The sequence below is a fragment of the Dipteris shenzhenensis genome, chromosome 11, assembly GCF_047967505.1.
Source record: "Dipteris shenzhenensis isolate YYH24624 ecotype China chromosome 11, Dip_SZ_1.0, whole genome shotgun sequence".
Lineage (NCBI taxonomy): Eukaryota > Viridiplantae > Streptophyta > Polypodiopsida > Gleicheniales > Dipteridaceae > Dipteris > Dipteris shenzhenensis.
Window position 1 is genome coordinate 41,771,183 of NC_141606.1, and position 72,089 is coordinate 41,843,271.

Below are 72,089 nucleotides of genomic sequence, written 5' to 3' on the forward strand. Positions count from 1 at the left end.
CCAAATGTGCTAGTTCTTTTGCTTGGGCTCTTTGCAGCTTGCTTGCTTGCATAGCCAATGTTTGAGAATGGTTCAATCAATTGCAATAATCGAGAAATCTAGCATGTCCATTGCCAAAAACCCAACCAAATCATGCATTGTATGAAAAGGAGAACTCTTTTGGCTGGCAGGATCTAAAGGATACAAGGTTCCATCCACCCAAATCTCAATAGGCTTGTTCCCTTGCAATCAGAGACTGTGGAGCACACTTTGAGGGGATCCACTAAATCCCAAATGGTATGTGCTTTCATATTCAACTTCCAGTTGTAAGTTCACATGGTACTTGTTGGATATGTCCTCAAATGGTGCCATGAGTACTCAAGGAGACGTATTAGTACTATAGGTTAAAATATAGGGGAGAGCTGGCAAGAGGGAGCAGTGAGAGGGAGAGAGTAGCAAGGAAGAGGGAGGGGGAGATGCAAGTCAAGGCAAGAGGAAGAGGAGGAGGAGAGTAGGGTGACTGCGTATCAAGGGGTTCACTAGTAAGAAATTGTATGTATCATGTGCACTCGAGGGGTATTTAAAAACCCCCTCAACTAAAATTTCCCCCCAAATAAAAAGACCCCTCTTTACTTATGAACTAAATGATTTTTTTTTTAAAATCTATAATCAAAAACCCCTCTTGTTATTGTAATCCTGTTAAATTTTTTCAAAAAGTTGAATTTAAATACCCCTCCTTTTGAATTTAAATACCCCTCCTTTTGAATGCACGTGGTACACTGAACCTTTTTAGGTGAACCCCCAAGGGCAACTGGTGTAGAAGGGAGGGAAGGAGATGCCACAAAAGGAAGGAGGAGTGGAGAGCTACTACAAGAGGGAGGAAGAGGGGAGAGCTACTACAGAAGGGAGGAGTAGAGGAGAGTGAGTAGGGCACCTAGAGAAGGAGGGGAGAGGAAGGAGGGAGGAGGAGGAGCCAGAAGGAGTAGGAGGGGAGAGGGATTAGGGAGGAGGAGGAGCAATACAGAGGAGGGGAGAGGAGGAGGGAGGGAGAGGGAGAGGGAGAGGGAGAAGGACTCGAGTGAAGTGGAGAGAGAGGAGGGAGGGGGAGGGAGAGAGAGGGAGGGAGGGATATTCGAAATTTAAAAATTCAAATTTCAAAAAGTGGCCCCCTCCCCTCATTGATGGGGGGAGAGGTGGGCTCAATTGTGGGCTTAACCCACCTAGGTTTGAAAATAGTTTCGTGATTGGATACACCGACGAAAACATACGTATGCCACCACTTGCCCGTCAAACTTGAGCAGATGCCTTGGTTGGTGCCACAAGTGTTCCTCGAACTTGAATTGCTTCTTCGCCTGCCACAAGGAACTTTTGACCAATCTCTATATAGTGAACTCTTAACAAACTAGGAAATTAATGCATTTTTACTAGATAGAATTACTCATTTTATCCTCTTTATATAGAGAATTTTATTTCCCATATAGCTATCTAGGAAATGCGAGTTCTTATATAGAGAATGAAGCCGATTTTTACTTTCTTATAGAGGGAATTTGATAACCTATATAGTCTCATCTAGGGAATCTATGTTCCTATATGGAGAATGAAGTGGATTTCAAGTTTTCTATCTAGGGCATTGTGTTTCCTATATAGCCCTCGTATATTGCTATCTAGGAAATGTGAGTTCCTATATGGAGAATGAAGTGGATTTCAAGTTTGTTGTGTAGGGAATTGCATTTCCTATATAGCCCATGTATATTGCTATCTCAAAAATGTGAGTTCCTATAAGGAGAATGAAGTACTTTCTACAATTCCTATATAGGAAATGAGTTCTTTATCTTGAAAATTAGAAAGAATTTATATTTTCCTATCTATTAATTTTTGATTATCTACATATTAAATGAGTTGTTTATCTAGAAAATAAGAAAAAACTTTGTATTCTTCATGTAAGAAATTGTTTATGTTTTTTAATAAAAAATGGGCATTAAAAAAAAGAAATATGTTTAGCATCTCTATTTGTATATTCTTAAAATAAAAGGTGCCACATGGAGAGCAACGAGTAGACTTCTCCTTGCGCTCTTAGTCCCTCCACGGGGCATGCAAGTTTCCATCATCCACCAAGCCATGTATGTGTTGTGCATCCAAATTAACATCGTAAACTGAGTTTATTGCCGAGAGCCAAGGCAACATTGTCCTCAGTTGTTAGAGTGATATTCTTCATGTTTCTTGGCATAAAAAATTATAGGCTCTCAAGCTCCTGACAAACAAGCTCCTGACAGATGCATTCACTTCATCCACCATTCTCTATGTTTGTAAACATCCATTCCTAGACTTCCCCCAACTCACATCTAAATCAAATAGTGTCTTCGACTTGGAATCCCATTACCCTTTTCACCATTTTTGCTATCGGTCATTAGCTCATTTTCTAAATGTACTAAAGGCTAGAATGCAGATTCAAGATAAACGTTGAAGATGCATGAATCCTATTTACAGTATGTAGAAGCTAAATTGCAAGGGAGTGTACATTGTCGCTGAACCATGCACCCTGAGCTAAATAGAAAGTATTAGGGACATCAAGTTTGTATTGGATGGTGGAGAAGCCACAAGTAATGAAACGATGATCGTGCACTTCTTCCACGAAAAATGGCACAACCACACCCATGTCTTAGGAAAAGAGATATTGACAATTCTTGGTGTCTATTTTCCTTGCACTACCAATTTACCTTCATATGCAACAGCTCCTGAAGGTGGTGTTGTATTGAAATCTGCAAGGTAATTTGAAGGTCTTGAATTGCAATGGTGTTGTTTTATGCTTGCAAGGTACTTCCAGATTTTTGCATTAGAAGAGATTTGAAGAATGTATATGTGGTTTCCTAGAGAAAATTAGGTGTTGTACTCAAATCTACAAGGTACTTTAAAGGATTTCGAATTGCAGCGGTGTTGTTTTGAAGCTTGCAAGGTACTTCCAAATTTTTGCATCACAAGAGATATGAATAATATATCGCTGGATTCTAGGAGAGAATTAAGAAGCATAGTAGAAGCTCTAGTATCGCCAATATGCCTTGTCCCTTTTCCTTCACCATGCCCACTACCTCCATTTCCTCTACATCGTCCTCTGCCTCCTCCCTTGATCTCCATTGCCTCAAGTGTAACCTCAAAGAAAATGATGTTGCTTCCACCTTGACTCAAGCCCTCTCCATGAGGGGGTAGTAAATAAAATGATGCACCAATTTTGCATGTACTTGCAAAGTTCCAATGTCCAAACACCAAATTTACATGTGCATCCTATTATGTGAACAAAAAATATGTCGTAACCATCAACAATGATACCTCCAATCATCCCCCAATCATCTTATTGGTAATAAACTTTGCATAGGTCTTGAGTAGTTTCCATATCCCTCCAAAATTTTGATTTTGTTGATGGCGCTTTTCGCATTCGAGAGTACATCCTTGGCGATGGTGTATATGCACTTACAATATGGTTCATTAAGTCTATATGATACCCCTAGCACAGACCTGAAATGCAAGTTCAACTTCTATCTATCCTCCACCTGAATTGTTGTGGAGCATGCATTCGGCCGATTGAAAGGCCAATGGCAGTACCTCAATAAGAAGTTCCTAAACTTGTAGCCCAAGTTGGAGCAAGGAGTATAGTGGCATGTTGCATTTTGCACAATATGCTACTAGTAGCAGTTGGGGATGTGCCATAAGATGAAGATCGCTTTGACCGAACACATGATGAGGATGTATGCTAGCGATTAGTTGAACCTATTGCACGTTCTTTCAAGGCTGCATTAGCTTGGGCAAGTGCACAACCAGATGCTCTTGCTTGGTATGTTGTGGCACTACATCGAAACTTGTAATGCCACTTCGAGATACTTTGTCATGTTTTGGGAATGCAAAGGTTGCATCTGCTTGGGCAAGCGCACAACCAGATGCTCTTGCTTGGTATGTTGTGGCACTACATCGAAACTTGTAATTCCACTTCGAGATACTTTGTCATGTTTTGGGAACGCAAAGGGGACCATTATTATATATGCACTTGTGCAATTGAGGGGAGATTTTACATGTATGCATTGTGTAGTGGTTTTTCAAATGCGATTCGTACTCCATGAAGGAGAACTTTACTTTAGTTTATGGTGGCCTATGAAGCATATGAGCACACATATTAATCCGATCAACCCTTATGAACATGATAATAAGCCAACAAATAAATGCAAGTGGCACATTATGCCATAAGCCAAGGTTACTCCATATGCTTCCATGAGGCAAGGAGCTTATTTGATCTTATCAATGAAACATATTAAATAGAACTCATCGAATGAACTTTTCAAATAATCCCACTTTGGCAAAGTCAATGATCTTATCAAGTCATTCCAAATGACCTTATCAAATGATCCCCCATTTTGATGGGTGTATGCATGCAAGGAAGGAATGCATACAACTCATCAAATGATTTCACTAGGGTGGATGCATGGAATGATTCCACTATAGTGGATTCCACTTGCATGCAAGGACCAAATACATGCAAGTTAGCAAATGATTCCACATTTGGTGGGTCTATGCAAGGGAAATCTAGGTGTATGGATCACTGACATGAAGGTAAGTCCTGCATGAATTTATCAAAAGATCCCACTACAATGGATGCATGCAAGGAAGATGGGACACATGAACTTATCAAATGATCCCACATTTTGGTGGGTCTATGCAAGGGAAATTTGGGTGTATGGATCGGTAGCATGAAGCTAAGTCCTGCATGGACTTATCAAATGATCTCACTATGGTGGATGCATACAAGGAAGCTAGGATACATGAACTTATCAAATGATCCCACTATGGTGGATGCATACAAGGAAGCTAGGATACATGAACTTATCAAATGATCCCACATTTTGGTGGGTCTACGCATGGCAAGGCTGGGTGTATGGATCGGTGACATGAACGTAAGTATAGCAAGTGGATAATTTTTAAGAATGAGAATATAGAGGCAATAAATTTCTCCATACAATACCCAAGAATATGTATGTTGTTTATGTGACGTTGCATTCTAAAACACTCTTGTAGTTTCTGTAAGGATGATGAATGATTGTCCTACTTGGCATAGATGGTGATAGAGGCTCGAGGACACATGTGGTACTATTGATCCAAGATCGAACCTCAACTTATCATAGGCCCAAACAACTCACAGTTGACCTCCTAGATAGACCAAGTTAAAATCTAATTGAGGGCTATCTAAAGAATTCCTCACATAAGTTTTCCTAGGAAGAAATAAAACTACTTTAAACTAAACCGTAGAAGGTGCTAGAGGATATGCTCATATTGGCATCAAGGAAGATTGGATTACTACAGGTTACATTAAATACAGATTATGTTATTGGTGCATTTGATCCAAGATGAGCTATTAGGTTCCTAATCTCAAAGTTTTTTTTTCTAAGCCTAAGTCTAGCAAAAGGCTAGACAAGGAACCTAAGAACAATGATGATGATGTGAAGCACTAAATCCTACTTTGCACAGAGGTTTATTAATAATCAAAATCAAGTATTTTAGTTGAGGACTACAACTCCTATTCAAATTGGAAAAGTAGTTATGCCCATGGTTATTTAAACAATAGCAAGGGTCATTCTAACCCTTACTTGTAGTTATTTCAAGTATGACGATATCCATAAAGTCAGATCACCTTTCATGAGTGTTGAGTGCAAATTGCTTGTTTTTTAATAACTTTGTTGATAACCAATGTCTTTGGCAACTGTAACAATCAACCAGAAAGCTTAAGTCTTTATAGAGGAATCTCTTTGGCTAGCAAGTCATACTCCTTAGTATAGAGTGAAGGTCAAAAAGAAGCTTCGAGACATGATAGAATAGAAGATGACCTATAGGGCTATCATGACTGACTCAACAAAGTAGAATGTGATTTGTGATCGTAGAAAAAGCAGTTTGTAGACAATTTAATAATTCATCTTCAAAAATCCAAGCATCAAGGACTGTAGGAAACTATGACTATGGTTTTGATAAAAAGGAAATGAGTAACCAACGAGGTAGCCTAGAGGTGGAAAATATTTTGATTCCTTGCAGATGCTGTGTCAAAATAATGTTAAGGGTGAGAGCTAAGTGCTATGAATACCAAATTCTCATATTGGAAAAAGAAGTACAACAATGTGAGGCAACGTTGCATCAACAATGTGAGGTGGTCACCCATCCATTTCTTCAAACCTATCCTTGTTGCAACTCCCAAATAAACCAATGCATGGATCACCAGTTGCAAGTCAAACAAGTGAGAAGATTTGGCAGAGCTTGTACAGGTGGACCCTCAGACCCATGGTCAAGTGAGAAAAAGATGCACTAGAAAAATCCAAGGCACCAAAAATTGAGAGGGAAGGGGGGAAGCGGGAAAAGCCAAACGGGTCTCTCCCAAATAGCTAACTCATCAACAGGATAGAGTGCCTCCAAGGCAGACTAGCATGAGTGTCTTTGCTTAGTGTTGCTTATGCACCAAACTTTCAATGCGGTCATATGTTAGAACATTGTCTACCATTGGCCCAGCAAACTCACGACCATGGCCTTTGTTGGCATGCACTTTCCCCTTTATGGCATCTAAGGGAAAAAAGAGTTTTCCAAAGTATGACACAATTACATGCAAGGTAATCATTGGTCAAAAGCAAGTCTAGATTTGGATATTGTTGTCTTGTGCATTAGAAACTTTTAGCCCCAAAAATTGAGAGGGAAGGGGGAAGTGGGAAAACCCAAACGGCCAGTTCGTCAACAGCCAGGACTCCGGTGTAGATAATGTATGTTGTCTCAATCCCCTCCCCTGCTCACGACTCGTTGTACTTTCCTGAGCTCATCTTGATCCCTAGCCTGCTGTACTTGCTCGAGGTCTCGACCCGAGTCAGCCGACCTTGCTGCTTCTAAGAGATCTAAGTGCTTCTTGACTCTCTTCTTGACTCTATGCTGCTACTGCTGCTGAAGTCTCTTGCCGTGTGCGCGTTCTAGTCTATTCTTGAATTTCTGTTGCTGTCGATCTGATCTCTGCAGAGTGGGTCCTGCACTCCAACACTCCCTGTACTCGGCCATTTTCACTCCTGCACTCCAGCGCGTGACTTTAGGGCGGCCTCGATCTCCATAGAGCTTTTACCCCTGCAAACATTGCGCCTCCATATTCTGCTGCTGTCATGCCAATAGTTTAATCCAAAGCTTTGTCTGTCCAAACCTTAGTCTGCTTTGACGTGCGGCCTGCTGCAGGTGCTGTTTGACGCGTACGCTGCTGCAACCCGTTCCTCAGAGATCGCCCGTCGATCGGCCCCGTCCTATCCTGTGCGCACTTGAGCAGGAGTCTCTCAGATTGCACTTGAAAGTTGAGCCGAGTACTCAACATCCAGACCCCAAAGACTGTGGCGCGCACCACGATTCCGTAGTACGCAAGAGAAGCCGAAGATTCGACTCGACATATAGGGTATAATATACTGTTTTTTTTTGTTTTTTCAAGTTTTGTTTTGTATTTGCAGGCCCTTAGAAACCTTAGTCGATTTAGTAGACTCCTAAAAACCTTAAAAACCTTAGTCCCTCATACGATTTTGTAGATTCGTAAAAACCATAAAAGCCTTAGTCCTTCATATGATGTTGTAGACTCTTTTTTGTACCCTCATAGGATTTTTTTCAAGGATGTACTGTTTTGTTTTGTATTTGTGAAAACCTTAAAAACTATTTTTAAAACCTTAAAAATTGTTTTTGTTTTTTGTTGAAAACTAGGATTAGATTTTGTTTTTTCCATCGATTAAATCCCTGCAAGAATTCAAAAGAAATTCAATGGTTTAAGATTCTAGGGTTGTAATACCTTTGAATAGAGTATATTAAAAGTTCTATGTTTTAGTTTCTATTTCATTGGGAGCTCTTAAGAGGAGTGAGTCTCTAACTTTTATGCATTAAATTGATTATTTTTTAGAGTGAAATATAAGCATGGTGTCTTTTTTTCTTTGAAGAAACTTTGAGAGCTAAAAGAACTCTTCTTTTGTAGTGCAGGTAGCATGGTAGCATGGCTATTTGCAATTGGACTCTCTCTCTCCCTCTCTCTCTCACACAAAGACACACACACACACAGATACATACACACACATTTTTATAAAAAAAAGAATCTCTCTCTCTCTCTCTCTCTCTCACACACACACACACACACACAGACACACACATATGATTCAATATGTTAGACAATGTAGTAGACACATGCCTTCTCTTTATGTTATGCATTGGATATTTATGCTACATTTCAAAATGTACTCATGGTATGCATCTTATCTTTCTATCAGATTCTTACATTTCTACATTTCTATATTATCTTTATGTTATGCACTTTGCTACTTATGCTACATTTCTATGTTATGCAACTATGTTATGCATTACAAATCCATGGAAACTAAAACTAGTAAGCTAGAGAACACATATCATGAATCAATCGCTGCACTTAAAACAATATTCATGATATGCTTTGTAATGATAGAAGTTCTCAAGTTTTAATTACGTATCTCTTGTGTGAAATTTGAGAAAGCAATGTGGTATGTGTGCCTTCAGAATGTAATTGCGGTGCCATTGCTCTATCATATCCTTAGATCAGGTGGGGTAAGAAAAGCATCGTGATGGCATGTCTAAAGTGTGTTTTTAGAATGCAATTGTGGCGCGATTGTTCTATTAGATCCTCGGATCAGGTGGGGCATGAAAAGCTTCATGATTGCATGTCTAAATGAATTTTACAAAAGCTCAAAATCAAACTTGTGTATGTGTGCCTTTAGAATGTAATTGCAGTGCCATTGCTCTATCAGATCCTCGGATCAGGTGGGGCAAGAAAAGCGTCATGATGACATGTCTAAAGTGTGTTTTTAGAATGCAATCGTAGCGCCATTGCTCTATCGGATCCTTGGATCAGGTGGAGCATGTAAAGCGTCATGATTGCATGTCTAAATGAATTTTACAAAAGCTCAAAATCAAATCTGTGTATGTGTGCCTTTAGAATGTAATTATGGTACCATTTCTCTATTAGATCCTCGGATCAGGTGGGTTATGAAAAGCATCCTGATGGCATGTCTAAAGTGTGTTTTTAGAATGCAATCGTGGTGCCATTGTTCTATTGGATCCTCGGATTAGGTGGGGCATGAAAAGCATCATGATTGCATGTCTAAAGTGTGCTTTTAGAATGCAATCATGGCGCCATTGTTCTATCGGATCCTAGATTAGGTGGGGCATGAAAAGCGTCATGATTGCATGTCTAAACAAAATCCTCGCAACTTTGCATTGTTATTACATTAGGATGGTTTTCAAGCATCACAAAATATACAGGCAATCGTCTTCTTTAAGGCAGGGTTAGAATGAACTTTATCAAAATTTTGAGCAATCTCATGTGCTAGCACCATAGTTTTTGGATTCTGCCATTTAAGCTTGAGGTGGAATTCGTCACTTGCTCCTACTACAAGGTAGCCTAGCACATGCTGAGTCATTCCAGCTCGAAATCCAGCATTATTCTCCTACATGGCAAATAAACGGTCTAGGAGCAGAGTCGCTCAATCCACATATCGACGCGCCGTCTCCCCTTCTAAATGTTTCAGGTTTGCCACCTGCAGGTACACATTCTTCGGCTCCTCTTCTTTGTCGAAATACTCACAACCTTGGCCAACTTTGGCGAAAATCTTCGACCTACTTCTCATACCACACTTGAGCCAAACCCTCTAGAAATGTGGGATGAACCAACATCCATCTTTCTTCAGTAAGAAAGTTGAGAGAAACACAATGGTGCTTGAAGGCCACAAGATACTCACTAGGATTTTCTTCAACCCGTCCACAGAACACAGGAATGTCTGCCATGCTTGGAAAATGGAAAAGAGAGAGGTGAAATGAGGCTTATCTATTGACAAACAATAGAAAGAAGAAGCTTGAACTAAAAATCAGGTGAAGATACATCCACAAAGCATACATAGGTAGGGTAGGTTGTGACTGGTGTATTGTGAAATACTGTACGGAAAGAATCTTCAGCATAGAATAGCTCATAAACAATCTTGAAAGGACCAATCCTCATGATATTGCATCCATATTTACAAGCGAGGGTTAGAGACACAGCACTGCCTCAGGTTCTTCATCAAGGCAAACAAGAATGCTATGATAAATGTCAACAGTTGGAGGGCTTGCACATCACCTTCAGCTTCTTCCAGTTCTTCTAGTCGCCATGCTATTTCTTTAAGGGGTGTGTGGTCTGGCATCCTTCTTTTGTGCAATGTCCTTAAGGACCTTTCTGATGATGTTCCGAAGTCAGTGAACTTGTATCAAATATCCACAACACTTAGTTTCATGATGACCACAACCTTTGCATTCCTTACAAATGATCACCCTCATTCCTAGCTTACAGCTTTGTTGGGGTGGTGCTTCCACTCGCTTCATGTGTGATTGAAGTACAAGCTTCACGTGCTAAGAAATCAGCAACTATATTTTGAGCTCGAGGTATATGCTGAATTTTTACCTCATCAAATTGTTGGTAAAGTTCCAACGCTTGTTAATGTCATGGAACCAAGCCTTCACTCCACACCTTCCAGCTTACACTAACTTGTTCACACACGAGTTGAGAATCTCCTTGCACCTTAAGTTGCTTGATGCGATGCTCTCGCACCTTTTCTAGCCCAAACAAGAGTGCCGAGTACTCAGCTTGGTTGCAAGTACTTGCTGGTGCAGACTTACTATAACAATACACCTTACCCCCTGGTGAAGTGAGCTTCACACCCACACCAGCAGCCTTGGTCGAAGCTTTGTATGCGTCATCAAATTGGAGGAGCCAAGATGTCATCACACCAAGACAAAAATCCGGACATCCCAAGTTTCTCGGTAGTCCAAGATAGGTAGAAGGAGAGGGTGGGGAGAATTCAATACTTGAGCCAAACATTCAGCACCAAATAAACTTGCAATCCTTTTTTGATAGTTTATCTTTAGACCAAAAAGAATTACAACTTGAAGCTCAAAATGAGGCACAAAGGATTGATTAGGTACAAAGGGATTCCTTGGTCGAAACATTACCAACCATAGCCGAGCCCTAGAAACCTTTGTAGTGAGATTGAGAATAAACCATTCAAGACGAGCTTATCCAAAGGAATTAGTAAGCAGATCTGCCAAATCTCCCCCCAAGCTTGGGGAGAATCCCACCCTTCGAAGAAGGACACCCTTTTAATTACCTCCAAAGCAGCAAGTAGCTCGATCACCGCACAATGAGTAGAATTGAAATCAAAGTCCTCCCAGCATATCACTAGTTCTTCACCTTGAACCTTGAATCATCCATGGTGTATCATCCCACTCGTCGTCTCCTTGAGCAATGCACTGTACAATCAGTTGTTGAAGATCGACATGAAGATCAAGAAAGAGATCTCACCCATTGGTAGTCGTAAGGTGTGGAGGACTAGGCACTAAATCCTTGAACTCATCGAGAAGTGACATAAATATCCACCCTCCTCGTGCGGCGTGCATCTGTGAAGTGAACTTGAAAAGTTTAGAATATGCGATCTAGTGGGAGATATGAGTAGAGCACATGAAGTGAAGTACTTTTGCTTTTTACGTCATGTGAAAACTCGCCACAGTTAGAGAGTTACAATTCAGGGGATTTCAATATATAAGCAATATCAGTATATTTTCATCACTTCTTATCTGCTCGCCCAATGATAAGTCTCCCTTTTGTGAAGGGGGAGGTCTTGGGTTCCATTTCCACTCTTTAATAAAAAGAGAGAAGAGGAGAGGAGAGGAGAAGGAGAAGAGAAAGAGAAGGAGAAGAAGAAGAAGAGAGGGGGAGGCGGGATCTGTTACAGTTTTGCAGAAGCCTAGAAAAATTATCCGCGACCAGAAGACGCAAGAGCACATAAAACCATCGTGATCTGTCCACGATGCATGCGGATGTACATAGTAGACACGCGAATGCGTGCGCAGGAACTTAGAGGAAGCACGGATGTTACAGTTTTACAAATGTGACTGGTACGAGCAGAAGATTTGCTAGCCAGAATACACGTAGGAACCATGAGCATAAAGCAGGTAGACTGGAAGTGTAGAAGCAAGGAGGTTTTGCAGCTGTAGAGACAGGGAAGGCACGTAGTTTGGAGGTGCAAAAGTAGAGAATTGCACACGGAAGAGGCCGTAGAGCCGCACCCAGTCGTAGGAGTAACAGATTTAACACCACTAGCCGTGGAGATTTCGATCCCAGCAGAGAAGCAGGGAGGTTTTGCAGCTGTAGAGACAGGGAAGGCACGTAGTTTGGAGGTGCAAAAGTAGAGAATTGCACACGGAAGAGGCCGTAGAGCCGCACCCAATCGTAGGAGTAACAAATTTAACACCACTAGCCGTGGAGATTTCGATCCCAGCAGCCACACCATTTCTATTAGCAAGAAAAGAAATCAAGACAAATGGCTAGGGGATAGGTATGGTGACGCTCGAGGACCATAGAGGAATAGGGAACGTGAGGGGAGGAGGGTTAATATGGGTGGGGAAAAGGGAGTAAGAGGGGAGGGAAAGAAGAGGGAGACTATGGCACAAGGGGAGAGGGAAAGGGGAAAGAGGAGTATGTACATGGGTGGAGGAGGAATGTAGAGATGGAGACATCAAGGGAAGAGGGTCATGCTTTATTTGAAAGGAAGGATGAGGGGGAAATATCAAAGTACTAGCTAGGTGGCTTTACAAGAATGAGCATGTCCCATCAAGGAATAGCCCCCTCCTTTTATAGCCAAGAGAGAGGGTCTCTCCCAACAAATGCATCCTCCCACATGCATGGTGTGTGTGGAAGAGTCTCCGATGTGGGCTAGGCGGTTACGCACTCTCAATTGTGTGCGATAATGCTTGGCCACATTTTTCCACATATATCAACTCCCATATCCCAAGTCTATGATACTCCCTTGGTCTCTTCCCAATTTTACATTACGTTCAAACATCTAGGAGGACAAGTGGAGGGTTGGCACAAGGAATCTTGCCACCTCATCCTACTTTCCCCATTATTTAACTTGCACTCTTGGACCTTCTATACCTCCCCCACATGGGCCTATCCTACATGGAGGGAATAACCGAATATAATATCCATCTCCACCTATTTTATATTACTTCTCCCATGGACTTTGGGCCATGTCTCACTAAATGCAGGCATGGGACCGCCTAGGTGGAGGGGTGGCACATGGAGGGCCATGCCACCTTAACATTTTATAATATTATAACTACCATGGATTATGTACAACACACCTTATGGGTCCTCTTACGTGGAAGGGTGGCATATGGTCATGCCTTGCCACCTCAACCCTGGGCCCTATGCACTCCATATTTTATTATACTATTGCCACACATACAAGCACACACTCATATTTATGCCCTTTTACTTTGGTCAAATTTATCCATAACACTACTCAAAACTTCCGTGACAAAAGTAAGCTATACGGTAAGGCTTTTTTGAGTACGTACTTTCCCGATCAACAACAAGTCATGAATATCAACTATCGTATTGTGCAAAATCGGTTCACGAATTCACCTATAGTGAATTCGAGACACAACAAAATGGAACAACAATAAATAAAATCAACTATTGAAAAGCATAAAGCCCTTAGTTTTTGGGGCTACAAGTGCAAGATGACATGTACGATTGGCATGTGAGATCACTCCAAGCTAAGAGAAAGTATCAAAAGAAAAAGGGCAAAAACTCATCTTCTCCAAGCCCATTGTTGGCACAAGTAAGTATCTTATAACTAAAGTAATATTATATATATATATATATGTGATTTCTTTCAATGATATGTATACTAATTGAAATTCAAAATCTTATGTAGGAAAATGATGGGACTTCCTTGGATGTCCCACTTCTTGAACAACCATCGGAATGCCCAATTTTAGAGGTACCTTTATTGCATTAAAATATCATGTTATTACTTCTGTATAGATATGAAAGTTTGATATTTTTCCTTTATAATAATTGTAATCATTATATTGAACTTTATATATCTAATTTTTTAACATAGGAAGAGGATGTCGGCGTTTATATCCTAGAGCTAATCATAGAAAATTCTCCAAGCCTTCAGGTTCGTGACTACTATAGGTTTCTTATTTTTTGAAGTAATGGTCCTTTTTCTTACCATTTTATCTTTCATTATACCTGATGCATATGTTTTAACTTATTTAATACTCAAATTTTAGCATATCTAATTTTGAATTGTATTTTAATGCAGGATCAATATGATGATTACAACCTAGGTGTAGTCAACGAGAAAACTTTTATAGAAGAGGTATGTATAAGTAGTTAATACTATCTAAAGTTCTTTATTATTTATTTCAAGGCATATAGAGTTAGAAGTTAAGTTTCCAAGTTAATGATGCTAACCCCAATACAAAATTTATGGACCTCTTGCATAATTAGATTTCTATGGAACCTACGAATGTAAGTAATGTTATTTTTCTTTAATTGTTATTTGATTCACTAATATCATATGATCTTATTATAAAGAAAAGATATCAAATAGTGTTTTCTTGTATTTATATTAGAGGTCCTCTCAGAATTCAAAAGAGGTTGACATAGATGCATCAAGGAAAAGTGGTCGAGCACCCAAGGTATGTTTTGCATTTGGCTAAAGCTATAAACATTCTATCTTGTGTTAATTATATACTAGTATTTCATAATATGGATTAACTATTATTTATCATTTCAATGTCACAAATGACTATGAAGATGCAACATATTATGAAAAAAAGTAATTTATCAAATGTTGATTCTACTAGAGTGAAGTAATCAAGGGTATATAGTACGGAAACACCTACCTTTCTTGGTTAAGTTACAAAGCTTAACTTGTGCTAATCGATTGAATATTAAATATTAAATTGTTTTGTTAATAGACTCTGAGCAAGATTCCAAACCTAGGCATAAGTTGTGATGGAGTATCCTCGAGCAAAGTGCAAGTATGTTTTTTATATGCTATAACAATTTTTAGTCAAATAATTAGTTATATGAATGTAACTAACTTCTAACTTGATGTCATTTTGCATGTCAGTTACATGAATTTAACCATGAGGATCAAGAGACAATTTTGATGAAGTACTTTGGTACTCAAAGTGTGCTTGATGCCTATAAGCTTCTCAAAGCAAATCATCAATACTTTGAGAAGAGATATAGGGAATAATGTTAGGAAAAATATGGAGTATGATTTGAAACTTATGAGAGAAGATCTAGTATCTTGTCTTTTGGAGAAACAAAAAGTAGTTGTAAAGAAGATTGGACAACAAGGATTGTCTCTAAATGACATTCATCTAGGAGTTGAATAGCATTACTCATTTTTTAAATGATTCATTTAATTTGGATTGGAATACAAACATTTCTTTTCTTACTCTTGTTTGTAGTTGTTAGTATATAGTGCAATTGAAGCAATGCATGATTTTTCTACATAGTGAATCTTACTTATTTAGTCAAAATTTGTGCCTAAATATTCACATAAAAATTTTTCATTCTATGTTTTCATTATATAGTGAATGTTTAAAAAAATCCCATATGGTGAATTTCCATGGTCCAATTCTCTACATAGATAAATTTGTCTCTAAATACTAAAATTGTATCTATATAGTAAAGTTCTCACAATTAAGGACTCTCTAGATAGTGATTGTTTTGTGCATATAGTGAATTTTTTCTCCATATAGTGAATTTTTTTCCATATAGTGAATTTCTCTCCATAAGGATTCTCCATATAGTGGACTTTTCTCATAAGGACTCTCTATATAGTGATTGTTTTCCCCATATAGTGAATTTTTCTCCATAGAGGAACATTGTCTTAAGAAATTCCTATATAGATAAATTTTTTTCCCTATATAGAGGAATATTCTCTAGGTAAACTATATAGAGACACTCTCACTTTCTCTAGTCTGGACTTTTACTAGATAAGTGTATTTCTATCTAGTAAATAATCTAGCAAATCCTTTTTTTTTACTATATAGAGATTGGTCAAAAGTTCCTTGTATGCGCCTCTTTCTCCATAGCCTCGATTTGCACTTTGTAGCCCTCCATAAACATTTTGGTCTTGGCGTCTTTCATTTCTCCCTTGATGTCGCCCTCTAAGACCTTGTAAAATTCCATGATGAGAATTACTAACGATGAGACCACTCAAGAGTCGAGAGTGCGATGAGAACGTCAAGTATGAAGGAGATGCATGCGCAGCACACAAAGCTGGGAAGATTTATAGCTAAAGTGGTGACTCGCATCTAGGTAATCTAATGTTCTCCTTGAATCTTGAATCAAATTTGTGAATCTTTCTTAAGTGGCGACTCGCATCCAGTCTAATCATCCTTGAAGTATCCTTGAATCTTCAATCTAATCTTCCTTGAAACCGTGACGAGTTGAACTATAGGTACGTGATAGATATGAGTTCATGCACCTCTCAGATCTCTTATTAGGTACGTGACAAAGTGGCTAAGCTTGTCGTGACTTGGTTTTAGGTGGCCAAATTGTTAAGCTTGTCTTGACTTGATTAAAGGAGCAGAGTGGCAGTCCACAACCTCCTAAATAAGGGTCAGTTCACACCACCCTAGCAGATAGGGTAGGTTCCTAGTCTGACGTTGTCCAATCGATAAGCTGGGCCTAGACATGGACAAAGAAAAAAGATGGGCGGCCCTGAGGTCATCCTTAGATTTTCATCAGTGCTTTTTTTGCATTCTCCTTCTGAAATAGCTGGGCTCTGAGGCGTTACATGCAACTTCTTTGGTAGTGCATGTTATCAACTTCAAGCTCCTTTATCTCTCTATCGGTTAGCATGCTATGCAAGATGCAACATGCCATGATAGTCTTTGAAAGAATTGGTGGATTAGGGTTGAGGACCTTTTTGTTAAGGCACTACCACTATTGCTTCAACTTCCCAATCATCCTCTCCACCACACTCCATGTGGAGGATAACTTGTAGTTGAATAACTCTTCAGATGTGTCTTACATCCCTTGAAGGAAATCATCACCTAAGGACCGAAGCATGACATCGCCATCATTAACAATGTAGTCACAAATGCAAAAGTGACCCACCATGAATTCAGGGACATTGATTCTTGCTCTACACACCAAAAGAAAAACTATAGAATTTTTTTAGTATCCATATGTCATTGGAGGAGGTAGGCACCTAGAGAATGTGTCGAATATGAGCATGTGAGAGTCAACAATTGGTAGTTCTTCTCCTTGTCAAACCAATCCATGGCAAGCTCATTTGTGAGTCATTCCATGTCTACAAGAGCTATTTAATAAGCAATAAGAAACTTGGGACCATGTTGGACATAATTAGCAATGGTATCCACGTAATTTAATGGTGAATAGAGAAAGCATGACTGGTTGCAAAGTATTGTAACCACATATTGATATATGATCTTTGTAACCATGGACTTTGCAAGACCAAAGTGTTCCCTCAACTTTGTCATCTTTGTGCCACTCACTAGATGCTAGACACTAATTACAAACTCCTTTGTAGAGATGAGGCATGCACAATAAGGATGTGCCCTTACTACATCTAGCTGGTGTGTAGCAAAGGAAAGATTCAGCATAAAGGGAAATGGGTAGTTGGAAGACCTCTATAAATGAGCATGCCCATCAATGTAGAGGCCATGTAATCAGGGATTTGGGAGGGAATTAAAATGAGTGTTTTAAATCAGAAAATTAAAACGTTTTAAACATTTTTTGACCCCCCGTGGAGCGATTTAAATCGGGTTTTTTTTTGAGACCGGCTGTAGCCCGTTACCGCACGGTAAAATCACTTACCGTGCTATACAAAGATAGGTATACTGCTCGGTATTTATCTATACCATGCAATGATGTATATACCGCACGGTCTATTTCATGTACCACACGGGTTTGTTGTGCATAACCAGCAATACTCTGAACATACCGCACGGTGTAATTTCTTATATATACTTTGCACCCACCTTGTACTATTTGCATTCCCGAGAATCTAGCTCTGCTTAGAGTCTCGAAAAAACAAAGAAGGACAAAAAAAAAGGAATAAAGAAAGCTTCCAAACTAATTTGTGAGTTTTTATATCCTTTAAAAAGTGTCCAGTAACAATGGTGGGCTCGCTTAGGCCAGCTGATGTCTACCCTCACTAGGATGCAAAATGGATAAATGCAAAGCTCTCGGCTTATGGTTTATCGTTTGTGATTTGAAAGGATTATTTTTTAAAGAATGTTTTTTTAAATAATATATTTGAAGTTATTTTCACAAAAATTTAAGAAAGAAAGTTGTTTTTTGTAGACATTAGCTTTTAAAATTTAGTGAAATCTTACAGTTTTTGGTATTTACAAACCTATAAAGAAATTACTTGTTTAATAGTTATTAGCTATATAGGTTATAAAAAACTAGTTAAAAATATATATGATATTGAATGTAAGTATCTATGTGCTGGTGGAGAGTCTACATATGCCAAGTTGTCACTACTTGCATATGGATACTGAATATCTTTGAACCATGTGCCAGTGGTTGGGCCGCATATTCCGACCGGTAACTACTCGCATATGGATGTGAAATTGTAAATGATATATTATAGTTTATATGTACTTGTTAGGAAGATAAAAATATTTAGCTTTCGTTGGTTGTTGCTTTTATTCGCCAGCTGATAACAACCCGTTGAAAGTCTAGCCAGTTGTGTAGCTCGAAATTGCTAGCTTGGATCAACCCAGAAATTACACGCTAGAGAATGTTACGGACTATACTAGTTTACTTGTAAGATGAAACTTGTGGCTTTCTATACTATGCATTTATGTGCATAGATTAATACTATCTTATGTGAACAATTAGTTGATCTTATATAGGTGAGATATGTATGTATAAATTTACGTTAGATATGTCTAACCTCAGTAGCATCCTTCCCTTCGTAGATTCAAACAAAGAGTCTTGATAAGCACTCATGTAGGCATTGCTGGCTACTGCACTAGTGTGTGTGAAATACCAACATTCGCTTACAGAGCATAATGTTGCAAATGATCATAGTGCAAATAGATGCTTACTCGAGAAAGAATGGGACATGGCAAAAGGAAACTTGCCATCCCAGGCCTATTTCTACAGGAAAATTACCACGTCTATAACCATCCAGTTATGTTGGGAGGGGGAAAGCATGGATGGTTGCTCTCTCTTGAGGTCTAGCAGGCTTACATTGTTTTTCGATGACATTGTCTTGACTTGCTCAAGACATATTAATGAATTGAGATGGTTTTTCTCTTTTACATGTACAACAATCATGGCAGATAGAGAAGATAGGGTAGGCCAACATCAACCACAAAATGAGACTCATGGAGGAGGGCAAAGTGTTGCAAAACTGCAAGATTTTGTTACAACTTTAGGGCGTCAAAAGTGGAAGTGCAACTTTTGCAACCAAGTCTTCACAGGATCGACCATGAGAATAAGAGAGCATTTGATTGGCGATGAAGAAAAACTAATAAAGAGATGTGAGGGACCAAGTGTCGAGCTCGTTGCTAGCATCCTACAAGCATGCAGAGAGTAGAGTTACCCCTGTACAAGCTGAAGATGTAAATTAGTGAACATTTACTATGTGGAACTATTCTAATGGAATTTGACATTGATTTGGACCATGGTGTTGTTAATCAATCCTTGCGTATTTATTTGAGTCCATATATTTAAGACTGCTTGTAGCATGAACAAATGCATTTAAATCTTTTGAATAATTATGTCATATGGTTGGGATTTGAAAGTAGACGGTGTGAGAGAAAGAGCTGCCACATGCATGTAAGCAGTGCTAACTACTGCACTAGCACACATGTGAAATACCTACTTTCATGTACAAAGCATGATGTCGTGAAGGATCATAGTGCAGATAGAACTTAGGGGGTTCATCGCCAAAAAATTTAGTGTACCATGTGCATTCAAAAGGAGGGGTATTTTAATCCCATTTTTGGAAAATTTTTAACAGGATTACAATAACAGGAGGGGTTTTTTTATTCAATTTCAGAAAAGATTCCGTTAGTTCATAATTGAACAGAGGTGGTTTTATTGAGGAAAGGAATTTAGTTGAGGGGGATTTTAAATACCCCTTCAACGAATGTGATACCTAGGATTTCCTAGTAGTGCACCTCCTGAGAGATAGATGCTTACTTGAGAAAGAGTGAGATGTGGGAAAATGCAATTTGCCATCCCATGCCTAGGTCCCTGGGCAGATTACCATGTCTACAACCATCCAATCATGTCGGGAGGGGCAAGACGATTGGATGGTTTCTCCATCTTGAGGTCTAGTGCACTTACTGAGCATTGGCGGAATAAGAGTGAGTGAAATGATTGTTCCATGCAAGACATATTCAGGAAATAAAATTGTTCAAGACTAGACAAATGTTTTTGATACGTGGCAATTGATAATTTTGCTTCTGAAACTTTTGCACATTATTGAGCTATTAGTATGTGCATATAGACATGAACATGACTCCAGAGAAACAAAGCCGAAACCTTGCAAAAGCTTGTGATTATGTTACGCTCTCATAACTGCCACAAAGTGGAGATGTAACATCTACCACAAAGATTACATGGGCTCAGGAACTCGTATGCGCAAACATTTTCTAGGCGACCCTCAAAGATAGATTGGAAAGTGCAAGGGTCCACGGGGAGTGGAAAGGGTGGTAGCCATTTTGGGTGCTTATATATCCACAAGTGCAGACATGATTGTGGATGAAATAGTCACATGTCACCAGTTTGAACTTGTAATTGAAGAAAGAACCATGGGTCTTGAAACCCCGGGTGAGCAATCAACGACTGTGGAAAGTTGTTCGCAAAGTGCAACCGCACACAGTAGTGGCACGGGATCCCTCAAATGTGCATATGGAAAGAGGACAATGTAGTAATGTGCCTCGTTTGAATGCCCATGTACCTGTGTAGCAACAATCCTTGGAAGCTTCCTTCAAAGCACAACATTGTAGTAATGTGCCTCGTTTGAATGCCCATGTACCTGTGTAGCAACAATCCTTGGAAGCTTCCTTCAAAGCCCACATTGGAAAAAAGCCATGGCCTGTGTCGCTAAAGCTGGCCTGGGTTTCACAATGCCTAGTTATGATGCCATCCATAATAGCATGCTGGATGCATACTACAATAGGATGAAAGAGGCTCAATGTAGCAAGTGGTTTATGATGGCATTGAGAAAAATGCTTGCACCATCGTATCAGATGGATGGAGGAATGTTAGCAAGTGGCCCTTGATTAATGCCATGGTTGTGATGTTCAAAGGGGAGGCATTCTGACAATCGATTGATAGAAGTGGTGAGGCTAAGATGGGAGAATTCATTGCGGACCAGTTAAGTAGATGTATTGAAGACATCGGTCTTGAAAAAATTATTCAACTGATTACTGATAATGCTAAGAATTGTTGAAAGGTTGAAAAAATTATACATTGCAGATATCAATGTATTTGGGTATCACCATGCTCGTGTCACTGTCTCGAACTAGTCTTGGAGGATTGGTACAAGACACATGAGACAAACTTCTTCAAAGTTGCTCTGCATGAGGCTCAAAAGGTTGTGTTGTAATTTCTTAACCATGAGCGATTACTGGGTATATTCAACAATCATTAGCCATTGAGTCCCCTATTAGAGCTTCTGAAGACAGGTGAAACGTGTTTTGGCACAAACTATATAATGATGGAGCGGTTGTTAAAGCAGTAGGCCCTTGTAAATTGAGATGCTATTCACCGCAGAAGCCGTAGAGTGGATAGTCGAGGCACGCTCAAACAAATATCATAATGAATTTGGAGACCTAAAGGCATTGGTTAATAATCTGGCATTTTGGAAGAGGGTATTTGATGCAGTGAAAGATATGAAGCCAATTTGGTTTGCAATTCGTAGGTTGTATGTGAAAGGGCCAAGCATGGGAAGTGCTTATATGGCTTGGTGGACTACTGAAAGGGATGTTTTGAAGGAAGATGCAAGGCCAGGCGAAGGTGGATACAGCATGACTAAACGAACCACGTTGCAAAAGATGGTGCGAAAACGATGGAATCAAGCTCACAACTCTTTGCACTATGTTGCCCATATATTAGATCTGCAATGATGCGATTATCATATAGAGATGGATGTACAAATTATGCAGTCATTGCATGATCTTCTTAGACGTTTCTTTGAGGATAGGACATAGTATGCCTGCAATTTTTAACTTTTAAAATGCATAATTTGTATGACTGCATAATTTGTACAGTCATACAAATGCATAATTTTCAACTTTTTAAATTACAAATTTTCAAGTTTCTTTGTTAAGGAACTTTCAACTTTTTGAAATAGAGAAGGATTGTTTGCCTATCCAAGAATCAAATAATTAGCGAAAGATATGCCAGCATGGAGATGGTGGGAAGAGTGTGGAGCATCCGTGCCTCATTTGCAAGCCTTGTCCATGAAGGTGTTGACCTTGTAGCAACTCCTCTAGTGAATGAATATGGAGTAACTATAAGTTTGTGCCTTCCGTCACAAGGAACCACTTGACATCGGAAAGATCAAAGAAGCTGGTTTACCTCTATGCAAATGGTAGAGTGTTGGATGATGTGGAAGGGGTATGTAGTGACGGTGATATGCCAAAGTGGGTACACATAGATCTTCCAGGTCCCTTGTCATTAACAAAATAAAAATGTAACATGCTAACAAGTATACCTCATCGCATCAACTCCAAAATCCATTAACAAAATTGGTATATGTCATTATAATACGGCATTACAATATATGGGGTCTATAATCTCCGCAACCGAGGATCCACTGAAAACGTTGCCCGGATGCCAAGAACATGATATAATTGCTTGTCTTGAGGAGCATTAAAAGCTGGGCAAGCACTCCTCACCTTCAATGCATTTACCAAGCATACTAGGTGATAACAATGGTGACGCGATAGTGCATAGTATTCGGTCATTGTATCAAAATCATCTTGGCATATTCGACGTAAAGGCCCATCATTCACAAAGGTGATACGTGATGGAAGGGTGCATGGTTTTCTAGTAGCCAGGCCCACAAAATTTGGATCCAAGTTATGAACACAACCTCCATCTTTGATGTGTTGGAGGGCGGCTTGTGCATCTCACGCTTGGTGAGAATATGCAGCAGAGATGCGGCATTGCTCCTCATAGACATTTTCAAGGTCTTGTCTCTGTCCAACTTGTTGGACATTCAGGTGATTGACATCAGCAAGTAGGTGCTCATTCTCAGTCATCACTGGTCGATACTCAAACATATCATCACGTATAACTATGATGCTCGAAAAGGTGAGATCTTCCCCCTATGCACTTTGTGGCACAGGCTGTGGACCCTCTGCACCATCACCCCCCACTACACCTTCATCTCCCACAACTTCATGCACATTCATAAACATTTCAGAGCTTGTCACAGAAACTACACCAACATAGAATATGGCTAATGAGTACACTATGTATGATAAACACACTATTCAAAATTTTTGGACTTTCTCTCTTGGTTTGGACTTTTTTTTGGAGCATATCCTCTCCACTCAACTTCATTTAGTGAGCTAAAAGACGAATTCTAGTAGTTAAGAGGATCATCTCCCTAGAGGACCCCTCATCACATAGGTGACTATGTCGCTAAGTGACACCAGGCCAGTGTCCAAACAATGACAAGGCATGACTATATGTCATGCCTTGTCATTGTGTGCTCATCTCAAGAATTAAGTGTTAATTTGTGCTTGAATCAGAGAAGATAAAAAGGAACTGCAAAAGAGATGATCAGGGCATTAGGAGATGGAATTCAATCAATGGAAAAGTAGTAGTCTGATAAAGAAAAAGGAGGAGAGATTATGTGACATGGATAGGCCAGGCAAGGCAGGGAGTGGTGGTGCTGAAGGCAATGATTCCAAGGTTAATTGTAGTCTCCATCACAATTCGCTTCGACTCGGTTGTGGGTCTGGGTTTTTTGAGCACTTAATGGGTCACTTATATACAAATATGGCCTTATTAAGCTAGTAAAAAGTCAAGTGGTAACCTCTAATTTTAAAAAAAATGGCTCGCTGAAGCTATAATTCCCAAAATCATGCATGGTGCCCCCATCCAATAACTATAATAATAATAATAGTAGTCTATTAACTCAAGTTCAATTTTAACACTATGAAGTGAAAATATGACACCATATGAAAAGAGTTTGTTGAATTCAACATATAAGTGGTGTATAGATACACCATTTTTTTGAAAAAAAAGAGTTTGTTGAATTCAATACATAAGTGGTGTATAGATACACCCTTTTTTTAAAAACAAACCATACAATAAATTATCTTATTGGTGATGTATAGATACACCATTTGTATGGAAAAAAGCATACAAAACATTATCTTATGCATCTGAATCTCGTTCAGAGTCATCAGATTCATGTAATGTATTTGAGCTTGATGGGTCAAGTCTTGCCAAATGATGTTTAATATGGACACGACTTGGATCAAGGATTGTGATACATTTTTCAACATTGCATCCATGCTTCTTTTTAAAACTTCGTGTCCTCGATTTCCAGCAATGAATAATGCTACTGACTTCCACCTCTGTTAATCCCTCATTATTTGGAACCCATTCACGTTTCTTTTGCAAGCATCCCTCATAGAGTTGTTTTATTGTATATCTTCTCGGGAGTTTTTTTAATGGCTTTGGTTCATACCATAAAGCTGTAAATGTTATAGGAGTTCCCTTGTCATCCCTTTCTATCTTAGTAACCTTTGCAACCCAAATTGGGCCACCTTGGTCATCCAACTCTGAACTCGGATCAGATGCCCAAACTGCAACAAATAGACCATCTTCAATCTCATTACATGGTATAAACTCTGGTAAGGGTTTGTCTCCCTTCCTGCCACAATGTTTTCAAGGTAAAAGGCATTCCTCTGCTTCCTCCATATCTACTAACATATTTATATCCAAAGGAAAACTTGGTGACCTAGCTTGTTCCGGCCAAAAGGATTCAGAGTATTCAATGCTCATTAAGTTTTCTTTTCTTTCTAAAGATTGGATAAGTGCTTTAGTTGATTTAATTGTCTCCAAATTCTTAGTTGATTGCTCAGGATATTTTTGCATCATACTTTGAAGATGTTTAATGAAGGCTTTCAAGCCTTTCATTTCATCTATGTCAAGTGATTTGTTTTTTGCAAGAACAAATCTAGTTTCCTCCAATGGAATTACTCGTTGTAATAAAGCATATGACTCACTCCATAAATGATCTCCATCTACTGAGTAGTGCTTCCATTGCATCACTGGAATATTGTTATGCATGTGAAACCGAAAGTAGTGTGGATTTGTGTGTCCTATTAGGGCATCATCTCCTGTTTGTAAATGTGGCTCTATAAATGCTCTCCAATCTACCATCCTCTCTAAGATAGCCACTTCTGATTCTTCCTTGCGAGAACCTCCAATTTTTTTCCCAATTCGAAATAGCATATCCTCCATTGTCAAAACATCCATTGCCTTCAACTCACCAGAGATAACACTGAAGATTTGATCTATGTATTCATGTGTATGGCCGACAAGAAGAAAGCCAACTTCCACTTCTTCAAATATTTTCAAACCAACCAACATAGAGCATAAAGCAAATATATATTTATTCTTGTTCTCTCTCCAACAATTATCAGCTTGTATTCGCAATGTGTTAGGCAAACATCCGCGAGCATCTCTGACCTTTCTTATTGCTTTCATGATTGATGTAACAACCTGGTTACTATCATGGTCATGCAAACTATCAATCCATACATCACAAAAGATTTGGTATCCATGTACTAATACTCCACACAAGTGTGTTTTTAGTCCACATTTGCCCTCCAATGCCGGTGGGATACGTCTATATCGTGGCAAAGTGGTTGTATTCTGGTCCATGCCATCAATGGTGATGGACATGGACTTATCGACATGTGAAATAGCTTCCTCTCTCCAAGAAGCATACAACTTTCGAGCATCCTGCACATGACGTAAATGGATTGATCGCCATTTAATATATCTTCCTCGCTGCTGCTCACATTTACTATGTTCAATGGCATTTTTTAATTCATCACATGTCTTACATTTTGACATCCTTTGCTTTGATGGTGTCTTGACATGGCAAAAATCTCTACGCCAAATTTTGTACAAGGTTGATCGTGAAATCATGCTCTCGTTTCTGTCTTGTAAAGTTTTATTGACAGTCTCTAGGACGACCTTCTTTGTCATTCCCAAAGGAAGATGTTGTTGGCATTCGACACGTCCATCTAGCATTGTTTGTTGAAGATGAGGCTGCGGTAATGCATGGTCTTCGAGAACTTGCTTTAATGTTGCAGTTGCATTTATAGTGCTTCCATGGCATTTAAGCTTGTAGGTATTTCCATGAATTGTATGAATAACTTTTTCTTTCACCTCTGCCCAGATGGTCCAATATGTGCCATGTGATAGTCTAGTTAACCATTGATATCCTCGATTGCAAATGGGTCTCCCATTAACCATGGGTTTCAATCTAGGTTTACAGTGTCCTGTGCTCAAATCTTGATGAGTGCCTTGATGAAGAAAGCATGAAAACTCTTGAAGAAGATAGTTATGTCTATTAGGCACTGTCTTACTCCAAATACCAAGGCGTATGGCTGCACAATCATCTTTCCCAACTTTTCTAATGCAAAGTCTCTTGCAACAAACTCGCATAAGCATCCTTTCCATATTCTCCTCGGATAGCATCACATGTCTCTTTGGTTCTGGAATTGATGCCATGATTCTTCGCCTCTTCACACTCACATACTTTCTTTTTGTAAATAGTGTCTTGCGTTTTCTAGTTGTAAGACCATCAAACCTCGAATCCATTTCCCTTGAATCTTCATCTTTATAATCAAATGCTGTGTAGGCTTGAGAATTATTTGATACCTTATAATATCTTGGAAATGGCAATCTGGTCGACATGTTCATTGATGTCAATTTGTTGCCAATGCCTCTTGAATTTTGTGGTTGAACTGTTTCTCCTTCGTAACTCAAGATTCTCCCATCTATATTCTCTGGCATGCTAGCAACAATATTCTCAGATTCTCTGCCCCTTTTGCCTTGTATTCGAGTGGTAACATCATGATCATTGTTACTAATATCATCAATTCCTGTTATTGCATCACTTATCCCATTGATCTTTGCGTGTATTTTTCTTTGTGGTCCCATCTTATTATTCTCAACACATCTTCTGTCTTTTATATCAATAAGCATGTTTGAGTCACTTGCAGCACAAGACAAGTCTTCTATACCAGTGAGCCTGTTCGAGTCACTTGCAACACAGGATAAATCTTCTATACCAATGAGCCTGTTCGAGTCACTTGCAACACATGACAAGTCTTCTATACCAGTGAGCCTGTTCGAGTCACTTGCAACACAAGACAAGTCTTCTATACCAGTGAGTATATTTGAGTCACTTGCAACACAAGAAACCTTTTCTACATCAACATCTATTACTATAATGTCCTCGATACCTGTGAGCATGCCACTATGATACTCTTGATTACTACTATAGCTTCTTATCAATTTGGATCCCATTTGTGTTATAGTCTTTTTCTTCTGATAATATTCTGTTGTGTCTTCCATGACATTGAAGGAAACTGTCTTGGGCAAACTTGATTTCAAGAAAGCTAACCCCCATTTACAAGTACTATGAACTTGTAGTTGAGACGTAGTATTATGGACGTCTAATTGTGAAGAAGTACTATCCATTGCATTTTGAATGACACCTGCACTAGTCAACTTAATTATCTCCACTATACAGAGAAAACTCTGAGCATAGCCCTTAAAGTTGCCAATTGCTAAAACCTCTCCGGAGCGAGATAACATCTGTACTTTTTCCCCCTGGATATAAGTTTTCTTGATATCTTGAAAGTATGTCTTTGGAACAATTTCGTCTTGGTCCTAGAGTGTTCTGTGTGCTTGCATATCAAATATGTCACATTGTAAGATATCTCCCAATGTTTCAAAGTCTCCATGTGGATATTTTAAATGTACTTCAGGACTTACAACGTTGGTGATTATCACTACACATCTTCTCTCACCACAACGTTGAAAATGACACACATTCATAGGATCAAGACTATGAATTCGTCCAAAAGCCACCACTTCATTCTTCTTATATAACACCACATCCATACCCTCTGTTAGGGTGAATACCTATTTTATGTATAAAAGTAAATTAGCAACTCAAAATGAACATTTGATAAATAATCATTGAGCTTATTATTACTTAATAACTTCTATATCAAAACTAGCAGAGAAGGCATTAACCTAAACCCTACATCCTAAACTTTAAATAATTAATACCAAAACATCTTAACCACCGTAAATCCTAAACTTTAAACATTTAATTCCTAAACCCTAAATCCTAAACTCCTAAACAATAAATCCTAAACCTCAAACCCTAAACTCTAAATCCTAAACCCTAAATCTTAAATCCTAAACCCTAAATCTTAAATCTTAAACCCTAAACCTTAACCCTAAAATACAACCAAAATTTGATGAATTTTTTTAATTTGTGCAATAGGTTGGATATATCCCCCAACTTGTTGCTTGAGCAACCGGTTGGATATATCAAGCAAGAGGTTGGGGGATATATCCAACTTATTGCACAAATCAAGAATTTTTCTTGTTTGTGCAACAATTTGATATACAATTGGGGAATATATCCAACCTACAACTGAAAAATCTTGATTTGTGCAAGGTTGAGCAGTAGTTGGATATATCCCCCAAGCAACAGGTTCAACAGTTGGATATATCCCCCAAGCAACAGGGTTGGAGGCCTCTTGTTGGATATATCCCCCAACCTGTTGCTTGTTGCTCAAGCAACAGGTTGGGTGGTATATCCAATTTGTTACACAAATCAAGAAAATTCTTGATTTGTGCAACAGGTTGCATATACCCCCCAACCTAGAGGCCTGTTGTTGGATATATCCCCCAAGCAACAGGTTGGAGGCCTGTTGTTGGATATATCTCCCAACCTGTTGCTTGAGCAACAGGTTGGGAGATATATCCAACAACAGGCCTCCAACCTGTTGCTTGGGGGATATCCAACATGTTGCACAAATCGAGAATTTTCTTGATTTGTGCAACAGGTTGGATATACCCCCAACCTGTTGCTTGAGCAACAGGTTGAGGAGTATATCCAACATGTTGCACAAATCGAGAATTTTCTTGATTTGTGCAACAGATTGGATATACCCCCAACCTGTTCTTGATTGCACAAATCAAGAAAATTCTTGATTTGTGCAACATGTTTGATATACTCCTCAACCTATTGCTTGAGAAACAGGTTGGGGGTATAATATACTCCTCAACCTGTTGCTTGAGCAACAGGTTGGGGGATATACCCCCAACCTGTTGCTCAAGCAACAGATTGAGGAGTATATCCAACATGTTGCACAAATCGAGAATTTTCTTGATTTGTGCAACATGTTGGATATACCCCCCAACCTATTGCTTGAGCAATAGGTTGGGGGGTATATCCGACCTGTTGCAGAAATCGAGAATTTTCTCGATTTGTGCAACAGGTAGGATATACCCCTTGAGCAACAGGTTGGGGGTATATCTAACATGTTGCACAAATCGAGAAAAATCATAAAATTTTGATTGTATTTCAGGGTTAGGGTTTAGGGTTTAGTATTTAGGGTTAAGGATTTAGGGCTTACGATTTAAGATTTAGTGTTTAGGGTTTAGTGTTTATGATTATATTTTTAGGGTTTAGGGTTTAGGGTTTAGGGTTAAAAATATAGGGTTTAGGGTTTAGCTTTTAGGGTTTAGGATTTAGGTTTTAAGGTTTAGTATATAAGATCATGAGCTTAGAGTGTAGAATTGAAAATTAGGTTTTAGAATTTAAGTTATAGGGATTAGGATTTAAGGTTTAGGGATTATAACTATTATATAAGTTTAAGAGCTTAGATTATATAACCTAAGATTTAGGAAACTTTAGGATTTAAGATTTAGGGTGTAAGATTTAAGATATAGAGACTATATAAAATATGCATTCTAAAGTATTTAGTTTAGATATATATAGACTATATGTTATATGCTTTCCAAAGTGTTTTGTTTATAGGTAAGATACATTGCAAAGGCTTTACTTTAAGTAAGTATAAGTCTACCTAGTCAAAGTATCCTACTGATTAGGGACAAGCACATGGGCTAAAAGCACACCGATTCATATTTTTTTACATTCATGCTGCATGGTGTATCAAAAGGTACGATCCTTTGCAAAGGCTTTACTTTAAGTAGTTACAAGCCTACCTACTCAAAGTATCCTACTGATTAGGAACAAGTACATAGGCTAAAAGCACACCGATTCGAAGAAGTGATGTATGCACACTGATTAGGAACAAGTGCATGGTGTATGAGAAGAAATGAAAAAGTATTTGATAAGAAATATTCGAAGAAATATATATTCCATACATGGACATTCTAAGAAATATGTATTCCATATCATGGATACCATGGATATCTGGTGCTTGCTACAGTAAAAAAAATGATATGGATGCAATGATACTGTAGTCTTCTAGATTCTATGGTTTTAAATACCTACCTTACAAATACATTATCTAATTTTGCATTCTTCGACTAACCAACAAGTATTATACACATGGAATCATGGATATTTGATGGTTACTAAAGTAAAAAAAATGATATGGATGTAATGATACTGTAGTCTTCTAGATTCTATGGTTTTAAATACCTACCTTACAAATACATTATCTAATTTTGCATTCTTCGACTAACTAACAAGTATTATACACATGGAATCATGGATATCTGATGGTTACTAAAGTAAAAAAATGATATGGATGCAATGATAGTGTAGTCTTCTAGATTCTATGGTTTTAAATACCTACCTTACAAATACATTATCTAATTTTTCATTTTTCGACTAACTAACAAGTATTATACACATGGAATAAAAGCATACATGCTAAAAGTAAGTGTGTAAATTTTAATATTTTCTTAATTTTAAAATTAATTTAATTCTTTTATTGACTACTTTTTAAAATTGAAAGATTATTAGTATATAATCTACATAATTTTAAATGTTATTAATGTATAATATTAATTATTTATATATTTATTTAAATTTATATAATAATTAATTTATATTTATATTAGTTTTTAAGTTAATAATGTATAGAAGAGCAATATATTCACTAATTCTTCATTGTTTTAAGACTAAGTATTATATAAAGCACATATGCTAGAAGACCTCCTTTCAACTTTTTTCTTAAATTAATGTATTTATATATTTATTTATATAATAATTATATAATATTTATATTAATTTATAGATTAATAATATATATTTTTAGCAAAATTATATTTTAACATTAGTTAATAAAAATTTATTATATTATGGGGTAAAAATATTATAAATGGATTTCTTATATTAATAAAGTGTAGTGAGAAGAGTTTTTTGAAAAGATTTATGATTAAATTTTGTTTTGAAGTTGTTGCGTACGCAATATAGGTAGGACATTTGAGTGGTTTTGAGGTTGATAGAGATATTTGTAATAAAGTGTAGTGAGAAGAGTTTTTTGGAGGATTTGTGATAAAATTTTATTTTGAAGTTGTTGTGTACGCAATAGGTAGGGAGGTTTGAGTGCTTTTGAGGTTGAGAGAGAAATGTGTTATAGATTGTTTTTTTTTTAAAAGGAGTTTTTTGGAGAGATTTATGATTGAATTTTGTTTTGGAGTTGTTGCGTACGCAATAGGTAGGGAGGTTTGAGTGGCTTTGAGGTTGAGAGAGAAATTTGTAATAGATTGTTTTTTTTGGTTGATGAGTTTTTTTGAGAGATTTATGATTAAATTTTGTTTTGAAGTTGTTGCGTACGCAATAGGTAGGGAGGGGTTGTGAGAGTTTGAGTTAAAGAGGAAAATTTGTGCAAAAAAAGATTTAATGCTAAAATGGTTTTTTAAGTTGTTGCGTACACACAAGTTTTTGAGAAAAAGATCGGATTTGAAAAAAAATTCAAATTTATAAAAACTTAATTTTTTAGAAGTTCTTGCGTACGCAATAGGTTAGAAATGAACTCACCTCTTGCAACATTTTGAAAATTTTTGCGAATCCTGCAACAGGTTGATGAGAGGAGAGAAGCGTGGAGTGTAAATGAATGATCTTTGAATGAAAGAGAGAATGAAGAATGTTCTACTTATAGTGAACCTAAAAGAACTAAAAAAACCTTAAAAACTAAAAAAAGCTGACTTGACCTAAAAGCTATCCATTTCCTATAAAACTCTACTTCTCCTCATTTTGTCTCACAACTCTCTTATTCTCTCTCACAACTCTCCTAGAGCTCCACCACCTCTCCACTCAGGTACTCCCTCCCTCCCTCTTCTCCAACTTCCTCTCTCCCCTCCCCTTCCCCTCCCTTCCCCTCTCCTCCCGCTTCTCCCCTCCCTTCCCTTCCCTTCCCTTCCCCCTTCCCCTCTCCTCCCTCCCCAAGGCCCCTTCCCCTCCCTCTTGCCTGCTCCCTCCTCCTTCCCTCCTCCCGCCCCCTTCCTTCCCTTCCCCCTGCCGCTACCCCTTTCCCCCTCCCTGTCGTCTCTCCCCCCTTCCCTCCGCCCCCCCTCCCTCTGCCCTCCCCCTCCCTATCGTCGCTCCCCCCTTCCCTCCGCCCCCCCCCCTTCCCTCCCCTCCGGCCCCCCTTCCCCATGCCCCCCCCTTTCCCTCCTGCCCTGCCCACGCCCCCCCCTCGCCCCTGCCCCCTACCCCCTGCCGTCGACCCCTCCGCCCTCCCCACGCCCCCCCTCGCGCGCCTGCCCCCTGTCATCGACGGAAGGGGGCGGGCGCGCGGGGGGGGCATGGGGAGGGCGGAGGGAACGGGGGGGGCGGGCGCGCGGGGGGGCTGGGGGGGCAGAGGGAAGGCGGGGGGCGTGGAGGGAGTGCGGGAAGGGGAGGGGGGGCGGGCGAGGGGCGGGGAGGGGAGGGGGGCGTTGCCCCCCTCCCCTCCCTGCCCCTCGTTTGCCCCCCTCCCCTCGCCCACGCCCCCCCCGCCCCCCCCTTCCCTCCGCTCGCCCCCCCCTTCCCTTGCCCCTCCCCTTCCCTCACCACATTCCCTCCGCCCGCCCCCCCCCTCGCCCCCCCCTTCCCTTGCCCCTCCCCTTCCCTCACCACACATCCCTCGCCCCCCCCTTCCCTTGCCCCTCCCCTTCCCTCACCACACGTGTGGTGAGAGAAGGGGAGGGGCAAGGGAAGGGGGGGGCGGGCGGAGGGCGTGGGGGGGGGCGTGAGGGGAGGGGGGGGGCAGGCGGAGGGCGTGGGGGGGGGGCGTGGGGGGGGAGGGGGGGCGGGCGGAGGGCGTGGGGGGGGGGTGTGGGGGGGGAGGGGCAAGGGGGAGGGGGGGCGGGGATGGCGGGAGGAGGGGCGAGGGGGCGGGCGAGGGCGAGGGGAGGGGGGGCGGGCGAGGGGAGGGGGAAGGGGAGGGGGGGCGGGCAAGCGGGCGAGGGGGCGGGCGAGGGCGAGGGAGGAGGGGGGGCGAGGGGAGGGGCGGCGGCGAGGGGAGGGGGAAGGGGAGGGGGGGCGTGGGGAGGGCAAGCGGGCGAGGGGGGTGGGGAGGGGGGCATCGCCCCCCTCACCTGTTGCGCACGCAACAAGTGGGGGGATCCCCCACTTGTTGCGTGCGCAACAGGGGGTAAGGGGAAGGGAAGGGGGGGCATGGGGAGAGCAGGGGGTGGGCGGATGGAAGGAGGGGCGTGGGGCGGGTGAGGGACGGGGAGGGCAAGGGGGCAGGCGAGGGGGAGGACACCTGTTGCATGTGCAATAGGTGTGGGGCGAGGGCAAGGGGAGGGGCAAGGGGAAGGGAAGGGGGGGCGTGGGGAGGGAAGTGGGCGGGCGGAGGGAAGAGGTGGGCGTGGGGAGGGCAAGGGGGCGGGCGAGGGGCGGGGAGGGGGACATCGCAAGGTGGCGGGCAAGGGGTGGGCGTGGGGAGGGTAAGGGGGCGTGGGGCAAGGGGGAGGGAGCGCAGGCGGGGAGGGGGACATCGCAAGGTGGCGGGCAAGGGGTGGGCGTGGGGAGGGTAAGGGGGCGTGGGGCAAGGGGGAGGGAGCGCGGGCGGGGAGGGGGAGGGCCTCACCTGTTGCGGGGCAGCAATGCCCCTCCGCCTCCCCCTCCCCGCCCGAGCCCCCTCCGTCTCTCCCTTGCCCCACGCCCCCTCCTCGTCCCCGCCATCGTCCCCTCCTGTCCTGTCCCCTCCCGCTCCCCCTTCCCCGCGCTTTCCTGCGTCCTGTCGTGTCAAAATTAAAAAAGTTAAAATAAATAAAACTTAAAAAAAATCAAAAAATTAAATTAAATTTTAAATATAAAAATAAACTAATTAATTAAAATAAAATAATTAAAAAAAAATATTTTATTTTAAAAATTAAAAATAAATAAAACTTAAAAGAATATTTAATTAAAATTTTATTTAATATTTTGAGTTTGAAAATCATTGTATTTCTCATTTTTTATTTTTGATTGTTTTTCAGAAAACTATAGCTTCCATGGCTTCCAGTTTTGGTTCCAAGGTGTCTTTCAAATACCTTGAACATGCTTGGTATTTTATGGAGCGCAAATCAAAGTATTTTTTGGTGATCACTTCAGAGAACATATCAAGCCCGAAATATTCTGCAGAGGCAGTAAGAAATGGTGGCATGGTATCAAACATCAATATTAAAGAAAACAATTTGATAGAAATTGTGTGCCAAGGAAAGAATGACGAGGTGGTTTACAAGTTACGAGTTACTCCGAAGCACTTCTTGAAGCTGTTACCAGATTCAATTGAGGGATCCCAAGAATTACTTAATGCCTTAGAAGCATTGAAGAAAATGTGGGATGCATTTCCAAGTGGTGGTGTTGAACCTTTAGCAGCACTAAGTATGCCATCTATAACATATAACCCTCAAGTACCGTCAATATCTGTGGCGGTAACTCCCGTAACTCCAACAAGTGTAACTATAGTATCTCCAACTGTACCTACGCCATCAACTGCTACAACTACAGGAACAAGAAGGAGTGATCGTGGAGCAGACTCAAGTGCTATAGCTATTCCCAGAAAGAGAGCAAAAATAACTCCTGCTCCACGTGGAGATCGCTCAAGTGCAGGCTATTTAAAACCAGGCGAAAAATTGGATAGCGATGAAGAGAAAGATCAGCAAGAAGAAGATACAAGTCTCGAAGACTTTTCTATAAGTGTGGCGGACTTACATCCTCCAGAGGATGAGGGATACATTTGGGGATTTTCACAATTCAGTGTGGCCACAATGCTTATTGATCGAGCTTCATTGTTCACAAATCAAAGAAAGCTCGATAAGATATTTGCACGCAAATTGTATGAAGATACAAGGAAAATAAGAACTCCCGTTGCCACTAATATCACTCTTCGTCCTATGGCATTTAAGAGACTTCAAGAAGATGATCCTACATTGCCTGATGTCACATTTCAAAAGCGCGCGGACTTTCTTGATGCTTTTGAGAACTTTAAAAGGAGTGACTTTGTTCGTGGAGAGGCTTTGTACCAAAGCCGATATGGGAGTGACATCGAGAAGAGATACATGCTAGCAAAGAATAGATTCTTAGAAAGATGCAGGTTTGAGCCCATTGATGGGCAACACTTTTGTGAGGCTTGCAGGATCGCCCTTGATGAGGGAAGAAAAGGAAACTTGCCACAGATTGAGTGGATGGAAAAGTTTCAACGGGTCATTTGTCATATATGCATATTTAATGATGACTCGAAGTACATTCTAGAATCAGAGAGGCTGAATTCTGCTCCATTTAGGTTGAAAAAAAGCTCTTCTCTTTCTGAGATCTTGATAAAGGCAAGGGAGTTATGGATGGGCTGTGGAAAGCCACAAACAGTGAAGGGCAGGAGACCTACATCGGAGTACATGGCAAAGAGGACTCAGTTCTATAGATGCTTGAAAGGTGTTGTAAGAAATACGCAAGGCATACCAGGTAATAAGGTTGAGGCAAAGGATTTGAACAGAGTTTGAACACCGCCGTTGCAAGATACAGGGATGTTACCTGCATTGTCTTCTATGAGGACTCAGTGTTTCAGAGCATCGTGGATGTTTGCCAAGCATATGAAACAGGAAAGATATCCTTTGAGGCACCAGAGCACATTGCAACTCAGAGGAAAGAAATAAAGAAACCGATGTCTATTGTTTGGTGGAGAGCTTTAAGGTTTGTTCCAGATGCAATAACAGAAGAAGTATGCAAGAAGATCCTAAGTGGTGACTGCTTCTTTGGAAAGAAGAGCAAGCATAGCAACTTAGATGAAGTGGTCACCCGAATGATTCAAAGTGAGGCTGCTCTCTCGGCACTATTATTTTCATTGAAATCTGATGATGAGTTAGCTGGCAAGTCAATTGATGTGGATAAGAAGAAAGCACTTAGCCTAGGTCAACTCCTTGATAAGACATGGGCTAGAAAGTGGTTGGCTTCAATGGATGCAGATGCCACACCAACAAAGGATCTAAGAGCTAAAATGCCAAAGGTTGTTGAGACAGAATATATGGACATTAAGAAAAAGGCCTTGCAGTCCAGTACCCAAGGTAGAGCAATTGGTGGTTTAGATGTTGGTTCTCCATTCAGCTTCTCTTATGATATCCTGCTATCAGAGAATGATACAAAATTCGCACACATCAATGGCATTGATACGGAGCATTTCATAACAATGAGCGGTCATGCTTGGGAGAAGCCATGCGTATTTTTCATAGATGAATTGCAAGACCTTGCAGTGTCACGGATAGTTGAACTTGTGCGGTTTATTGTTGAAGGTCCTATGGCAGATAAGAAAAGATCAACGTTGGTCCTGTTCGTGACAGAATCACAAAGGGATGCCCTATATGCGAGTTTGACATCTTCATTTGGGTATTTACTTTCAAAAGTATACCATGGTATAGTCCTGCGTAATCATATGACTGTCTTTGAAGGCACTGCCATTCAAGTCTTGCAGGCTTTCTTGATGTGCTTCTTATCGAGGGGTGGTGGTAATCTAATCCGAACTCCTTTAAGGACTCTCGAGCTTCATTACTTTGAGGACCATAAGGTTAAGCTTGATGCAGCAATGGTGGATTACAGAAAGCCGATGGATCCTGATGTGATACTAGAGATGACAAAGAATTTATTGAATGATGGGTGGGAAGTAGCATTGTATCGAATGGGTTTTGCTGAGAAATTGCTACGCTAAGGTAGAAATGTAAATGTCATTGATACCCCCCATCAAATTGAGTTCTTTGACACATATTACAGTTGCACTACTTTCTTTGAGGAGGAAAATGTCAAAGAAGAGGGTAGTGAGTCTGAGGGTGATGATTCTAGCTCAGGTGATGATGAGGATGAAAGCTCTACATCCGATGACTTACGGCAAGAAGAAATCCGCACAAAGAATAAGGGTGATCAATTGTCAACTAGAGTCAAGGAGGTTCCACTCATCATACAGGAAGGTTCGCGGCAGCAAGAAGTTACAGTAGCACAGCACGTCACAGGTAAAGGTAAGGCTAAAGAGGTGGAAGCACTTCCCTTAAAATTAAAAGTGAGGAAGGCACCCTTGATCTTGGATGAAGGACAGGCAAGTGGATCGATCTTGGGTGAAGGACAGGCAAGTGGATCAAGCAAGGAAGCCTTACTCAAAGAAGGTATGGACGAGGCAAAGCATGACTAGGAGGAGTTACTAGGAGGCATAGATGGTTCTTCAACCATGACCTTATAGACTCCAGAGCACCCTACTAGTCAGGAACCTAGTAGCCAGGTCCCTACTTACCAAGAACTTGGTCATGAGACTCTAGAGCAGCCTACTAGTCAGGTGCTTGGAACTGAAGAGCAAACTAGTAAGGACCTTGCTACTGAGACTCCAGTCTTAGAGCAGCCTATTAGTCAGGACCCTGGTAGTCAAGGGCCTGGCATTGAGGACATTGGTACTGAGTAACATGTTGGCTAACGGCTTTGTAATCACAAGTTTTGAACTTCTATGTAAAGCTAATATCTAATAAAAAGTTTACTACTTTTTTGATTTCTTTGCTCTCATTATTGTGTATAAATATTGTTTATGAGGGCCATTTTATACTTAACGGTGTTTTTTAATACCAAGTGTGGTGTATATGTACACTACTTACACATAAAAGGATTTATCTACACTACCTTTCTAAGGGCTTTATGTACACCACCTTTTTAAAAGAAATGGTCATAAAGGTGTGTGCACACCACTTATACATAAAGGTGTTTATTTACACCACCTTTCCAAGAGAATTGGTCATCTATTGATGTTCTTAGGTGATTATGAAGATGTTTATGTAGACCACTTTGTAAGAGAATTGGTCATCTATTATTGGTCATGTATTGATGTTCTTAGGTGATAGTTGCTCAATTCACAAGGAGTTATGAAAATGTTTATGTAGACCACTTTGTAAGAGATTTTTGTGAAGTTATGAAGATGTTTATGTAGACCACCTTTGTAAGAGATTTGGTTATGCATTGATGTTCTTAGTACTTAATCATTAAATCTTTTGTTTTGAGTTGGCAAATCTAGTTCAAAATCATTAAATCTTTTGTTTTGAGTTGGCAAATCTAGTTAAAAATCATTAAATCTTTTGTTTTGAGTTGGCAAATCTAGTTAAAAAACAACATTACTAGTATATTCAAAATTTTTGGACTGTCATTAGGAAAAAAGGGAGCTCATTTTGGGGCCTTTTACGGTTTGGAAAAATAAGCTCTCAACCAATCAATAGAGGGCCAACATAACGTTGAAAATTCACGAAAATAAGAGAAAATAGAAAAAAGAAACAATACTTTATGTAAGTACAAGCGTGCTACATTAATGTGGAGATTGGTTTTTTATTCTCAGAAGATCTTTGGACAAGAAGTTAGAATCTAAACTGACATTTTATCTGACAAGATCCTTCCCGCTTTCACCTTCCTTTGAACTTTCAAATGTTGTGCCGCCTTCCGTGCGAAAGGTCTACCACTCTACACCATTGCCTCATTGTGCAACAGCCTTTCTTTTCCAAAACTGCTCCCTTGATCTTGTTTGGCGTAGAGTAAGATGTTTCTCGTCAACTGTCTGTCTGCCCGGGCACTTTCTCTTTCTTGAAACTTGAAATTGTTATCTTAGTTACATTACTTTGCTATTGTTACAGATTCAGAAAATCTCCATGGTGAACCAAAACCATGGCCGTTCTTGTGGAAGATGCTTTGTGGATGATAATGCTACGAAGGCAGAATTATACCAAACATCCTTACCCCGTCGACCTGCTTCTTCTATTTCATCGGTAGAGAATTCAAGTACAGTCAAAACGGAAGGAACTTGGGAAAGGTTTAGTGTTTCGAAAGGAGCATGGGTGCTCATGCAACCTAGCAAAAGAAAAAGACCCCAGACAAAAAACATTTTCTTGGCGTCGTGGAAGGGAAGAGTACGAGATTTTAAAGTCACCAAAGGGAAGATATCCGTGAAAGAAGTTTTGATTCAACACGTGTACATGCATAAAGAACTTGTCTTGCGAGACTATCCAAAAAATCTTCCGCAACACAGGCCTAATTGTATATTTTTCTATTGTGGTTTTTTTCTTCATGAGGTGTATGGATTTTTAAGATGAAGCTTTCTCTCTTAGCTTATTGACATTCTTGTGTTGTTTTATTTCAGATTTATATCCTTCATCGTATGAGACATGGCAAAACATCGATTGTATTCTGGGATTTATAGATGTTCTGCATGGATCGATAGGAGAACAACAATACCAAGGTCGATGTGCAACAGAGCTAGCTCAATCGGGTATATTTTTTACTGATCATTTTTATCAGTTGCTGGACAAAGCTAACACACATGGTGTATTAATAAAACAAGACCTTCCGGTGTGGAATTCAGTGGATTGGCCTCACCCACATTCTAGTGTTATAGAGGCATATAGGGCGAAGCTTTTTACAGAAGTACAGAAAGCTCTGAGGCCCAATATTGCCACTAGGATAGTAAAAATTTCTTTGTGCATGCCTCTCACAGTTTTTGTGGACTTGTTTAATACCTTTCCAGTGAAGGTTTCAAAAACAATGTTCACAGTTAAAGCAACAAATTTGGCGTGCATGCCACAATTTTTGGATAAAGGTTGGGATAAGAAGACATGTAGTTCAGTGTTTTGTGAGGTGGTCCAACCTTCTATGCAACTGAAGTACATGGTTGCATCACAAAATTTTATTTTCTCTTTTTATTACAAGCGCAGTCGAATGCTAGGCACAAAGCTTGTCCCAATGGATCAAGATGAAGAGTCTTTTGGTGCAGAAAATAAACTTATTGATATTGATGTTGTTGAGAATGGTGATGTGCTAGTCAATATCTCATTAAGAGAATGTTGCTCCCTAGCTCAATTGCGTAGTGACATTCTGTTTGAGACTGAAGGTTCTATCTCAAACGACTTTTTATTTATCTACAACAACAGAAAGGTACACCATCTGATTTATCCTAGTCTCATTAAGCATTGCTATTAGTTTAATTTACCACTCTGATTCATATTGCTTTTTTGCAGTTACTCAAAAGAAGAGAGAGCTCAATAAAATGCAAAGACATTGAAAATTTAAAAATTGAGATAACACAGACTCCATAAACAAAGGTTTTGTATTCAATCAAGTAAGATTTTGTACAGAACTGTTTAGCTAAATATGTGGAACATATTTCTGACATCCATTTTCTATTTATGTACAGCTTGATCCAGAGGCTGCTCTACATTTTCTGGAGGATCTTTTCTCTGCTACTCCATCTTGTCCGTGCTCCATCCTGTCTCCTCCACTGCCCCAGGAGCCTCTCTTTGCTGCTTCTCCACCTTCTTCTCAACATCAGCAGTAGGTCTTTGCTCCTGTGTCTGCTCCTCCTCAGCACTATGTGATTGCTCCTGTGGCTTCTGGTCCTCAGCATTAGGTGCTTCATTTGTGGGATCAAGGTGTATGACACCTTCTTGTACTTTAGAGCTTTCACCCAGCTCCACAGTAGCTGGTACAATAGGTTTGGGGGAGGCATAGCTCAAAAACCTCCAAATTGTATGAGCTCTAAAATTATGTACATAGTTGGAGCTGAAGCTATCCTCTTTCATCTGCAATGGCAGAGGATAATTTAGAACACTTTGTATCATTATGAATTATCTTCAAGCTAAATGGAAAGTATTTTTCCTTACCAGGTCTGGCTGTTCCTTCTCAAAGTAGCTTGAAAGTATATATTTTGCATTGATCAGTACTCTCCATCCACAGCTACTTGAATCATTTTGTTGTGGTGTCTGTACAGTTAGAAAGATATGTTAGAAACTGTTAGCATCAGCACAAAACAAAATATTCAATAAGTTCAAAGACATAGCATTTAATAGACTTTTTACCTCTAGACTTATTGGCTCTATTGAATCCAAAAGAGAGACATTTGGAGGACAGTGATCCAATGCATCTAAAAGCCTTCTAATACAACTGCAATATGTATAATTTAGTTAGTATGATATCAAAATAATGAAGTTTTAAGTTCAAAAAGCACACACAGCACTTACAATTTCAGCTCTCTGTGTGTGTTTTTTAGAGAGTTGAATAGAAAGCATTGCTTCTGCTGGATGTCAATAGAAACAAAACTCCACTGGTCACTGCATAAGGAAAAAAGCATAAGAAAATCAAAGGCTACAAGAGTTCCCAATCTTAAAGAAGAATCTTAAAAGAAGTAGTCACCCACATACTTGCTATGGTATGGAAGTAGCAAAACATCAATTACTTCAAAATTGCAGTGTTTGAACCAGCTGGAAATACTCATGGGAGTCTCCTTTGCATCTCTTAATTTAGAAGAAATGGCTGGATCAACAATATGGACAGTATGCTGTACAGAGGGGTGAAGCCAGCTTCTCATCATGCTGCATAGGATCAGAAAATAATTAGGGTAGGTTATAAAGGAGGTACAAGGAGGATTGATTTGCAAAAAATGTAAAATTTATAGACACTTACTAGAGCATTGCAAGAATGATAGTATCTGAGCAATACTCATTCTTATGAGCCACTGCTGCTAAGCATTGTTTTGTCAAGTCAAAATCATTCACTGAAACTTCATCCTCAATATGAACAACTACATCAGGGCCCAGCTCCTTCAACCTTCTATGTATCTGTAGCTCCTTCTTTCCAGTCTCCACATCTATAACAGATTTTGTTTCTTTTATTTGCTACTTCAGTGAGTCCTCATAAGCAGCCTTCCCTCTGGTGTTCTTTGAGTGTGTTACCTCAACAACCTTTACCTCATCAACCTTCAACTTCCTTGTAGGTGGAATTAGCAATATGTCTCTCATTTTGATGTCCTGCCATTCCACAGGATGAACAAGCTTGTCATACCTCCATCTCACTCTGGACAAAGTGTTGAAGTCTTTGGCCATCAAAGTCACCCTGTGAGCATGGGCTGCTACAAGCATTGCATCTTCAAAATATTTCTCCAAGTAATCCTCTGCCATTTCCTGTAAGGAAAGAATGGCAGTTCTATTCCACCTGAACCCAAGGTTCCAACTGTCACAAATTTCTCTCACCAGTCTTTGAAAGGGTGCTTTGGGTATTGCAAAGCCTATAGCTTTCTGTTGCCTCCTGATCTCCCTTAGCACACCTGCACCATGATTCAATCTTTTGGCCTTTTGCTTGAGCAAGCTCATTGGCTTACCCTTCCTGCCATGTGCAGCTCTTCCCTTTGGAGGCACACTAAATTTCTTGGTACTTGTTGCTACAAGCCCTGGCCCTTTGCCAACTTTCCTTGCAGTTGACTTGGTTCTTGCCATCACTCTAAAAAACTGCATACAAAGGATTGGAAAGAGATCACAGACATGGAGAACATGTTCTAACAAAGAAAAGGCAATCACAGGGGTCGATGAAGCCATATAGAGAAATTTGCAATAAAATGCGATATGAGCAGTTTGGAATTTCAAACAGGTCCACATCGCATTTTGCTGCAAATTTTTGAAATGACATGCTGGTACACTCCTACAGTGATTTCTATGTCTCTCCAACTAAATACAGTATGAATGGAGTTTATGCAAGAAGATTACAGCTATGGAAGTCACAAAACCAGAATGACAGGGGTTGATGAAGCAATATTTCAATATTTGCAACAAAACGCGATTTCAGCTGTTTGAAATTCCTAAGGCCTTCTCCTCGCATTTTGCTGCAAATTCATGAGGCAGCATGCTGGAATATGCCTTCAGTCATTTGAAGGTGTTTGCATAACCATACAGGATGGATTGAGTCTATGGAAGGCAAGAAGTGTGCACAGACTGAAGGGAGAACCCATAAGTACAGTTTTACCCTCACATGCAAATATCACACTTGAAGATTTGCATTCCTACAGTGATTTCTCTGTCTTGACTTGAGTCTATGCATTTCCATGCAGGATGGATTTTTTCTATTGTAGGCAAGAAGATTGCAGAGACTAAGGGGAGAACCCATTGTTACTGACCTAGAATCTATCTGTGGATGTGTTGTGCTGCTGATGAGTAACCTGTGCTGAGGATGAACCTGTGCTGCTGGACAGGATGCTGATGTTGCAGAGTATGGAGGTAGGGAGGCAAGAGAGCAGAGACTGGAGGGCAAGAGGTCTAAAACAGGATACCACAAATAAGTGCAAATAGAAATAAAGAATCTCTAAATCCCACACATGTGGAATGTAGTCGTTTTTCACACGTGTGGATGGGACCCAGATCTCTTGGAGTTTGAAATTTGGCATGTGTGAAAGTACACTTTATGCCTTGGAACTTGTGCCATTCATGATTTCATAATCAATACCACAACCACTTTTCCCTCCCCTGTCTCCCAATCTTTCATCCCTGCCACGACCCTCGCATCTTCCATTTCCTTCTCTCTGATCCTTTCCTACCCAGCACACTCCATCTAGACTGCAACCTGCCTGAAGACTACTACTACTGCTAGATCTCCAGGTTACCTAGAGTGCAAAGTTCAAGCTAGAGAAAGAGCAGGAGATTTACCAGTGCAACTCCATCAGCATGGAAAAGGAAAAGAAAGGTCAGAATTCTAGATTGGTTTCAATGTTTTTTAACATTTATTTCTTCCATCCATTGGATTTTTGATGTCCCAATGTGTTCACTCAGCTCCATCCTTCTTGTTACATTTTCAATTTATACTGTTCAAGAATGTGGTAAATCACCCAGAAATTAGATTGGAGTTGGATATGAATAGAAACTAGAAATTTGCAACAAAATGCGAGGAGAGTGGTTTATAATTCTCTAAACAGCCCATATCGCATTTTGCTGCAAATTCCTGTTGTTGACACATTCCTCATGAAAAGTTTCACTCATTCCATTATTTCTCTTGCATATGAGATCATAGTGTCCAGGAATCACTGAGATGAACCAAGTGCTTGATTTGACATGCACATGAACAGAACTTGAGAATTTGCAACAAAATGCGAGGAGAGTGGTTTATAATTCTCTAAACAGCCCATATTGCATTTTGCTGCAAATTCCTGTTGTTGACACATTCCTCATGAAAAGTTTCACTCATTCCATTATTTCTCTTGCATATGAGATCATAGTGTCCAGGAATCACTGAGATGAACCAAGTGCTTGATTTGACAAGCACATGAACAGAACTTGAGAATTTGCAACAAAATGCGAGGAGAGTGGTTTATATATCTCTAAATAGCCCATATCGCATTTTGCTGCAAATTCTTGTGTCTGATTTGGTTCTCACTTCTACCTCATTAATTTGCTATGTTTAGCCCTGTGGAAATCTTCCTTGATGATGAGAAATGTTTTTGTTTTGGAACAGCTGGCTCCCGGGCCCCACCTTTCAAGAGGAAGCTGGACTTTTCTGCTGCTATTATTAGACCACAGCAATCACCAGGTGAGTCATGAGATGTCATGAATGGATTTTCTGGTGATATAAAATGCATTCACTGATTGCATATGTCAGCATATAGAATTCATAGTATATAAGTTTTTGAACAGGCAAAAAGAAGAGACTGGAGCAGAGTGCTGATTCTTCCATCAAAAAACAAATGGAACCAGAAGAGGACAATTCTCCAGATTTGCTCCTATTTGAGTTTCTTCACAAATGCAAGGCTCAGAGTAACTTCCATATATACCACAGTATTTTCAACATGGAGTTCACAATGAGCTCTGTACTGGAGCAGCACAAAGATTTTCTTTCAGACTATTGGGATACCTTCAAAGAACTGACAGAGGTAGGAAGAATTGTGGAAGGAGAAAAGGTTTTTGTGCATATAAATCATATTGTCTCCAATGACAGGCTGAGGTACCATGTGAACAGAAGATTTGACAGCCTGCCTGATCACTATAAATTCAACTGTACTTTGCACACCAGAAAGTGCAGAGTGCTGGAGGAGAGCATGGCATTTCTTATGTATATTGTCTTCAGCAAGGAGTCTTTGGATGAACAAGGGTAGGAAATAGATGAAGAAGACACATCTGAAGCAGAGGAAAAGGAGAATGTTTCTTTGGTCACAAAAATGGCAGAGCAAGAAGAAGATATCAACCTTCAGGATGAGGGGCTGCAAGTGGCTGCTCTTGACCTTGTTCAACTGAGGACAAAAACTCTGAGGGGAGCAGAGCCAGTTGAAGATTTTGATGTTCAGAGCAGCAACTATGCAGTGCCCATGCTTCCAGGTGTGTTGATTGGTGGAAAGGATTATGTTTTCCTCCATGATATAGAGTGTATGTTCAATTTGAGGGAGGACTATGCCATTTCCCTTATTGCCCAGGCTTCAAGGCTTGACAAGGAGGTTGGCATAGAGGATGACCATTCACTACTGGCTTTGGAAACAATGTTTGATCCTGTAGAGGCCCTTTCATTTTGTTTCAAAGAGGCTGAAAAGTTCCAAGAGCCAGATGAGAGGCTGAAAAGTTCCAAGAGCCAGTTGAAGATTTTGATGTTCAGAGCAGCAACTATGCAGTGCCCATGCTTCCAGGTGTGTTGATTGGTGGAAAGGATTATGTTTTCCTCCATGATATAGAGTGTATGTTCAATTTGAGGGAGGACTATGCCATTTCCCTTATTGCCCAGGCTTCAAGGCTTGACAAGGAGGTTGGCATAGAGGATGACCATTCACTACTGGCTTTGGAAACAATGTTTGATCCTGTAGAGGCCCTTTCATTTTGTTTCAAAGAGGCTGAAAAGTTCCAAGAGCCAGATGAAGCTGCCTTCCAGCTCACACAGGAAGCTATGAATCTCTCAGCACTATACACAGAAAAGCCTAAAGAAGAGGCTGGACAAGAGGGGAGAGGGATAAATCTTTGGAAAGATGAACTGCTTGTTGCTGATGAAAATGAGAAGGTACTGCAAATCAAATACTTTGACTTCTGCTTAACTTTGTTTTTGTAGGTTGTGTATTGTCTCACTCCAATCCTTTGATATGTGGCAGCTACAAATCGAGGATGACACATTCCTCCAGAGATCAAGTGGAAGCAGGCAGGTTGGGTTTCGCAAAATGTCAGGCCTAGCTCATTATATTCATGATCTAGGCAGTGCCAAGATCTTGATTTACCATAGGTAGTTGAGCAACAATGGAGAATCCATTGTCTACTTCTTAAAATGTTTGTCCAGGGCTTTAGGTGGACATGTTCTTTCATGGCAAAAGGAAAAGATCATTTTGATAGAGAGGTTGTCTGCCATAGATATATTTGGAGATTATGTGAATAAGCAGGCCTCTAGGGCCGCTTACTTTTTGTCTTACACTTCTTATGCATTAGCATGTGGTGTTAAGGAGCCCAAATATCTGGAGGGCTATGGAAAACACCAGCTCGTAAGGTTTCGAGAGCCACCCATGATTGCATCAGGCCACACAGTCCAAGAAGAGGAACAGGTGGAGAGAGCTGAAGAAAAGGATAAAGAGACAGTCGACATCAAGCCAATAAAGAAGAAAAAGACTCCAATCAAGATCAAAAAGAGAGTTCCGATCGGCAGGCCCTGGGAGAAATAGGATTTAGTCATCGAATATGGCACAAACATTATATTAAATTTGAACTGATTTGTATAAAGTCTTTGATATCTGGTATGATCTTGTATAAATGATTAATAAGTTGATGATGAAATGATTTGTACATTTACATAGAGTGGTGTCGTTAAATATTAAATGAACAATATATTGAAATTGTAAACAAATTGTATTAAGTTTAGATCATATGTTTCACAAAAGAAATACTTTTCATGCATAACACCAAGAGTCACTTGTTCCACTGAAAAAATTTCTATTGAATGAGTTTGAAAACATGTGGACATAACACCAATAAGTTACAAATGAGTCCTATTCATGTTTACTTGTCCATTTATGGTTTCTAAATATCTTTGATTCCCTCCATTGTCTATGTCTCTCTGCTGCAATTGAATTGTCTAGAGCTTGTCTTCGTCTTTGCTTTTGGGCTAGAAGAAAAGCAAGCTTGATTTTGGAGCTAGCAACTTTTCTTTTAGCATGCAGCCTCTGTAGTATGCCTCGGTAAAACCATTGGAAGACTTCCTTCAGACTATTTGCCTTCTGACTCCCTCCATAGTGTTGTGTGTGTCTAAAAAATGCATTACGTGCCATGTAGTGAGACTTCTCCATGCCTTGGGTAGACCAAATAGCTGGGCATCCATACTTTTTGACAAAATAGGGAAGGTGGTTGTATATGATATGTTGTAAGACATAAAAATGCATAGTAAGTAATAAAAAAAAAGAGGATCACACTTAAGTAAAAGAAAAAGACATAACCTTACCATGTAGTGAGTTATATTGCAGGCTGTCCACGCGTCTTTCATTGACTTTCCAAAATGTTTAATTGCCTCCTCAAAGTTCTTGTAATCACTCTTTGTCCATATTACTTTGTCACAGAACATGAAGAGTTGATCAAGAGACCTCCACACCTCTGCCTTCCTATTTCGTGGTTCCCCATCTGCCTCATGATCTTTCACAGCATTATGGACTTGCTTCCACAATCCATAATTAATCTTTGAAACTGTTCTACCTTGCCTTACTTGCTTACTATGTTTGGGTCGAGACAAGAATCTTCTTGCCTTAACACCACCAATAGAGGGCTTGATTGGTACCTCCTTGCCATTGGTAGACTTTTTAAAATCCTTTGTGATTTGAACATCTCCTCCATGCAGACCTATATCGGATAACACTTTTTCCAATGCTTGAAGATTATCCTTTCTATTTTTTTCAGGACGGAGTTTCCAAGCAAATCCAATATATAAAAATACCAATTTCTCAATAATTCGACATAGACCATGCAACGTGCAGATGTGAACATTACATAGTGGAATGTCCAGAATGGCCTTGAAGTCAGGGTCAACTTTATCTCTATTAGGTGCTCTCTTCCACCATTTTGAATCCATTACTTGAGCTGATTCTTTGCAATAAAGACAAGGAGACTTTGAGTTGCCTCCTTTACTAATGTTATACATGCACTTAAGTGTTTTAAGATCCCCGGCCATGTGCCACTCTACTTGAAAATCACCTTTTCCTGCAACATGGAGATTCTCACCTTGCACTTGTCTTTTGATTATTCTTGGTATTTCCGTGTGGTGAAACACCCAATCTAGTGTTTTATGGTCTTCGGTCTTCACCTGCCAGATTATAGAAAACAAAAGTATTACTATAACAGATTTGAAAACAATGACCAAAATCAAGTATAAAACAAAAAATGATCATACCTGGAACGAGCCTAACCACCATCTGTGTTTCTCTGACTGCACACTAAAATACTTCAAACTCGCTTCAGTCAATGATGTATCAATTGCTCCATTCATCAATGTAATAGTAACTCTTTCCATTTTCTTTTCCTTTACAACCTCACACTCATCCAGTTTGATAACAAATTTCAAAATGCCTTTGCACTCCTCAAATGTTATTCCATAAAACTCGACCATTCTTTTTTGAAGTTGTTGCAGATCTAAAAATATATTGTTCCAAGGATCATACACAGTGGTTCCTTTAACACCATGAAATATTTCTTCAATATGGATATATTGCCCAATAAATTCATCTATACTTTCATTCAAATGACCTCTTATCCTCCACACGGTTGCTGGATTTGGCAGTAAAACTCGTTTAATCCTTTGATCTTTCAAAGTTGAGGATATCGCATGGAAAATCGAACTATATCCCTTCTTGCTAACTCCAATAACATCAAGAGCCTCTTGGATTATAGTGCCATTAACTTGATTATTGGATACAAAGTCCTCTACAACATTGCGTTTGACTGTTTTGTATTTTTTTTCCTCAATCAAACCTTTTGCTACATCGCAAGAAAGCAATCCTTTCATTTGTTTAACAGGAAGAAGGTTCGGGTCCATATTTTCTTTTGCAGGCTCCAATAATTTCCTGTAGTAACAACACAATATGACTATATCATTCAGTACCTCCATTCTTATTTTGCGACAATCAACGAAATAGATATAGTCTGAAAGAGAGCCTTTTTGAGTATACAAAATGATAAATTTCAATCTAACCTTGCTTCCTGAATTCGTCGCTTGCATCCACCAGTCCCAGCCTTCAAATTTGCAATGTTTTTAATCTTCCTACTATGTAGTCTGTCTCCAAGCACGGTTCTCTTCTTTCTTGCTCTTGTCAACTCTTTTTTACTCTTTGAATGCTCTTCAATTTCATTCTGCAACTGCTGCTCCAATTTTGCACGAATCGCTATCTCCTGCATCTTGGCCCCCTTTTCTTGTAGGTACATCATTTTATACGTTTCCGCAAATGCAGACTGCGCTGAAATATAACCAAGAAGTCCATTTTGTCCATCGCCGGCAAACCTCAGTAATGTGGTGGGATTGACAAATGGAGGTGTAGAGTTTTTTACTTGACATTTTGGATATATGCTTCCATCGCACCATAAGTCAATATGTTGAAGCCCTTCTCTTCTCATATTTTCCCGCTGTTGAGCATTCAGCACCGTATCCTTTCATCTTTTTTGTGCTGGAGCATATTGTTCTTCTAAGTCGATGTGAAGATGGTGTAATCGCTTCTTCTAAGATAGTGACTCACTAGTATCGGCCATTTTTTGTGCTTCTCAGGTTGCGAAGTTTGTTTTTCAATCTCATGGTCGTTTTGTAACATGAATCGTGGAAGTGTGGCGGTATCCATGTGAATATTTTGAAAACTTGCAATCACCAAGTTCAGTGATGGACTCTTTATGAAAGGCCTGCACACGTCGGCCAAAGAGATGCGGAATCTTTGGTAAACAAAAAAAAATCTAAGAGGATATTTAATGCAAAATCGTGTTAGTCAGACAAAAGATTATCTTATTCCTTTTTGAATTGACAGTTTTGTAGTCCTTACTGACAGCAGTTCTGAGCCACGTTTCCGTATTTTACTATTTTTGAGGTCTTTTAGAAGAGAAATAAATAAAAAAATAGTGAATTTCTTACAGGGCCCCAAAATGAGTTCCCTTTTTCCCTAATGTTTTTAGTCCATTTCTCAAATTGGACTTTACACAAGTCCAAAAATTTTGAATAGTGTGTTGATATAACAACTATGAGCACACATGTAACAAAATGGCATGTACTTCACTTACTTGAAGTTGGCCTTCCCACGTTAGTAGGTGATGTTGCAATGATGGGGATAGTGGCGGTGCCGACTATCCTTTGTTGCATTGGCTTTTTATTGCGTGTCCTAGTTTGGGAGGCAAAGTCTATAGGCATGTTTAGCACAAACTTTGCATATAACATCTCTACAAAGTAAAGTGGCACGGCTCCACTATGAGGCTTATTAGATTTGATCATGCAATGAATGTAATATGCATTCTCCCTCATATCTGGGTGGCGATAATTTTTGATGGGCCACCGTCCATGTGCGGCATCACCGCAATCCCACACCACTGCTATGTCATCGTTGGAGACCACTACATTGATGTGGTCATACTTCCAACCGTGCGTATCATGAAAGATGCTCATGTTGGCAATTGTGCGTGCCTCATCTCTTCTTATAGATAGGAGGGTAGCATCGGCCATATCCATTATGTGCTTCATTGCTTGCTTCCACCTCACGTTTGGATCCTAGAAGGTGTATGTAGCTTGCGTTGATAGTTGCGCATTAGAAAAAAAGGGAGCTCATTTTGGGGCCTTTTAGAAGAGAGAGAAAATAGGCTCTCAACCAATCAAGAGTGGGCCAACGTAACATTGAAAATTCAACAAAAGAAGATGAAAATAAGAAAAAGAAATAGTACTATATGTTCGTAGAAGCATGTCACATTAATGAGGTGATCTAATTTGAATCTTTAAAAAATTTATTTTATGTGCAGAATTTGGTGATTCTGACATCGTAGATGCGTCCGGAATGGCCCAAAACCCTGAGAAAGGTACCAAATCGCGTTTTTTTAGCAAATCTCACTTTTCGGCCTTTTTTGGCCATTTTCGGGCCTCCAAATGTCCGATTCCAGCGTTTCCAGTGCCGTTCTTAAAGTTTTGGGCCGTTCCGGATGCGTCTGCAGTGTCAGAATCACCAAATTTTGCACAGAAAAGTGTTTCTCTTATATGAACATTGAATGTAAAGCATGTGAAAGAATACATTTATTCCTTTTCACACTGACATTTCTCACGCAAGTATCCATATTTTCTAGAGAGAGAAAAAGAGAAAATAGTGAATTTCTTACAGGGCCCCAAAATGAGCTTCCATTTTTCCTAATATGATGCAGATGCCATGGCGAGTGAGAGATCGAGAGAAGATCTAACAACCATGTGAAAATCGAGTGAGCGATGTGGTATTGAAACATTTAATTATAACATGCTCATGCAAATTACACCATCTAAGAATTTATTCAACTAATAGGATTGTGGATTGAACACAATCGATTAAATTGTACAAATAGAAAGGGAAAACTCTGGCAAATTGTTACATTTGATTTAAAGATACATGTGGTCCTAATTTTTAAATCCCTGTGTACAATTTAAGGACATTACAACTTTGGCAATTAAAGTGCGATCATATTGCTCAAGCTCTGAAAAGATGTAGCTTATATTCACCACCATGTCTTCATTTCCTCAATGGGTCACATCGCCACATCCTCGTTAACATTAAAACTATGTAATTTTGTTAAAATTGCTCCCATGGAAGGTTGATCCTTTGGATCAATCCTACATAGTCCATTCCCACAATCAACCAAGAGCTTGATTGCAATGCCTCCCTTCATGGAGGTGTCACTAAGATCATCTGTAGCATCTATGAGAAAGTTGACAATTTCCCTAAATAGACAATCAACAAAATCAGCATCACCAATGGTAGGCTCGTCCTCATAGGTAATGGCCTCAATATCTGTATCTCCTATCTCATGATCATCCTCCTCTCTCGTATCACGGTCATTATCACCTCCATGGTCATGATCATCTTCCATATGCTCCATATTAGTAAATGTACTATACATCACTTTGGAATGTGCCGTAATAGGTATGACATGCCACCACTTATTATTATCCACCATTGGTTCATAGAAAACCTAATTCAAACACAAATATAATCACGTTATTTTCCTTGCATTGAAGGTATCAAATATTTAAAAGAGTATTTTTATATGTGTGTAAAATACCTGTTCACATTGTTGCAATAGTACTAGTGTGTCCTTCTTACTTTGCCAAAACTTTGTGGAGTCAATAGTTACAAAGCCACTTGCATGGCGTTTGATTGTTGCATTAGGGCCTCTTTTCACCACGTCCTTAAACCACTTGACATCCAAAACATACATAAATAAGCATCAAAAGTCAAGCTTACTAATATCTTGGATTATGCCACAATAATCATCCATGGCTCCATTGGCTTCCTCAAAGCTAGCAATGACGCCGCAATCTTGTGTGTTTCTCTTATGATCAATCTGTTTTGTTTGAAAATGCTTGCCCTCACACCATATAGCATTGAACATAGTACACTACGCCAAGACAAAATCAATTAAATAAGCAATCTAAATTATTGAAAGCTCCTAACTTATGCATAACATTCTATATACCGACCTTGCTCATGCATCCCCTAGCATACTCCCATTCTTCCATTGTGATATGCATCCCCTTGTCTCTCTTTTGTCTCTCCATTTCGTCAAGTAGCTAATCCACACAAATAAATGCTCTTAGATGCTGAGGGTATGGCACGCGAGATCTGTGGTGTGTACAAAAGAGGGCCCTTTCTCCTTGTCTTCTTGCCTTTGCATCCTCGTATCTTGTCACCCATCTTTTCATCACATCACTATTAAGCATGCAATAAAGGTTGATATTATTAAGCAACTCTGTGTCTATTACTTTGCTCCGTCCTTTCCCTTGAGGCACAATAGAGGTCATCCTTAGGTCTTCATCATCTCTCCATAGTCATGGGAGAGAGCTATCCACATCAACAAGAAAATCAAAAATATATACAAGTGACTCTTATACCAACCCTCGGCCATGCTACCTTCGGGCCTTGCATTTTGTCTCATGAAACCCTTCAAGGTCTTCATGAAGCACTTGAGGAAGAACAACCATCATGCATGTAGAGTGCTGCATATAGCAATCTCATCCACCAAATGCACTATGAGACGTTGCTGGCTTGTGAGAATAGAACGTGGAAAGGTCTCCTCCATTAAACAAACCACCTCCACTGACATAACTCAAGCATTCTCAAGCATGGTGGGATCTATTTCCTTTGAGCTCACATACCTAGAAAGGAAAAAGTACACCATATTAGCAATATGAAAACCTTGCATGGAGCATTGATACGCTTCACATTTGTATCTTGTAATGTACCTCACAAGCTCGCCCATCTTGTAAATAGAATCCTTCGATGCACTACGAGAAATGCTAGTAGGTAGTATGAACTGAACACATGAGGAGTGGTTGATTAGTTGCTTCTAATTCACTCACAAATTTGGAAGGAAAAAGATATTATGCACATAAAATACTTACTTGGATCATCTTGTGTCAATCATGAGATTTCAAGCCATATAATTGCTCTACACCTCTTTTCTTGCTCTTTGTGAAGGCCCCCTTCAAAAACCTCATGCATCCAATGGGAGTACAAATTGTAGTGATAGCTTGCTTCACGGCTACTAATGCTAGCTTTGATAACCTCCACAATGCACGAGGTAAAAAGACACGCCCATTCGGCCTCTCTTGTGGCCAAGCTTCATGCATCCTCCTTGTGGTTTGTAGATCCTCCCTTATGCCTGCGGAATCTCGTGTTGCATTCAAATGTTCCCAAATGGTAGACACCACATTCTTAAAGATATTTATGGGATCAACCATGTGATTGTTCTTGAGGTGGGACCAATATGGTAGTCGATAAAAGATGGAGTATCTAAACAAAAGATGGTGTTAGTGTGCAATCTTTATTTCCATTCAATATAGCACAGAACAGTTATAAACCCTTACCAGATCATGCCAAGTGGTGGAGGAGTCGTGGAACTGTCCCAAATTCTCATCCAATCTCTTGCAATGAGTGAATGTGGGGGGACTTCATTCCAAGGGGTGACATATCTAGGATGATCAGGTGGGAGAAATTGATGGTGATTCTCATAGATGACCTTATTCAATGCATCTGCCCGTGAGGCAACTAGCGAAGGACCACAAACAGGACAGCCATGGTAACCCGATGTAGTGAGACTTGAACAATAGACGCAATTAAGAGTTCAAGGCACATCGATTGCCTACTCATAATTAAAAGTTCAATGCTTACCTGAACACTCGCCATAGCCTAGAAGTCATGCATCGTCCACATCAAGACTGCTTTGCAATTGAATTCTTGTGACGAGGGAGGCCTGCTCATACAATACACCTTGATACCTCTCCACAGTATCTCTAGCTCATCAATCAAAGGCTCCAAATAAACATCAAGATTTTTGACTTTATGTTTCCCTAGAATTAGAAGGGATAACATAACATGTCCTTTCTTAATCGCCATAGAGGGTGGAAGATTATAATTCACCAATAGGTCCTTCCTTGAAGCTTGCCCATGTGTCTTCAATATGCTTCCATAGAGGAGTGTTTGCGGGAGTTCTCCACTTGCCATCGGTGGATCGATATGAGGAATGCCATGACATGAGCTCTGCAATGGATTTGCACTTGAACATATGTTGGATGCGAGGGGTTATGGGAAAATGTCACATAACCTTATGAGGCACATCCAAAGTTTTGAGATCTGCTCTATATCTTGCCTCTCCACAAGTAGGACACTCTCTTGCATCCTTATGTGGCCCATGAAATAGAACGCAATCATTGACGCATGCATGGATGTGCTTGTAATCTAATCCTCCAAGAGAGTCACATGTTGCCTTGTGAGGTCGGTAATTTATTCTCCCTTGGAAGCATTTTACACAATAGCTTGCACGTGAAGACCATAAATGAGAAAAAGCATTTGAGTAATTGACCCACTAGCATAATTCACCATGTTTGCAAAATAGAGTTTAAAGTTTACTTCAGTAATACATTCAAACTTGCATTGCTCCATCCATAGATGGTCTGTAAGTTAACTCAAGGGAGGCACGTAGAATAGAGAATGTGCACCCCTCAAATAGTGGAGTCGATGCTACACTAAAAAGATCATCTTGCTCCATGCTATCATCCCTACCTGAGGACTGATGGACATATAAATCCCACACCATATCATCAAACACCTCCTCCTCCATGGCCTCATGAGGTAATGGCGGAGGGCTGCTATCACCATCACTCCATGCATTCGTAACGGTCCCTCCTAAAGATCCCACTTCATATCGCCGACGCTTCGCCTCCTCGCAAGGAGCATAGGGCAACATATCCGGGTGTGGCACTGCATCCTGTATCAAATTAAAAAAGGATCATATATCAAATACATGAACACCCATAGGTATAACCCTAATGTGAGGACACAACGGAAGTTGAGAGGGTGAGAGGGAGCTTGAGAGACACAAGTTTTGGTGGGTGCAGAACACCCTAATCTTCTTTTTCATCCATATATATATGTGTTTGAGTATTGTACATAACCGGGGTTAAGGTACAGTGGCCTTCAACCCCACAACCTCCCACTTAAAGGCCAATGTGCCTTTAAGGGAGAACAACCAATGAGCATACTATCCAATTCCCATCAATACACGACAATGCTCAAACCGCTGACTAGGCCTATATCTTGATGGATGCACAAGGGAAGGATATCGTGGCCTTCATGCCCTCTATAATTGCTAACAACTATAGAGATTGCATTATTCACTACAAAGAGCAACCAAAAAAGTTGGCTGATGAGACCATCGCTGCTGTTCGCTCTAGGTATCCCAATCCCCCTAATGTTCAGTTCACTCCTCTTATTTTTGTACTTGAAGCCACAGGACGTGGCTTGGCAAGTTCGTGCTATATGTACATACAAGCACTTTTTGGGCTATGAATTAATATACACTCCTTTTATTTTTTTGGCTTTCAATTTCCTTGTGCAATGTTCTATCAATGAATGCCTTGTGAACTAAACGTTTTGGAGTTGTAATGTTTTATTCGGAATTGTAATCGTTGGCTATAGACGTGGTTGGAATCGTGCTAATTAAAATGCAGTTGGTTGTAAGAATTTAATTGCATAATGTGGAAATGGGATTCTTGTAACCACATAGCATACACAACATACATAGTAGTCTGTTCAATCACACAAAATTTTGCTTTTATTAAAAAAAAAGATTTTGCAGAGCGTCTATAAGCACGTCTATGTACCCGTCTTTTTGTTTTTTTTAAATTTCTATAGAGTGTCTAAAAGTGTGTCTATAGGTGTGTCTATAGCGTGTCTGTCTGTTATATAGACGCACCTATAGACGTGGGTTTGTAGATGCACAAATAGATGCACCCGTAAGTTCTTTTTTAGTTAAGGAAATGCGTCTGTGTGCGCATCTATGGGTTAAATATATACAAGTGACTCTTATACCAACCAACCCTCGGCCATGCTACCTTCGGGCCTTGCATTTTGTCTCATGAAACCCTTCAAGGTCTTCATGAAGCACTTGAGGAAGAACAACCATCATGCATGTACAGTGCCGCATATAGCAATCTCATCGACCAAATGCACTATGAGATGTAGCTGGCTTGTGAGAATAGAACGTGGAAAGGTCTCCTCCATCAAACAAACCACCTCCACTGACATAACTTAAGCATTCTCAAGCATGGTGGGATCTATTTCCTTTGAGCTCACATACCTAGAAAGGAAAAAGTACACCATATTAGCAATATAAAAACCTTGCATGGAGCATTGATATGCCTCACATTTGTATCTTGTAATGTACCTCACAAGCTCGCCCATCTTGTAAATACAATCCTTCGATGCACTACGAGAAATGCTAGTAGGTAGTAGAGAGGTAGTATGAACTAAACACACGAGGAGTGGTTGATTAGTTGCTTCTAATTCACTCACAAATTTGGAAGGAAAAATATATTATGCACATAAAATACTTACTTGGATCATCTTGTGTCAATCATGAGATTTCAAGCCATATAATTGCTCTACACCTCTTTTCTTGCTCTTTGTGACGGCCCCCTTCAAAAACCTCATGCATCCAGTGGGAGTACGAATTGTAGTGATAGCTTGCTTCATAGCCGCCAATGCTAGCTTTGATAACCTCCACAATGTACGAGGTAAAAAGACACGCCCATTTGGCCTCTCTTGTGGCCAAGCTTCATGCATCCTCCTTGTGGTTTGTAGATCCCCCCTTATGCCTGCGGAATCTCGTGTCCCATTCAAATGTTCCCAAATGGTAGACACCACATTCTTAAAGACATTCATGGGATCAAGCACGTCATTGTTCTTGAGGTGGTACCAATATGGTAGTCAATAAAAGATGGAGTATCTAAACAAAAGATGGTGTTAGTGTGCAATCTTTATTTCCATTCAATATAGCACACAACAGTTATAAACCCTTACCAAATCATGCCAAGTGGTGGAGGAGTCGTGGAATTGTCCCAAATTCTCATCCAATCTCCTGTAATGAGTGAATGTGGGGGGACTTCATTCCAAGGGGTGACATATCTAGCATGATCAGGTGGGAGAAATCGATGGTGATTCTCATAGATGACCTTATTCAATGCGTCTACCCGTGACGCAACTAGCGAAGGACCACAAACAGGATAGTCATGGCAACCCGATGTAGTGAGACTTGAACAATAGACGCAATTAAGAGTTCAAGGTGGGTTCAGGGTGCCACATCGATTGCCTACTCATAATTAAAAGTTCAATGCTTACCTGAACACTCGCCATAGCCTAGGAAGTCATGCATTGTCCACATCAAGACTGCTTTGCAGTTGAAGTCTCGTGACGAGGGAGGCCTGCTCACATCATACACCTTGATACCTCTCCACAGTATCTCTAGCTCATCAATCAAAGGCTCCAGATAAACATCAGGATTTTTGACTTTATGTTTTCATGGAATTAGAATGGACAACATAGCATGTCCTTTCTTAATCGCCATAGAGGGTGGAAGATTATAGTTCACCAATATCACTCGACATACACTGTAAGAGGTGCTTTTGAGACCAAATGGGTTCACACTGTCCATACCCAATCCAAGTCTCAAGTTCCTAGGTTCTTCCTTGAAGCTTGCCCATGTGTCTTCAATATGTTTCCATAGAGGAGTGTTTGCAGGAGTTCTCCACTTGCCATCGGTGGATCGATAGGAGGAATGCCATGACATGAGCTCTGCAATATGGATTTGCACTTGAACATATGTTGGATGCAAGGGATTATGGGAAAATGTCACATAACCTTATGAGGCACATCCAAAGTTTTGAGATCTACTCTATATCTTGCCTCTCCACAAGTAGGACACTCTCTTGCATCCTTATGTGGCCCATGAAATAGAACGCAAACATTGACGCATGCATGGATGTGCTTGTAATCTAATCCTCCAAGAGCGGTCACATGTTGCCTTGTGAGGTCGGTAATTTATTCTCCCTTGTAAGCATTTTACACAATAGCCTGCATGTGAAGACCATAAATGAGAAAAAGCATTTGAGTAATTGACCCACTAGCATAATTCACCATGTTTGCAAAATAGAGTTTAAAGTTTACTTGAGTAATGCATTCAAACTTGCATTGCTCCATCCATAGATGGTCTGCAAGTTAACTCAAGGGAGGCACGTAGAACAGAGAATGTGCACCCCTCAAATAGTGGAGTCGATGCTACAGTAAAAAGATCGTCTTGCTCCATGCTATCATCCCTACCTGAGGACTGATGGACATATAAATCCCACACCATATCATCAAACACCTCCTCCTCCATGGCCTCATGAGGTAATGGCAGAGGGCTGCTATCACCATCACTCCATGGCCTCATGAGGTAATGGCAGAGGGCTGCTATCAAATACATGAACACCCATAGGTATAACCCTAATGTGAGGACACAACGGAAGTTGAGAGGGTGAGAGGGAGCTTGAGAGACACAAGTTTTGGTGGGTGCAGAACACCCTAATCTTCTTTTTCATCCATATATATATGTGTTTGAGTATTGTACATAACCGGGGTTAAGGTACAGTGGCCTTCAACCCCACAACCTCCCACTTAAAGGCCAATGTGCCTTTAAGGGAGAACAACCAATGAGCATACTATCCAATTCCCATCAATACACGACAATGCTCAAACCACTGACTAAGCCTATATCTTAATGGTTTCACAGGGGAAGGATATCATGGCCTTCATGCCCTCTGTAATTGCTAACAACTACAGAGATTGCATTATTCACTACAGAGAGCAACCAAAAAAGTTGGCTGATGAGACCGTCGCTGCTATTCGTTCTAGGTATCCCAATCCCCCTAATGTTCAGTTCACAGATAAATGGGCAAAGTCAAAGATTGTTATGATACTTGCCAATAAAAGATCTTTACTTAAGAGGCAGGCACTAGCCGAGATTGCCAGGAGAGAGGGAGGTCAACCACCAAGGGGCTAGCCCCACACTGCTCACAAGTGTGAGTGGAAGAAAGCAATGAAGGTAGCAAAGGCCAGCATGTGAAGGCACGAAGGATCCAAATGGAGCAATATGGAAACGCTCATTTTGGAGCAAGGGCTGTTGAATCATGGGAGGCCCAATTTGTAAGTATCGGTCTCAAATTATATTGTGTTTATGTGGTTTATTAGGAGGTTGTTTCTTTGTACTAACCCCTCCGCAAAAATTGTGTCATCTTGCAGCTTGATATCATGGGTAGGTACCCTACTCCTGTCAAGACAGCCTACCACCACCACCATTGCAAAGAAGATACATGGAGGCACTTCTTTGATGATGAGTTGATTACTGAGGAGCAATATATCCGGCTACTGGAGCGCCCCCCTAGGTATTTAAAAGTAATTAAATAATATCAATATTGTAAATAAAGATTTTATTTTTCATACATTGATACATGTTGTCCCTTGTTTACAGGGGCCTAGGGCTGATTAGGAGGAAGAAGATGAGGAAGAAGGCAATGAAGAAGGGAGCGAAGAAGGGAGCAAAGAAGAAAGCGAGGATGCAGAGAACTTAGATTAGTCGTAGAAGTAGTGCTAGCTACTCTTTTTTGTACTTGAAGCCATTGGCTTGGCTTCGTGCCTCTCTTGTATATACACTCCTCTTATTTTTGTACTTGAAGCCATAGGACGTGGCTTGGCTTCGTGCTATATGTACATACAAGCACTTTTTGGGCTATGAATTAATATACACTCCTTTTATTTTTTTGGCTTTCAATATCCTTGTGCAATGTTCTATCAATGAATGCCTTGTGAACTAACGTTTTGGAGTTGTAATGTTTTATTCGGAATTGTAATCGTCGGCTATAGACGTGCTTGGAATCGTGCTAATTAAAATGTAGTTGGTTGTAAGAATTTAATTGCATAATGTGGAAATGGGATTCTTGTAACCACATAGCATACACAACATACATAATAGTCTGTTCAATCACACAAAATTTTGCTTTTATTAAAAAAAAAGATTTTACAGAGCATCTATAAGCACGTCTATGTACGCGTCTTTTTTTTTTTTTTAAATTTCTACAGAGCGTCTAAAAGCGTGTCTATAGGTGTGTCTATAGCGTGTCTATCTGTTATATAGACGCACCTATAGACGTGGGTTTGTAGATGCACAAATAGACACGCATAAAGATGCACCCGTAAGTTCTTTTTTAGTTAAGGAAACGCATTTATGTGCGCATCTTTGGGTGCTTTGTGTTGTGACTACCTCTGTCACCAAATATCTTCAATGTACAGACCCTTATGTAGAAAGAGAACCAAACCCCCTTGCCTAGTTTGCCTTGTCAACTTACTCATCCCCTATCCTTCTCACCAACTTATGTGCCTATAGGGTCTCTCTTAGAGCCCCAAAAGGAAGAAGGAGAACCAGAGGTGACATCTAGATAGCCAATTATAAAATCTGTAGTAATCATGGGATAGCCACATCACGAAGGTAGTGTAGTGGCTGTGTTAGAGAAACATTGTACCAATACAATCGGTTAACATGGGAGACAGACCCCCATTAGCATCTTCCCTGTCTCTAAGAACAATCTTGTTATTAGTCTCCTTATCCATATCTTCAATAAGCTTGACTATCCCATTGTACTAATCCCTCAAGTCCCTTGTGTATCTAGTGTGCTCTTGGAACTCGTAAACTAAACCATGTGTAGGAATCCACATATTTCCAAGATAATGTGTTGTTTGATCTACTTCTAGAGCCAACTCAAATCGATGGGTCTGGCTGAGCAAGGTCACTTAAATTTAAGAATTCTAGAATCAACAAATTACAAAGAGGGGCAAGGTACCCCTTATAAATTCTACTTCTCTCTAGCAATCATCATAAGGTGCCATCGGATATTGAACCAACTACCGTATCCTAAAAGGGCTACAATTGCACGAGCATTGCTACATTAACCAATGGCGCCATCGCATTGAATGGTGGATGCCCTCTTGAATGTGCCTTAAATGCATGTCAGAGGCAAGTATGTGTTGTGTGACTTTGATGGCTGATGGTTGGATCTCTTGGTGTTACCGGAACCTTGGGGGGTGCACCACCAATAAGTCCTAGGTATCACGTGCATTCAAGGGGTATTTAAAAAACTTCTCGAATAAAATTTTTTCCTCAATAAAACTATCTCTCTTTACTTATCAAATAACATAATTTTTTCTAAAATTGGATTGGAAAACCCTTCCTGTTATTGTAATGTTTTTAAATGTTTTCCAAAAGTGGGATTAAAATACCACTCCTTTTAAATGCACGTGGTATACTAAATTTTTTTGAGGTGAACCCCCCGAGACCGAAACTCCTACCCGGTCAGGGTGATCGGACAGTTTAACACTTTGGCACCCTCAAGAGAATGGTTTGAAAAACCAAAGACTCCTTAAGGCCTGAGGATAAGTCAAATACCTTGAAGGGGAACTAAATCGATATAATTAAGAGCAAGAATGATAGAAAATAAATAACATCAATTTATGGCATAGCCAAGGTTGAGAACCCAAATAATGACTCTGAAGATGCTAGATAAAGGACATGTTATGAATCGGAAGAAGGCTTGTGAAGATTTGATAATGAATCGGACGATGCATCCTTTGGGCTGCATATCAGTGTAAGCATGTCGCAGGAGGGTGCTTCCAGAATGCACATCATGGTTTTCTCTATCACACTATTCTAGAGCTTGTTGAGTTGTTGATGAGGGACTTAAGTAGTAGTCAGGCTGGTATCCAAAGACAAAAGAAGAACTGGTTGGATCTTTGGAGGGAGACTGGTACTAGCTACCTACAACTAGAGAAAATCCATGTCCCACCATTGTATAAAATATTGGGTGTCATCCGGTGATCTCTAACTCTACGATGTCGGCTGGGCGGGCCACTGATGCAATGGGCTATTGACTAGGTGGTGGAGGCACCTATTGACAAGGTTTAATAATTGGCAGATTTGGCATTGCTACTAGATGCGGTGGCAGTACTAGCAAGAGAAGAGTGGCCCAATTGCGCATGTGTATCTACAAAAATATGGGGAGCCTTGGACACCATGGGGTTCTCAAATCTATGAGTGTGCTACCATCTGAGTATGGCATTGGATGCCAATGTCGGCATCATCATTAATCTGTCGATTGAAGATCAATTGTTGTCGGGCAATGATGAGGTTCTACTAGAGCTACTACTTCTCGAGCATGATTTCATCGTTGTGAGGAAGCTACTACGCTGGCCTCTATGGTGGAGGGGGAGGAGCAACCTTCTATGCTTGCTGACTCTTTTACTACCCATGTCATTTGGATTCCCTTGGCTCTACATATGTGCTCTCCTTGTCTATATGATGCTAATGCTTTGCTTTAGTGTCTTGATCGGCTATCTTAGCTTGTACTCCTACTTCGCCTATCACTTGGATTCGAGACTGAAATACAGTTTGGTTTCCCTGAGTCGGTGGTCCTTAGCATTGTCTTAGTTGTGTTGAAGGATCATAATGTGTTCTTACAAGAGTTGGAGTTGAGGGGATTCTGATTCCTCAGCCAATCCGGATCCGGTGAGTAACATGAAGGCACATGTCTATGGAGGCTCTATCATCATGGGGGATTTTCCTTTGCAAACGATAAGTATGCCTGCTTCTCGCTGTGCTGGCATTTGGTGCAGTCATTGTATCTTGGATTTGAGTGAAAGATTGGCCATCAAGATGAGTTATCACAAATGTGTCCCTATGGTTGGAGAGCAAAAGTGTCAGACATATTTACATCTATATCTAGTCGGCTTGCCTAAAAATGGCCATCTATTTGAACCCAGATGCCCAGGTGAGCTATAGGTGCTTAATGTGCTATCTCCACTAATGGGCCTTCTCTGTCATGATGGGTGCTCCATCAGCATGCCACCATCCATGGGGATTGCACTTTCAATATGCTTCTAGGTAGTGTGGGCTATGTATTCTAGAAGAGGGCTTGAGATTTCATGTTTACATGTTGCTTAAAGAGGCTCTCTAGCATGATTTTCTGACCTATTGCTATGTGTGCTGAGGCTTTCCACCTCCTGTGAGACAACTAGGAGACTTTGGTGATGAACTCTTGGTGACGAACTATTGATGAAATCCTGCTCCTATTTTTGATGGCCTATTGTTGGCCTGTGCTACTACCAAAGACACTTTGCCTCTTAGGGGAATCACTATGTATAAACCCTATATATCGCATGCGTTCAAGGCCTATTTATAAAATCCCTTATCTGTGAATTTATCATCAATAAAATGCACCCTTATACTATTCAATTTGTAAATTTTTTCCAGAAATCCTTTTTACAACACCCTTCTATCTATGAAAATGTGAGAAAAAATGAAATTTAAATATGCTCTTATGTTGAACTCACATGATAGTCACCTATATTTTTGAGTGGCCTTTTCCTGGTTGATTTTGAGGTACTCTGTGAGGTCCTGGGCATAGTGGAGGGACATCTCAACATTTTCGGGCAAGGGTAGATGTGGGAACTCCATTGGAATGACAAAATGGGTGGGAGCAGGTTGATGGAGAGCTTTGAGCTCTTGCTAGCAATTGTGGTGGATGCCTTTATGAAGGGGCCTTGATAGGCCTCCCTTTCGGACCGTGCCTTGATGGGCTCGTTGAGATTGGGGATGGCCTTTATGGTGGTTGTCACATTTGTGGTCATCTGAGGAGTGGAATAAACTTCAAAGTGGGTGGCATGATCAAAGATGTTGAATGGAGAGACAAAGGAAGCGTTGGTTGAGGTGGTGAAGACAACGCAATTGAAACAGGGGGAAGGGGTGCCAAGATAGTCGGGCTCATCAAGGGATCTAGTGGAGGTGCCTCAGAGAAGGTCACCATTTTGAGACCAATGGGCAAAGGAATTGCAAGTAAACGATCTGGTTTTAATGCAAGGTAGGCTAAATGCAAATTCATCTTCTAAAAAGATAAAGGTCACAGTGACACAAGATCAAATGATGGATATGTTGCTTGCAAAGGAAAGTGTTTCCATGGAAGCACTGGATGATGAACAACTTTCGGAGGTTTTGGATACAATCACAAGTGCCACGGATTTCTATGGTGAACATAGCAGAGGTCCGCATTTGGATGCTCCGCTTAGTGACTTCTAGATGGCACGAAACTCCCTTTTCCTCCTTTCAAGGTCTTGTTGGGTTTTTTTCCTCTTCTGCCTCCAATTCATCACTCTTGGCATCAAATGAACTTGCTTTCCAGAACTGTCTTCATCTAACTCTGCATCACTATCCCAATGCTTCTTCGAACACTGGTTTTTCGATTTACCCTTGCCCTTGATTGACCGATGATGTTTAGCTGTTCCAACCTACGGTGCTTCTCCTGCACTTATCGCATGATTAATCAAATCATCCACGGGTAAAGTTTCTTTGTCAACTATTGCCACTGCCATCTACACATCCTTACTCAAACTGTTTATGAAATACTAATTCAGCACCTCAACCACCAGTCGCTGAATGACTGGAATCCATTGCTATAGTTGCAGGTACTAAGCCACATAATCCTGCACATCTTGCTCATCCTGCTTCAAGATCCTCAATCCTTCTATCTACAAAATCGTCTTTTCCTTATGAAACCGCCTCAAGAAGGCGACCGTAAGCCCGAAAGTGGTATGGGGAAAACTCCACCAACCGTCATGATGCTTTGGCCTCCAGAGTGGACTCAAACACTGCTTCCTTTTGCATCAAATCCAACACACTAGGCATGTTGAGTGCATAGATTTTATCAAATTGTCAGACATGTGCATCTGGATCGTCGCAAACTGACCCTTGAAACTTGTTGTACTTCACATTTGCCATTGCCATCAAAACTAGATTGACCAGAGCAACCAAAACAATTGTTATCCGCATAACTAGCCCTCCTCCTGCCGGTGAATATGGTGAAGTGAAGAACAAACTTCGTATTGTGTCCTATCATTGGTGATGATGGATTGCTTAGCACGCATCCACCCAGTGGAAAGATGAGCAGTAGCACTCAAATGTCGACTGTCACTAAATAGGGTGCCCTCGCTTGCTCAAAATGGGTGCTCTAGTTTGAGCTGGGCCTCACCATGTCCCAAAATGCCTGCGCCAACATCTTATGGATTCTGCCAAACATCTCGCTCCAAACACAATTCACCGTTGATGGAGATGGATAGCCTGGATAGCCTAGGCCGACGGGGTAGCCTCTTTGTCAAAACTAATGGATCCAGAGGTCCCTGTACCTCATTCACATTAATGCTGATGGTAAATTCCACAATTCGGTGGGTCATACGGTCTCCTTCCACATGAAGAAGTCAAATCTGATGAATTAATTCACTAGCAAAATGACGATCACCAAATCGGGCATGCTATGGCCGTGTATGCACCGCAAATAGCTCCTTGAGCACGTCAGTGATCTATTGTCGCTTTTGGATCAAGTGAGCTTGGAGGTCATCCAATGAAACCCCAGGATGTGGTCCTGCCCAACAATGCGAACATGGCTGGTTCACCACAAAGCTCGATGCACACCCCACATGTATGAAACTGATGATTAGTTGTGGTCACCAATGTGTAACGCCCTAAGCCACAGATGCTATAGAAAGATATACTGTGTGCATACTCATGCACACACAAATCACACTCAAAGATATAGAAGATAGAAAAAACACACTATGGAATCCAATTACATTAATTATCATAGAATGATCAAGAGACACTTGGTCTCATGGATATACAACATGTGATTGCAACTGCTGACCGAAGGGTTATCATTGTCTCTATTCTTAGGGAATCCTTTAGTGCATGGAAAGATTCGGCTATAGTATTTTCTATATCATTTCGATGCAACTGTGTGGTAGTCAAAGAGTTTGGTTGGTAGTGACGTTCCTTAATGCCTAAACCTATTTTGCCCTATCAAAAAGATTATTTTCTAAATCTTCAAGTGCATTAATTAGTACTATGATCTCATTTTTCCTTTTGTTATGTATGATTCAATGTGGTCAGCTGACTGCACATTCATAGTTCCTTTCGTCACTCCATTTGTGTTCTTTGTTTCCTGTTAGATTGTTAAGTAAAGGTACATGATCATTTGAACTCTAAATATGTGAAGGCTAGCAAACATTTAGACTCCAAAAATACTATGATGTACAATTTGCAAAGGATGTTGAATTTAAGAACACCAATCAATGTCAATCATCATCTTAAACTGTAAATTTTACATTAATAAAATTTCATAGGTATTATAGGCAAAGAACGAGATCAAGCAACTGATACATATAAATCCTATTCAATGACTACATTCCTATTGTCTACAGGATATCTATAATCCTACTCCATGAAAGTAGCTTCTCCATATGCTTGGACATCCTAATAGAACAATGTAGCTGAGAAGAAGAATTAGGTTCTAGTTAAGATGGGACAAAGCATGTTGAGGATAGAACCTTCTATGAGCATTCTAGGTAGAGGCAATCAACATGATTGTATATGCCTTGAATCGGATGCAATGAAGCCATTTCAAGGAAAGACACTTCCAAATGCATATTGTAGAAAGAAGCCCATCATCTATCACGAGGGTCTTCTTGCTAGATTGTAGGACTCTACTTCTATATTCAAAGCCCGCATTGAATTCCAACATTTCATCGATGATGTGTTGACACCATTGGCAAATCATGGTCTTGCAACACTTGATTCCCCAAATCGGGACTGCATGACATTCTCAATGTAGAATCCAGCCCAAAAAAATCTATTAAACTCCCATTTCATGATGTTGATAGGCTCATTGTTTTGGGCAACTATCCTCTATAACCTTGTTTAAAAGATTTTGCAACCTATCTATGCTCTCTATTGTGGCCTCGATCATCTCTTCTCATCTCTCTCTTAAAAATGTTGTTTATTGGATCACTACATGTAAGTTTGCTATATATCATGCACGTGGCCTACTTTGTTCATTCCTCATCTTTTTATATTGTATGCTTAAAGACATGTTGTTCCTATACAAATCTATAACTTTTTTAAAACAGTTTTTATGATACCCGTCTATAACCGGGGAAAAAAAAAGACCAACACAAAGGTGACTTGTGGCACCATTTGGTTCACAATTGTGGCAAAATTATCATAGTTCTAATTTATTATCTATAATTGTTCTTCAATTCATTAAAGAAGACATCAACCATGGCTTACAATACCGTACTTATCACACCAATGTAATGAAGGAAGAGATATATTATAGCTCTATTTAAAGGGGACCCACTACTATCGATCCATAAATTTTTATCCCAGGGATATTCACAGATTAATTATAACATTACTACAAAACCATGCCTTCCAAGATGACGGCTTCATGAATTGTATAGTTGGATGGATTGTAGAGAAAAAAGAATTCACGGAAGCATCACAGACAAAAGACAACATAGCCTAGAGCAGCCTTTTAGCAGCAGCAGCTATCCAGGTATAAGGAGATGAGCGCAGCGCGCCTTCTACGCTCTAGGCTTTAGCGAAACAACGTACGTCCGAGGAGGCCTTCAGATATTTTTTAATCATGCATTTTCTGCTCGTATTGGCTCACCTTTTGCTTCCTCCTCGAATCTATGAAGCCTTTCGCAGAGAATTTGAGAAGAGGTAGGGAGGGATTTTGGGGCGGGAGGGCACCATTGATTGTTGCTGATCACTGATGATGATGAAGAAACACCTCCAAAGTAAGGTCCTAAAAAATGAGCTAAGGTGGAGGTAAAGTTACTTTCCACAAAGTCAAAACAGAAGAAGATTTGTTTAAAACATAATGGAAAGTATTTCCATTGGCAGCGAGAATACACTCTGATATTTCGAAGTACCATAGCTAATTTGAAGGGCTAAACCTGCAGCTACCAAAGCAAAAACACACGCTAAAAATTAAACAGCAGTGCTACCAAGACATGATTCGAAGCGAGTAAGCCCGATCACCCGAGCATAGCGGCAAAAGTCCAATTTGATCTCACCACAAAGACGGCTCCGCCGTCTAGGTCGGTGCTGAACGCTGTACAGGTGGTCTCGGAGACCTCTTCCAGCTCCATGGTGCTCAAATCGCCTATATTAGTGGTGCTCAATCCGAGTGGGTGGCTCAACGCAGCTCCAGTCGCAAGCAAGGACAGGAGAACGGCCATGGGCACTGGCACAACCAATCCTTCGGCCTGTTGCCGATGCCCGCTTACACTGCCATTGATCCCCAAGAGCCGGAAAAGTTGTAGCCAGCTTCCGAATCCGATCTGCCCTCCCGGCGCCGAGATCGGAACATTCACCCACTCAGTAATTTTACTGTTGGGTTTTGTCGTCGCAAGCTTCGGAGGAGCCCCAGTTTGCAGCCGAACCCATGCTAATTTCATTGTCTTTCCCACCCCGCTTCTCTTCTTTGTAATCATGCTGCTAGTTGGTACCGCCTCTACCCGCAGCTTTGATCCAAAGTAGATCACTGCATACCACTGCTTCAAGAAGCCCTGCCTTTTAACGTATGCTACTTCTTGCCCGTCAAAAATGTCCGGCAAGTGCCTTGGTTGTTGCCGCAAGTGTTCCTCGAAGTTGAATTGCTTCTTCGCCTTCGCCTCTTGCTGCATAAGCTGGATTTGCTCATTGTAGCTCTCCAGAAGCACTTCGGACATCACAGCGCCAGCTATTTCGGCCATGTCGAGAATCACTAGCAGTTCTTGTGCAAAGACCAGTCCAAGAATTCAGAGTGCGATGAGGAAGTCACGTATGAAGGGGCTGCACACAGACGCATCTAATGAAGTACACTAGGTCAAGCTTTCGTTTTCCTTCTTCCGTGATGACTTTAGGCACTTGACCACTAGACTAGAGAAGGTGCCGTCCACAAGGTGGCTCACGATAGATCGACGCGGGGTCATTTTGTCTTTTGTGACTACGAGTAGCATGACCCGTCTACGATGGGTTAAAGACCCGCTCCGCTCAGTCTCAAAGTGAGATCTTAAAATGTTTGTAATTTCTAGCAATAGAATTTCAAGTTTCAAAATCCTCTACCATAGGCACCCCTTGGCTTGGCTCTATGCTCAGTTTTACTGAACTATTCAGTTAGAAGAGCGACCGTGTGATGATGGAGAGGCAAAGCATTCGCTTAACCCCCACCCCCCTTCTTGCACACACACAAATGCTCTCTCTCTCTCTCTCTCTCTCTCTCTCTCTCTCTCTCTATCTCTTCCTTTGATTGTGTCCCTCATGATGCACACGCACATGCACTAAACTCTCTCTCTCTCTCTCTCTCTCTCTCTCTCTATATATATATATATATATATATATATATATATATATCTCCATTGCAAGTTTGCTAGAATTCTCGGTCAAAGCAAGCAACATCTCAGTTTGTCAAAGGAAAAGAAGAGTTCTATGTTGGCAATAATCCATGCATTGTCTTAGAACATAATAACGATTAACACAAAAGGAATGACAACCAAAAAGAGAAATAACAATTCTATGCTTCTCAACTCGATATAGAGAAGGGGCAATTCTATGCCTGGAGTACTCACATTCTTACAACATTCTCTTTGTTGCATTGTGTCTCTCCATCTTCGCTTGTTACAACTCAAAATGCTTAAGGATTCTCCGAGTAGTGAACTTGCACATTGATGTGGGTCGTTAGAGAGGGAAAGCTAGCATCCTTCCCTCTAGCACCCTTCATTAGAAGAAGCTCCTCTTGCATTGATGTGCTCCTTGGAAGCAAACATGTGCAACGGATAATCAAAATGCCCAAGTCACCATAAGCGACGCTCGCACAATAGGATGAAGTGGAAAGCTTCAATTATGAGAGATCTAGGCACGAATTCTAGGATTTCGGTTGAGATTCAAGGGCAAAAGCCCATAGGAGAAGACTATGGTGAGAGAGCATGGCAATGGTAGTGGCAAATGCCCACAAATCTGTCAAATGCTTTTATGAATCCTACCTACATAGCATCATGCCCATGCTACTATTGTCCATCAAGCATAGGAGAAATCACCTCATGCATGTGCAGTTAGAGAAAGTGAAATTTCTGAGACTTCCTTTGGGGTCCATCCTTCACCACAGACCTCCCTCCATCGCCACATCTTTGTTTCAGAGCTTCCTCCATAAAAAAGTATAGGTTTAAGTGCACACAGAAGTGTTCTGAGTGATGTTTCCCTAGTAGCAAGCCAATAGCTTGCTTCATTTCTTCTTCACTTATTTGAGCTTGAGTGTACCACTCTATAGCTGGCTTCTATTGCTCCCTTGCTTGAAGAAAGCAACACCAAACATGCTACACGCAAATCAAAGAGAGAGGATGCTAAATCATTGCAAACATTGAGCTACAAACATGCAATACCTAATGATCATTTTGTGGCAACAACATCCCCTTGGAAGCGGGAATATTCTTTAAGAGATCCTCTACTAAAGAAGTAAAACTCTTGGGAAGAAGGGAGTAGGAGGGACGATCATTGAAAGTAGAGGTAGTGGAGGGTTTGGATTTGGTCAGGAGGCGAGAGAGAGAGAAAAGAGAGAGGAGGCAACGGCAAAGCAGAGCAAGATCGACTTCATGCCAAGGCCAATTAGACCACTCAAACTGGGAATTTTGAAAGCTGAAGTGTGGGTAGCAAGGCATCATGTTGAAAGGGTGAGGTTAGAAAGGGCTTGTCAAGGAGACATTAAGAAAGCACGACGTGTCACATCTCCCAACTCTCCCTCCACTTGAGCTCCTCATGACATGTGGCACAACTCCTCCTTAAGAAATAGAATAGAAATAGATATATAGTGACACAAATCTAGATAGATTTAGAACTAAATATAGAAGCCCCGCTCCAAAGGCATTAGCATCGTCATGAATATCAAGTCAAGAATGAAGTAACCCCAAGTGCAAAGTCCAAAGGTTCGACTTAAGGAAAAGCTCAAGAAAAGATTGGTTCTATATTGACCATCACTTAAATGTTTTGTGCGAATGCTTTCACACAACATGTAAATGTGAAGTACACATGACAATTTTAGGAGCTATTTATATTTTACTTCAAAAAATAAGATCAGAATGGTTCCAATGATTTTTAATAAAGTGTGCACTAAGGCTAACACTTCATATATATTGAGTAAAACTTTAAAGTAGGACTGAACATGATGGACTAAGTTTAGGAGAGTGCTATTGATCCACTTTTCCTTTAATACACAACTAAAAAGTATTGATAAACCTCAAAACATAAAGCATACATCCCAAAAACTTTGCTAAGCCATTCCCAAAACTGGCAAAAAACATTTTGGAAAGAACCCTTCCAAAATCTTAGAGGCCGAGCCATTATATTCGCACGTTCCTCTTAACCTTTACAGATAAATGTCAAAATCTGAGTGATATCTTCAAACCCACAAAGATAAAGTAGTAAAGTAATTGAGTCTTTGAATATG